This window comes from Megascapheus bottae, chromosome 15 (genome assembly GCF_031878675.1).
Source record: "Megascapheus bottae isolate mThoBot1 chromosome 15, mThoBot2.hap1, whole genome shotgun sequence".
Taxonomy (NCBI): domain Eukaryota; kingdom Metazoa; phylum Chordata; class Mammalia; order Rodentia; family Geomyidae; genus Megascapheus; species Megascapheus bottae.
The window spans coordinates 8241434-8312593 of record NC_143523.1 but is presented as its reverse complement, the minus strand read 5'-3'; the positions used below and the strand labels follow the sequence as shown (position 1 = coordinate 8312593).

The 71160-nt window shown below is 43.8% G+C and overlaps 1 protein-coding gene and 1 long non-coding RNA gene across 4 annotated transcripts; one reads left to right on the top strand and one right to left on the bottom strand.

Annotated features, from left to right (window-relative positions):
• Positions 1 to 12828: 12828 nt before the first annotated feature.
• Wdr11 (WD repeat domain 11) lies at positions 12829 to 57531 on the top strand. Of its 3 annotated transcripts, none has more exons than XM_090345732.1 (29): positions 12829 to 13020; positions 13967 to 14078; positions 15887 to 16040; positions 17120 to 17293; positions 19754 to 19940; positions 22199 to 22364; positions 23496 to 23610; positions 24925 to 25120; positions 25546 to 25646; positions 28283 to 28459; positions 30791 to 30875; positions 35159 to 35265; positions 37074 to 37149; positions 40394 to 40502; positions 42324 to 42448; positions 43070 to 43217; positions 45011 to 45117; positions 45441 to 45555; positions 46202 to 46373; positions 49543 to 49651; positions 50303 to 50365; positions 51255 to 51320; positions 51956 to 52133; positions 52860 to 52955; positions 53542 to 53707; positions 54422 to 54519; positions 55166 to 55311; positions 55531 to 55611; positions 56641 to 57531. In XM_090345732.1, the coding sequence occupies exons 1-29, from the start codon at positions 12935 to 12937 to the stop codon at positions 56795 to 56797; spliced, it is 3672 nt and encodes a 1223-aa protein (XP_090201858.1). In that variant the 5' UTR covers positions 12829 to 12934; the 3' UTR covers positions 56798 to 57531. The 3 variants fall into 3 exon arrangements, with proteins under 3 accessions (XP_090201858.1, XP_090201857.1, XP_090201860.1); XM_090345731.1 differs by having other exon boundaries at positions 25543 to 25646; XM_090345734.1 differs by lacking the exon at positions 12829 to 13020 and adding an exon at positions 13352 to 13483 and having other exon boundaries at positions 25543 to 25646.
• A 1067-nt stretch (positions 57532 to 58598) lies between these two features.
• Positions 58599 to 66006, bottom strand: LOC150053752 (uncharacterized). The gene is made up of 3 exons (XR_016537788.1): positions 65888 to 66006; positions 65487 to 65660; positions 58599 to 59713 (listed from the first exon to the last, which is right to left on the bottom strand). It is a non-coding gene; the product is annotated as an uncharacterized LOC150053752 (long non-coding RNA).
• Between the last annotated feature and the right edge of the window lie 5154 nt (positions 66007 to 71160).

Here is a 71160-nt window from a genome sequence, read left to right as displayed (position 1 = left end):
CTGGGCCCCTGAAGAGGAGACAGTTAGCAGTTTCTGGGTCTCCTCTGACTAGCAGGTCCTCTGGAGAAAGACACTACATCCTGTGGACCCCAAGCACAAGTCCAGACTTAGGGTGTTTCCCAAGTGCTATGAAAAGTGGGGAAATAGAAGGCTTAGGTAAAAGGGATGCTAGAAAGTAAACATTCCCAAAGAAGCCAAAGCAATGGGAGAAGCGAAGTGGAAAAATGCTTGGCAAACCAGTCCTGGAGAGGCCTCCAGGGCCCCTCTAGCACTTGAGGCCACCTCGACGCTGCAGTCTGCATCTTCACCTCAGCCAGTTCTAGTCTTCTTCACTCTGAACATGAGGTGCCTATGAGATTGGATTATATAGCACACAGCTCACTGCACAGTCAAGCCTGCCATCTCTAAATAGGAGGGACTGAGTCTCAGGCAAGGAGAGGAAGAACTCAGGACATGTGGCAGGGAAAACTGGAACTCAGTGGAGGAGAAAACTCCATTACAGACTCTCAGAGGCGCCAGCATCATCCATCTTTCTCCTCTAGCTGTCAGTGGCCTGCTCTCAGCTCAGTATGGTTCCATCAATCTCTGAAAGAAAGATCGATCCTTGTCATGATTATCCCCACTTTGAACTGCAGAGTTAGAGGGATGGGTGATGATACGTTATGTCACCTTATAACCTAATTGTTCACTTTATCACACCCTCTAAATTGGGAGGAGCTCACTCCTTTAAAGGAGTTGACCCTTCATTGCAGCCTCTTGGTCCTTTATGAGTCTGTTCTATTCCCCAGGCCTTCTGTCCATTATTGCTCTACTCGTGGCGGTACTAGACATTCTCTACTATTTATCTTCCTCAAACCCTGGGAGTTTTATTTTTTTGAGTTCAAAAGAGAATTTTTAATAAAAAATTATAAGACCAGGCAGTGCTTTATTTGATCATTTGCTGATTGTTTTTCTTTCTTTGGAGAGTGAACACGGAGGAATACCCTCTACCCTGGTGGGTCACAGCTGATCGGGAGCTAGGTCACAGGCAATTACAGTGACTGGTTATTGTTCCCCATTAATGTCTCCGAATAAATCTCTTTGTAATAAAAGAGAAAGCATCCTAGGACACACGGCTAAACCGCCTCTGTTCATTTACATTCTTTGTATAGAAAAGGGAACGGCTATAGATAATACACACACTTCAGGCACCTCACTGGCAATTAGGGTAGTTTTCCAGGTTGTGCTTCACACGGATTTGTATCCACTGGGGCATGTCGAACCTGTCTTCTGCCTACCACTGATGTGTATCCCCAGCAATCCAGCTTCCAGACTTACCCTCTTGCTTTGCCACCCAAACACCCTAGTCTCCTCGTGCCTCAGTTTATACGTTTGGGAAAAATGTCACACTCAACCTCCCTCATGAGATGGCTGCCAAGGGAAAATGAATCATGGAAGATAAACTTTCAAAAAATCTGTAACAAAACTTTCAGCTCTGCACAACACCAACAGATGGCAGCAGGAGAGGTCAGCTGTGCTATCCAAGAAGGGGAGGGGAGGAGAGGGAAAGGAGGCAGGGGAGGGGAGGGGAGGGAAGAGCCTCTGGGACCCAACCTGTTGTGAGCTTGGAGGAAGCACATGTCTTTAGGCTGGGAAGAAGTAGAGCAGCACAGAGACACCTACCTCAGTATCTGGTTAGTTCTGCAGCCTGGCACAAGTACCCACAGTAGGTACCGCATATTTTATCTATGTACTCTGTTGTTATGGGATAAATTACAAAGAACGTCTCCTTTCTCCCATTGTGGTTTTAGAGTTAGGCTATCCGGACCCCCCTGTGCACCATTCATTCACCAGAGTCATTGTTTGGTGGCTGAATCAAGATGTGCTTTGCATCCTTGGCAAGTGAGGTAATTGGGACAGTTGGCTCCTAATTATAGCGGAGAAGGAAGGGTGTTTGTTAGGCTATGATACATTGTAATATACTGCCCAGGGTAGAATGCAGGACCCTGAGACCGGCTGCCTAACTGGAAAATAATAGTCTCCTCTGAGGGATTTGAAATCCAACTACATGAGCTTCCATGGGGAGAGATGGAGGATGCTGGGAAACTGAGAGTGGAAAGAAAGACCAAGGAAATGACTGGGTATGTGGATGAGAAAAGACACCTGGGGAATGAGATGAGAAGTGTAGGAAGAGTCAGACAAGAGTGCCCTAGTTGGGGAAAGACTTTTAATAACTTACAAGTGGGTGTTGATTTTGGAGCTAAGAGGTTACAATATCACTTTCGTGTGCATGTGTGTGTGTGTGTGTGTGTGTGTGTGTGTGTGTGTCCCCTGTGGGCTTGAACTCAGGGCTTAAACCCAGTGTTCACACTGTTTCTTGAGTTTTCTGCTTAAGGCTAGTTTCTACTGCTTGAATCACAGCTCCACTTCCACCTTTTTCTTCTTTTTCTTTCTTTTTTTTTCTTTTCTTTTCTTTCTTTCTTTCTTTCTTTCTTTCTTTCTTTCTTTCTTTCTTTCTTTCTTTCTTTCTTTTTGATGCTTAATTGAAGAATCTCACTTACTTTCCTGCCCAGGAAGCTAGCTTTAACCTCAATACTCAGTTCTAAGCCTCCTGAATGAACACCACACACACCATGTCACGTACAGAGAAGTTCGGACTTCCCTGTGGGGTGGGGTGCAGTAGCCATCTGTGTGTAGGGAAGTGTCTTACAGGACCAGGGGCCTGGAGGAGGAGGAGGAGGAAACTGAAGTTGCAGCAGAATGCAGAAGATAGCATGTGGCTGAGGTGGGTCAGCAGTTGTGGTCAGGCCTGGCTGGGCAGCATTCTGCTGATGCAGCTGAATGCACAGATACTTGCAGTGTTGGGACTGAGGTGGAGGTGAATAATGGTGGCCAGGCATGCTCTGGCCACCTGCGTTTGGGGAAAGAGCTGAGAACCTAAAATGGAGGCTGCAGAGCCAAAAATGGAAGAGGACAAGCTAACACTGAGTAGCTAGCAGGAGTCATGGGTGGAAACTGTGAAAGGAATTAAATGAGAATTCCATGACCATCTTATCTAGACCATGAGGAAAGTTGAGGCCCCAACTCCTTTCACCAGCCACACGTTACCACCTCTCATTGCTATGTCAACAGTTGTACACGTTCACAGACAGTAGAGATTCCTGAGAATGAATTATCCTTCGCAGAGACTTGATCGTCCTAAAGACAAACACAGAAGGGGTGGAATCCAGGAAGAGCATGAATGAAAGATGCTTTGGTTTAAGTCTCTGGGATTGGAGCACTCATTTGACCCTGTACTGCCCATGTAATTCTCCAGCCTGGTCTCCATTGAGGCCTGCGAAGGCTGAGAGTCAATGGACTTTTATTCAACAGGTACTGTCTATCCCTGTCTTACATATGTTAATTTATTTAAAAGTTTCCCAGAATTCTTTTAGTCAGGTATGAACTCTGGCATACCGTGATGAGTCAATGTCATTCCACATTTCTGGTTTAATTAAACTTGTGTCCTAAATGATAAGGAGAAAATCAATATTAATTTGCTATGAGTAACAAGTACCCATAAAAGTAGCAGGCAGATATTGCTGTCTGATGATTTGTATCAGCTTTCTCCAGACAACAAGGATAGAACAACAGAGTCCCTGGAGTCTCTCTCTCTCTTTTTCTCCCCGCCCCCCTCTCCCCCTTGGGCTTGAAGTCAGGGTCTAGGTGCTGTCCTTTAGTCATTTTCGCCCATGCAAGGCTGGCATACAAGCTATACTATAGCAAGAGCCATAGCCTTACTTTTGCCTGTTTTTGATGGTTAATTAGATATGATTCTCACAGACTTTCCTGCCTGGACTGGCTCAGAACTGAGATCTTCTAATCTCAGCCTCCTGAATAAGTAGGATTACAGGCGTGAGCCATTGGTACAAAGCTTCAGATTCATTCTAAAATGATACAAAAGTAAATGGAAAAAGATTACCTTCACACTGAAATGCAACATTATCTAGTAATGTGTGTGTAGCTCTTAGAATAATCTCAGCTAAATTCACCTGTGAATTTAGAAATACTGTATTTTAGAAATACTCCTTTATCTAATCCTTAATAGAGTAAGAATTTATATTTCATCTCTGTTTTATGTTTTTAAAAAAAACTCCATTAGTTTTAATGACTAGTTAGAGACTAATAAGTGAAAACCAAGTGTGACTTCAGGCAGCCAAGGATCAAATCCATTGCTCCCCAAAACCACCTTGAACAAGGTGAAGGGACAATTCACTGATGGTGTTTGTTGTGACTTAGTTCAGCATTGAATATCTTTCCGTTTACATTCCTTAATAGTTGTCTCTCTTTTTGCATTGAAATGATCACTTAGTGGATATTTACTTGGTTGAAAAGGCAGAAAATTTATCTCAAGCTAGATTAGGCAAATGTAAATTTGCAGACTCGCATAAAATCCCATCTAACACACACGATTATTATTTTATGCACCACTAAGGAAGGATGCTGCCAATTAAGCTAGATGAAACTATCCATTGCAAGACACATTTATGTTTATAAATGTTAAATATATAAATATATACAAATGTTAATATATAAACAAAATGTGAGAGATGCCAGCACAATTAAAAAGAACAAAAAGATAAATTTAGGGTTTGTAGGAAATCTGCCCTCGAACAGCAAGGAAAAGCAAAGTTGTCTAAGGCAATGTTTTTTCAGGCTTGTAGAAACTAAGCAAAATCTTATGACAACTTGGCAATGTTTATTGAAGAAAAACAGCTGCATTCAGTAAGAATGTATGGCAATCTATTTGCCCTCACCCTTTCTCCACTGTCTAGGTTCACAATGTCCTTGAAAAATAGAAGCCTGTGTTCCCAGCCCAGACTGTCAGTCACCAGACACAGCTATAAAAGAATGCTTGACTCTTGATAGTTGTTGAAAATCAGAAAATAATTTCTCATACTTCTGGTGGTTAGAAAGTTCAAGGTCAAGGTTGCCTGGCTTTTTTTTTTGGCTGCAATCTTACATGGTAAGAGGTGGAGGATAAGAGAGAGTAAACCATTCCCCAAAGTATAGTTGTGTGTGTGTGTGTGTGTGTGTGTGTGTGTGTGTGCATACGTATATGTGTATGCACTAGTGATGGGGCTTGAACTCAGAACTTGGGTTACTGGGCTTCTTTTGCTCAAGGCTAGTTATCTACCATTTAATCCACAGCTCTATTCCAGGTTTATTTGGGGGGGGGCAGCTTTTTGGAGCTAAGAGTCTCATGGACTTTCCTACCTGGATAGGCTTCAAATGGTGATCCTCAGATTTCAGCCTCCTGAATATCTAGGATTACAGGCATGAGCCACTTGTACTCAGCCCCAAAGTACTCTAAACATTTTAAAATTGTTATTGTAAAGGTGATGTACAAAGGGGCGATAGTTACATAAGTCAGGTAAAGAGTACATTTCTTTTTGTACAATAGCATCCCATTTCTCTCTCCCAGTTTTTTTCCTCCCATCCCATCTACAAGTTGTACAGTTCTTTTCCAACATAGTGTCTAGTAAGAACCATTGCTGCATTTAATCACCCTTTGGCTCTCCCATTTCTGTGCTCCTCTTACCCTCCCAAAGACAGATAAATGAACAAACAAAACAAAGGGAAAACCCCGCTTGGTTCCATTGCTTGGAGTTTCTGTTGATAAACATAGGCATTGCGTGTTCGTGTCCTTCTCCTAAGAGGACCCTCCTCCCAAAGCACTGTTTAGAGAAGACGCCGTCCCCACAGGCCCGGGACGTCCACGGTGTCATCAGGGCAACCCTGCCTCCAGCTCCAGCTCTGGTTCTCTCTAGGCAGTTCCATGCTCAGGTTGCCTGCTGGACATGGCGGCCCCCATCTCCCCAGGCTTGCCACCTCTCTGCTTTAGTAGAGCCCAAACCACACAACCTTGTCTGTGGCCCTCCCTGTAGGAGCCACATGGCCAAAAGTGTGTGGGATACACTGATAGGGCTGGGCCTGAGTTACAAAATCACCTGGGTAGTTCATGGGGTGAGAGGAGAAGGAGCTGGCAACAATGGGCAAGCTACAGGGCTGAGCGCGTTTGTACCAAACGTAGACCCAGGCAATAACCAGCTAGAAGCAACAGAGGCCACCCAACTAGCTGTGTGACTGGAAATACTTGGTTTCCTCCTTACAAGGTCAGAAGAACAGTAGTATCCAGCTCCTGAGAAGGCTGAGACATAAGGGATTAAGTAATACGAACCATGCAGGACCTAGTGAGTGGTATGTAGTGTTGACCACCCTCACCATTAGTGTTGTTGTTGAATGTGCAACAGCATCTCTTCCTAGATTTCTAGAATTACCCTGGGTTATTTACCCCCTCAACAGAATGAATGTTTCTTTAGTTGTCAGCCATTTCTAAGCCTGGCTTAGCAAGAGTCAGGTCTTATTTTTCTGTTGTTAAATGATTCTAAAGCATTTTGCAAATTTCTACAAAAGAAATTGAAGCAATAACAATAACAGCAGTGAGTTCTGTCAAATTGCTATGACAGTGATGTTCTAAATATGCTTTCTCCTAAGTCTAAATTCAAGGCTTTCTTATTTTTGTGTGCTGGCCCCAGGCCTGGGGGCTGTTCCTGAGGGTTTTTTTTTTTTTTGCTCAAAGCTCATACTCTACCTCTTGAACCCTAGCTCCACTTCTGGCTTTAGTTTTGGTAGTTTATTAGAAATGGGAGTCTCATAGACTTGCCTACCCAGACTGGCTTTGTACCATGATTCTTAGATCTCAACCTCCTGAGTAGGTAGGATTATAAGTGAGAACCACCAGTGCCTGGCAAAGCATTCTTACTTTTAAAGGGTTCTTACAAACAGAATCTAGAACCCCACAGGAAGGAATGTTCTAGATAAGTACCTTAGCAACAAAAATGTGCAGTCTAGCTCCTTCCTTAGAGGTTCCTATCTCCACATCAAAGAAGCCTCCTTATCGATCCAGGGCCCTTCAATTATTAGTTTGTTTCCTGTCATATTGGAGAACAAAGGCAAGATCAAGTTCTACAGATTGCCTTGCATTCATGCTTGTATCTCAAGACAAGACGGATGGCTCCATTAAACATTGGAAAAGCCTTCTTATACCTGGACAACCAGCTGAAAACACATACATTGAATTTCACACTCAAAGCACAAATTCATCTTTACAACATAGTCCTCAAAGAGTTTTCAGGGATTATGTGTGAATAGTTTCAGAAGTATGATTTTAAGATAAGACTTCTTTGGTGGACAGGCAATCAGGAGAAGAGTTATTGTATGAGTTTTGTCATGGTGACCTGATGGAGGAAATCCGAAACTGCAAAATACCATTAAGGAAACTAACGATAGTCCCTGTGTGCTCTGAGACATGAAGGGAGGACATATAAGGATGCCTAGTGCTGGAACTCATGCCTACAATCCTAGCTACAAAGGACATTCAGGATAGTAGTTGAAATCATCCTGAGAAGAAAGTCCATGAGACTCTTAGCTCCATTAACCAGCAAAAAAGCAGAAGTGAACTTGTGGCTTAAGTGGTAGAGAACAAGCAAAAAAAAAGCCAAGAAGGCCCTGAGTTCAAGTCTTTAGTACCAGCACACAAAAATGATTGATACACATCAGGAACAGAATCAACTTCTTGGTGCACATGAGTTGTTCCCGTCTCTTCTTCCTGTCTTCAAAGAAGGAGAAGATTCTCAATTTCTCTATAAACAGTCATGAGAACTTACAGTAGTCTACAAATTCTTGTACATCATTGGGATTGTAATCAAGACATTCTTTTTTTCTCCCTTCTCTCTCTCTCTTCTTTCTCCTTTCTTTCTTTCTTTCTTTCTTTCTTTCTTTCTTTCTTTCTTTCTTTCTTTCTTTCTTTCCTTCTTTCTTTCTCTTGAAGAATCAAGGGTTGAACTCAGAGCCTTGCTCTTCCCAGGCAAGGGCTCTTCTACTGAGCTGAATCCCCAACCCAAGACATACATTTTAAATGAGATACACACTCAATTTTCCCTTTGTGCTGGTGTAAAGTATATCTAAAGAAAAGAACAGAAAGTTGTAAGAGACTCTGTGAGTCTCACTTCTCCATGTCATGTGTAGTATGACCATTAGTAAATAAATATCCTGGACTGTGTGACTCCGGGTTACTTAGACAATTTGTTTCTCACAGCAACTTCCAACTTCTCTGTCTGCTAGCGGATTCTCATACCTGGCCAAAGATATGTAGAATTAGCCTTTCAGGAATTATTGGTCTAAATCCCTTCCTTTTCCTGGAGATATTTTCCTACCTTCCTAGCCAGGCAGATCCCTGGCATCCCCTGGCCAGAGACAAAGTTTCCAGATACCGAATCCAATAAGAGTGAGTCAGAATTGCTCTCCATGAGTTGTTTTGGAATTGGGAAAGAGCCGTGGATACAATGAGCTACAGACTGAATTTTGCTGGTTTCCATCTTGCTGGTCATTTTGGTAGAAAAAGTCAGTGAAGCTGGAGGAGCTGAGAGGAGGGAAGCAGGATGAGTCTGCTCATCAGATTTCCACTGCCTATTTCCAGTTATTTCCTGAATGCTCTCCTCCCTGGAGCTGGATGTTTACTTTCTTGGGTGCTCTGAGATTTGAATTCTTTGTGGATCAAAGCTAGTTTGAGTTGGGTTTCTATCCCTTGCAACCAAAAATCCTGATCTCGAGCATCCTTTATATTTGATCTAAGCATCCTTTGTTCATCTGAGATGGTATGGCTTCTTATATTTTGCTAAACCTCCAGTTATGATACAGTAACATTCAGCCCAGAATAAACTTGAGTCCCTCAGTGATGTATCGCCTAACCATTTCAGGCCCAGCAGACACATCTCTGTGAGAGTCCAGAAGAGAAGGACATGCCAGAAAGCAGGTCTACACCAGCCTGGCAGGTAGAGAGAATAGAGGTAACCAGAGCCTCTCAAAATCCATGCTTCCTGTTATTGTCTATTAATGTGGAATCTATGGTAAATTGTATCCAACTTTCTGAGAGGTGAGTGTGAATTCTTCTTCTGGCAAGTTTGAGATCATTTAGGCAGTGTTTAAAAGAAATTTATAGTGACTGCAGGCTCTGAAGTTTTGCTTGCTAGCCTGGCAGAATGAGGTTACCCTCGTGGCTCCACTTGTAGATGAAGCTCCATGCTTTGTAAAGTAGTAAAAACTCAATGCTTCTCAAAAAGTTTCCCAAAAAAATCTTGTTTCCTAGGCAACGGCTTTTCACTTGTCTTTCAACTAGCTCCTGGCAAGTTCATCATGAATATATATATGAGAGCACTGCTCAGAAAAATGACCACTTCCCCACCCTCGCTGTGGGGCCAGTAGAGAGAGAAGTGAGGACTAGATGACGTCCTAAGTAAATCAGCATAGCAGCTCAAGGCTGTGGACCCAGGCTGGAGCCCAGTTGTCGCAATGCCAGTGTCCCTGGCTGGGAAATACATGGTGTCCTTGCAGGGATTCAATGCTTCCAGAAGGGAGGCCATCTTTCATCTACCTTCTGCACTGACAGAATTCCTGACAGGAAATGAGTTCTCACTGGCTTTGTCAAAGCCTGTCTTCACACACTATGTACACGAATACTACAAGTTCCAGTTTAACTTTAGAAAGGTGTAGATTCTTCCCACCACTGTGCTCTACTGTCCAGAGTCACTGCATTCTGAAGCTTCCCTTCCTCTGCCATGCACAATGACTGCTCACAGCAGCCGAGACTACACCACCTCATTCTCACCTCTGGGACAAAAGGAGAATTGCCTCTGGAAGCCTGGCAAAGGGCAAGGAAGAAGGTTCTCAGAGATTTAATCCAGCAAGACACTTCTGTTTAACCAAAAGCACAGCACATGGCGGCTCCTGAAGAACACAACAGTAAAAGGAGAAGGTCCCTCTTAGGCCAGGAGGCCTACTTCAGAGCCAAGGATGTATGCAGTGGCAGTATCTCCTAAGGTACATGGATTTGAGAAGAGGTGGATAACTGAGACAAGTCTGGTTTCCACCATGCAGGAGGCACATGGCTAGACAAGGCACTTGGCAGCATCAACTAGCTTAGTTTGAATGGGCCCCTTTCTTTGTAGTGGGAAGGGTAATGGTCACTTTGCTGAGCAGGGTTTTCATTTACAGTCATGGAGACAAGTAAAAAGTTGCTGCAGCTTCAGCATGATTGTTTTCCAGTTCAATCTCTCAATTCCCTTCTCACTCAATTCAGTGTGGCAAGACAGGACTGTGAGTCTGAGACCAGCATGTGAGTTTTGAGACCATGCCTTAAAAAATAAAACAACAGCAAAAAAATCCACCATCAATAAGAAATTATGAGAAGTGGAGAAAGTCAGGCACAAAAGATCACATATTGCATGATCCATTTCTGCGAAATGTGCAGAGTAGATGAAAGTAGATCAGTGGTTGCTTGGGGCTGAGACAGAGAAAGGGAAGTGAAAGACATGATGATGAATACTAATGGGTCCAGGGCTGCTTACAGAAATGGGAAATGTTCTAAAATGTGATGATGGCTCCAAAATTGCCATTATGAAACCCACCACCTTGTATATATGAAGTGTACAGATTCTAAATCAGTGAGGCTGTGGTTGTCTCAATCTTATGTTTCCCAGGAAGCTGGACTTCACTCTCTGGGCTGTGGAGTAGATGGCCGTGCTGTGAGATTTGGAATCACTGGGTGACTCCAGGTTCCCCACTGACTTTACAAACTTCTTATGAACCAAGCAACTTTGTACATCTCTTGAGAGACTGGGTTATGGGGATCCTTGTGATTCTGAGTCCATTCAATGAGATGATGTTGGAAGAGGGTTTATCACAGAGGCAGCACTATACAAAAGGCTCAACAGCGTTGGTGCATACCTCCTCTTCATCTTCATCATTTCTACATGCAAACTTATTAACCAGCCGTGCCTCTGCTGTGACCTTGGAAAGTTTACTTATGAAGTGATTTAGATAATCTAATCTATACTGTTTCTCTTGTCACTACTCTTCCTGCTTCCATAGTCCAATCAGAATTAAAAGCAGAATTCTCATTTCCACCCACTTGAAATGGGGTGGGAGGATTATTCTAGATTAACAATGTAAATAACTTAGCAGTAGTAGGATGCCCAACTTTGTGTCACCAGATTTTGGAGTTCATAGTACAAATGGTTGTTTTTCAGCCACTGATCTATAACAACATAAAAAAAAAGATAGCTGTCCAGGGTTCCCAATACTCTTCCACACTGGCCAAGGCAGACACTTCAGAAAAAGTCATGTGAAATCCATAAACATACCTAGTTGCATACACTTGTACCACGGGAGCCCTGCTGCTACCCTTGTCTTAGCTAATCCTTGTTCTAAATAGTAATCACATCTTTGAGAAAGCTGGTAGATATATTTAAGGTGATTCATGGCTTTCCCTCCCAGAAGTTGTTTCCTTACTATTGGGATGCGATGTCTGCTTATGCGCTGCCCACTTCCCTCTGTGAGCTCTGGCACTGACTCCCGTCACTCTGTGACGGTTCTTCCTTACCCATAAAGGGTATCTGAGACTCCTGCATCATCAATACTTCACTAAGGAGCAGCTGTGTGATGGGAAGCGTACAAGGCACTGGGACAGATGGAATACTAGAATTTGGTTCCTTACTCTAAGTCTACTAGAGCATACGTATTATCCTGTATTACAGAAACCTAAACATCCATCCATCTCCTTTGGAAGACAGACATACCTACAGGTCACCATAATGTCGGGTAAAAATACTGATATGTCAGAAAGCAGGATAGAGAAGTGACTTCCCATGGTTGCTACATAAACATTCACATATGTCTCATGGGGTAGAATTTGGTCTCAGGACCTGGCCTATTTGTAAAAGAAGGGAGAAAGTGGAGTGGCAATGTGCCAAGATATAATTTGCTGTTCTTATGAAAGAAAATGAATAAATGGAGGGGGGGTTATCACTCTCTGCCAGATGAAACTTTTAAAGGTTTTGAACAAGAGATGATAAAAATTTAAATCTGTGGTGGCCTCAAGTATCTCTGGTGGTCCTGAAAACATCAGGGGGAGGGGGGGAGAATGTAGAGCAAGGGAAAGAAAGGCAGCCAATGATTCATTCCAGGAAGAGAGAACTAAGAGACAGCACCTCTTGTTGATTAAAGAGCGAACTATATTGAGGAAAAAGAAGACATCTACAAATAGCATTGCTGGTTAAAAAAAAAAGTAAACGTTGTCAGAGTCAAAATGGAGTTGCTTCTGTCAACCCACCATCATCAATAAAGATCAGAAATATAAGAACACGAAGTTACAAGAAAGGTCCTCGCATGCGGTTTCCCTAACAGCTGCAGCCCAAGTCGGCTGTTCAACCTCAGACGGGGGCCACGTCTGTTAAGAACAGCGGGCTGGTGACTGGTTCCACGCCACGGGTGTGATGTCTCCGTGTTGTCTTCACGGGCGGGTTCGCGGCCCCGGCCTCTCTGCACAGGCTTGGTGTGTAATGGACAGCGCGGTCTGCTAGTCCCAGGTGAACACCCACAGTGCCGGGCCGCGGTCTCTCGTGTAGTCTACCCGCGGCAAGGACCCTGCTCCGCCATCACCCGCCCCGCGCCCCAGGAACGGGCGGTTGACACCTCTTCCCCCGTAAGTCTCCCCCGTCCCACTTCGGCTGAGCGCAGGCCGGGACCGCCCCGTGGATCGTGCACCCGCAGCGGTCCCCGATCCTCAGCGGCCCCCGGTCCGCAGCGCCCCGGTGCCCCCCCCGCCCCCCCGGCGGGAGGCAGGCGGACCCGGCCTGGGCGGAACTGCGGCGCGCGCGGAACGCAGGAGCTCGGGGCAGTGTTCGCCGCGGAGCCTGGGCACGGCGGAACTCCGGACCCGGCGGAACCCCCGGCCGGGGGATTTGGATCCGGCGGAACCTGAGGGCGGCGCGGCCGGGCCGCCCGGGCTGCTCCGAGCGCCGCGTCTCGCGCGCGGGGCCGCGGTGGCCGGGGAGCGCGCCGTCGGCGGGCCGCCATGTTTCCCTTCACCGTGAACTTCAAGGTGTCGGCGCGCACCCTGACGGGCGCCCTCAACGCCCACAACAAGGCGGCGGTGGACTGGTGAGGGCCGGGCCGCGGCGGCGGCCGGGGGTGTGCGGGCGGGCGAGGCCCGGCGGCGGCGGCCTGGCGGGCCCCGGGCCCGGAGCGCGGCGGGCCGGCCCCGGTCCCCGGTCCCCGGTCCCCGGCCGGCCCCGGTCCCCGGCCCCGCCCGCCCGCCGGCGCCCTCGCGGGACCTGTCCGCGGGCCCGGCCTCCCCGGCGTTCAGTCACCCGCCTGCCCCGTCGCCGGGCCCCGCCCTGCCCACCACGCCGCGCCGTCCTTAGCCCCACGACGAGCCGGGCGCCTCACCCAGAGCCACGCTCCGCGGCGGCATCTTGTCACACGAGCACTTCGTAAAGTGCTCCGTTCTGACAGTCGGATCGGAAAGACCGAGAGCAGTCGCGGTTACTTTGCTTGACTGTGAATACCGTGTTAGGAAAAGCAGTGTCGTGATGGGGAGCTGGAAGGGGAAAAAAGTGAAAATGTAATCAAAATACAAGGGCGCGCCTCCGGAGACCCCGAGACAGCAGGACCGCTTTGCCCAGCCTGGTCCGAACCAGGACAAGCTTAGCTGTGCCTCTTCACGAGGGTTATTAGTGTGGGTTGTCTGTATCCTGGGGCTCGAGCTCAGGGCCTAGGGCACTGTCCCCAAGCCTTTTTATACTCAAGGCTGGTGCTCTACCCCCTGAGCCACGTGTAGCTTTTTGGGTTGGTTGGTTGGAAATAAGGGTCTCGCAAAAGTTACTGCCTGGGATGGCTCTGAACCCCAATCCTCAAATCTCAGCCTTCTGAGAAGCTAGGATTTACTGGCATGAGCCACCGGCTCCCAGCAGGCCTTGGTGTTTAAATGACAGAAATCTGATTCAGAGTCATACATAGGAATTAGACTTATCCTCCCACGTGCGACTGGCAAGAGAGAAGTTGAGACTTGCTTTGTATTATAGTCATAATACTGCTGTTTCTCTAGGGGTTGGCAAGGATTAATTGCTTATGGATGTCATTCCCTTGTGGTGGTAATCGATTCCAATACTGCCCAAACTCTTCAGGTTTTAGAAAAACATAAAGCTGATGTTGTTAAGGTAAGTCAAATCTCACCTTGACCCCATAACACATTGTTTAATCTTAAGTTTAATAAATAATTAGGTTCTCATTAAGACATGGATATCAGTGTTGAGTTGTTTTTAAATATAATTTTTTGGGGTTGCTAGCATTTGTACGTATAATGACAGTGTTACTCAGAATGAGTTATAAAACCATCTACTAGACTACTCAAATCCGTTCATTAGGTTTTGAGCATTTAGTGCCCTGGGAGGCAATTTGTTATTTATCAAGTATTTAAAACCCTGGGGCAATTTATTATCTTGTGAAAAAGATCCTTAGGTAGGTAAGACTTGCTTAATGTAATGTGGGAAGAAAAAGGAGCTGTATGTCAGCAGTTGTGAGATTGAAGGAGTTGCAAAAGTCTTCCAGTTCAGGTGTTAGCAAATGGTAGTTATCCAAATGAAAAATCATGGGAGAACATTACAGAGAAAGGGAAGAACAGGCAGAGAAGTAAGTAGTGTGCATAAATATGGCCACAGGTGGAGCCATTCAGAGGATGGATGAAAGAGGAGCAAATTGTACTACATCAAAATTCTAAATATTGCTGGAGGTATGAAACATAATTTGTTTTAGAGAAAAATCATAGGTTTTATATGTATGCTGGTACTGGGGATTGAACTCGGGGATTGTACTCGGGATTAATTTGTCACTCAAGACTAGTGCTCTGCCACTTGAGCCACAGCTCTGCTTTTGGCTTTTGCTGGTTAATTGGAGATTCTTATCTCATAAACTTTTCTGCTCTGGCTGGTTTCTGACTGAAATCCTCAAATCCCAGCCTTCTGAGTGTCTTAAAATTATCAACCACTAGCATCCAGTTTACATGCTTGTGAGTTACAGCCAGAGATTTTTGTTTGCCTTTGGGTTTCCCCTGCTGAAGGTTTTTTATTGTTATTTTTTTATTCCAGTTTGTTTCCTTTTAATTAAAAAAATAAAATACATTAAAAATCTGCTTGGCAGTTCATCCTTGAAGATCCTTTACAGTTAGATTTTAGGAAAACAATTCCAAGGTTTTCTAGAGTTTCACAAAGTATTCTGAATAGTTCCCCTCTCTGCCTCTCTCTTTCTCTCTCCCTCCTCTTCTCTCTCTCTCTCTGGCTCTTCCCCCCCCCCTCTCTCTCTCTCTCTCTCTCTCTCTCTCTCTCTCTCTCTCTCTCTCTCTCTCTCTCTTCTCTCTCACTCTCTGTGCCTTCAGCTGTGGGGCTTGAACTCAGGGACTGGACACTGTCCCTGAGCTCATTTTGCTCAAGGCTAGCACTCTACCACTTTGAGCCACAGTGCCACTTCCAGTTTTCTGGTGGTTAATTGAAGATAAGAATCTCACAGGATTTTCTGCCTGCACTAGCTTCAAACCACAATCCTTAGATTTCAGTCTTCTGAATAGCAAGAATTATAGCTTCCAGCCCCTGGCTGGGTTTTTGTTCTTTAACCTGAACTTATCAGAACATTAAAACTGTGCATCATTTTTCACATTTTAAAGACAGGGACATTGTGATATTTTCAGAAATATTTTGAGTGTAACATTTTAAAATAATGGAAGTAAATGAATAGGAAGATTAAATAATTATTGTGTAGTGGAAATGACTGAAAAATGAACTATTATAATAATGAATTATTAAATAATAAAAGTGTCTTAAGTTCAAAATGAAAACCATTTCCTATCTAGTCATGCTAACTTTTTTTTCCCCGAATAGCAATGTATCATGAGTTTTGGTGGGTGTCTTGTGAAAGTGATGTTTTGTTTACCCCATGTGAAGATAAATCCGGTCTGATTTCTTTGTGGTGCCAGGTGAAATGGGCCAGGGAGAACTACCACCACAACCTTGGCTCGCCATACTGCCTGCGGTTGGCCTCTGCTGATATCAATGGGAAGATCATCGTTTGGGACGTGGCAGGGGGAATGGCTCTGTGTGAGATCCAGGAGCATACCAAGCCCATCCAGGGTGAGGAGCGTGTGCTGTGCACAGCGTGGGTGGATGTGCTCTGGAGTGCTTTGTGTTTTCTCATTCATTTGAGTGCGTCACTTCCAAGTTAGCTCCAAAAGGTCTTCAGCCTCTTCTGTTGATCTAAATCTCCCTTTTCCTTATCAATGCACAGTTCTACATACTTCAGACACCTCACACAACTTATTTTAATGTCAGCTTCAGTCTAGAATGATGAGAAATTAAGTGCCTCCAGTCTAAGCTGTCGCAGAGGTCCCCTTGGCTGATCTGCTGTTACAGAGTAGTCATCAGTGTTTTCCGTAATAGAGATGAGCAAAACATTGTTCTCATTTTCATGTACACTGCTTGCACTTCTTTTCTTTATAGTCCTTACCTGAAATCAATACAAGATTATTTAGACACAAGTCTGTTAGATTCATTTTGTGTATGTGTGCTGGTACTGGGGCTTGAACTTGGTACTGGGTCTCAAGTTCTCATTTGGCTTTTTCTGGTCAAGGCTGGTTCTCTGCCAGACCTCTACTTCCAGCTTTTGCTGATTAACTGGAGATAAGAATATCACAGAGTATCACTGTGCTGGCTTTGAACTGTGATATTTAGGTCCCAGCTTCCTGAGTAGTTAGGATTATAGACAGGAACTATCAACACCCAGTGAGATTCATTTTTAAGTGAGTAAATTTCTAAATGTGGATTTAAAAACTTTATGAAGTACTTATTGCTTACTAAGCTATCTCTTCATTCTATTTACTGCTTTTGAAAAATCATGAAAAACTGTCGTCTTATGGTTACTGCACAGAAACATTAGAGCTATGTAACATCTTGATTAGGGCTGAGGGCATCTTATATAATGATTTTAAAGTAATGCTTCAAATTATTTTTTTATTTCCTCTAAACTAATATTTCGTGTTACTTGAGCTCTTAACCAAATACTCGATTTCTTATAAAGTTAGACAAGTATGCATGTATTTCACATTTGAGAAAGGATGTTAAGATTTTAAGAATTATACTTTAAAAAAACTAAAACCCAAGTGAGTAGAAGTGAACACGTTCTGATTTTGCCTTTCTTTTTCTGGTCTTGGAAGATATTCAGTGGTTGTGGAATCAAGATGCTTCTCGAGACTTGCTGCTGGCTATCCACCCACCAAATTACATTGTGCTCTGGAATGCAGATACCGGCACCAAGCTGTGGAAGAAGAGCTATGCAGATAACATTCTTTCTTTTTCTTTTGATCCTTTCGATCCCTCACACTTAACTTGTGAGTTAAATTAATTAAAGGAGGCACTAATAACCTAACTAACGGTATATGCGTACAACACACAGTCAGTGGACACGTGCAGTGTTCCAGTGTCTGGACTGAATGGGGAAGCACGCCTCCCTGTGTGCAGTGAACCTCTGTACTGCCAGTACAAGGTTCTGAGGAGACAGCTGTTGTGCAATAGATTTGGTCAAAAATAGTATTCTTTTTTGGCTTGAGAAGATTCCCATACCTGGGACCGTGCTCTGTGGGAGGCGGATTTTGACAAAATCAAGGGCAGGATCACATAACAATTTAAACACAACCGACAACCACGTGGAACTGACTGAAAACTTGTATCAGTTGAACTTCACAATATGTACACAGATTTTAAAGGTTTTGTTTTTGAAATGTCTTTATTTATTTTTCTTTGATTATGCCTGATCAAAACTGTATAATAAAATCCTTGGAGAAGGTGGGCTTACTGTATTTTCAGGTCCCAATGCACACACTAAATGTTCACCTTGTATCGTTTGCAAATATGGTAAGAATTTGCCAGGAAGCCATGCCTTTGCTCTGCTGAATTTGTGAATACCATTGGACTAACTAGGGACAGAGAGCGATTGAGATGTTCTAATTCAGACTTAAAGATTCATTTTAGTTTATGGTCCTATTAAGTTAATATTTGTATTGAATGCATTAAACTGATACATATAAAGAACAGTAAGCCCAAGGGACAATTTTCTTACAAGATGGTGTTTGATGTTGTATTGATACTTTCCAGTATTTGACGTTTTTATTGATTAAATGATCTTAAAATGAGAAATACTTTAGGCAGATATGTATGAGACTTTATATTTAGAAAACATATTCTTTATTCAGTTAGCCAAAAGATTTTTTTGAGCTCTGTGTACTGTACCAAGACAAAGTTACCTGCATAGAGTAGCATTCTAGTGAGAGGCAGTCAGGTCATGAGCTGTGACGATAATGAATTCTTAAATTCTAGGTTATGAGGAGGTGTTAAAGAAAGTAACTAGGAAGAGGACTGAGGAGAAGTGGAAACTGAGAGTGGCTGAATTGCATTAAAACAGTCCAAGTACCTTCCTTTTGGTAGTGGTCATAAGGCTGACGAAGATAAGGGACTTAGTGATGGTCAGGGTTGTTTTCCCTGAGTTGGAATGACTGGTGCTTATGTCTCCATCCACACTTATTGAGAGGTGCGGTAGAGGAAGGAGAAAGAGATGGAATGGGAAGCGTGATTACAGCGCTGTCTGTAGGGTGGCATGTTCCGGCCTTTGTGTGTACGTGTACACTCGTTCACCAGCTTGCCGACATATAAAGTGGTGCTGTGGGAGCTCAGTGGAAGGCTGGCTCAGCACAGGCAAGAAAGGAAGGCACCTCAGACAAGGGAAGGAGGAGTTCTGGAAACCCAGGAGCAGGCAAGGATTTAGGCTAACTTAGTTATGTTAGCTCTGCCTCACTGTGATTTTGCTGGTGAGAACTATGTTTTGAAGGGCCACCTGTCCTAACATTTATTTAACATGGACTGTGCTAGAGTTGTCAGAGCTTGAATGTCTCCTTGATCTTTGTGCCAAGGGCAGCTTCCCTAACTGCCAGGAATGAGTTTCTCCTACACAACCCCACTATGATTATTTCTGTGTGAAAAAAAGGCGTAATTACAAAACATGATGCTAAAATATTTTTATGCTCTGAGCATAAAATAGCCTTAGTTGGCAAGATGTTTTTTTCTCCCTGGTTATGGGGCTTGAACTCTGGGCCTGAACTTGAACTCTTCAGCTCAAGCCTTGAGCTCTACCACTTCTGGTTTTCTGGTGGTTAATTGGAGATAAGGTCTTGTGTATTTTTGTGCCCTGTCTGGCTTTGAACCATGATCCTCAGATCTCAGTCTCCCAAGTAGCTAGGATTATGGGTGTGAACCACTGGTACCTGTCTAGGAATTTTTTTTTTTTAATGTGAGGGAAAATATTCTCTAACTTATCTCAAGGTTTATTCTAATGTTAGAGAGGTAAAAGGAAATACATTTAGCTCATAATAATCTAATAAACTTAGCATTGTCAACTCAGATTTTTGAATCTAGCTAATTGTGATATGCAGAGACTCATATATGGGTTTTTTCCTCCTGTGTGACTCATATTCTGAAAAGTGTTTGAAGTTGAAGTTATGGGAAGAAAAGGTTTTTAATGAGAGTTTTTCATGAAATGTGTCTGAAGGACAAGCACTAGTTACTTTTTAGTCTTTTGGAATATAAGACATTATTTAGGATGCTCAGCCTGAGGCCTCTGAATTTTAATGGGCCCTGTTTCTCTTCAACTTGGAGAATGCTTCCAGAGTGTTACAACTGTATAACATTGCCAGTTCTATATCATTAAAATTATTATTATCTTGCTCTCAGATTATATTAGAATAAAAACTTGAGCTAAACTGATTACATTCTAATTAGAGCTTTGCTTCTTTTAACAGTACTTACCAGCGAGGGCATTGTGTTCATTTCTGATTTCTCTCCGTCCAAGCCTCCCTCAGGCCCTGGGAAAAAAGTGTACATCTCCAGTCCCCACTCTAGCCCTGCTCATAACAAGCTGGCTGCAGCTACAGGAGCTAAGAAGGCTCTTAATAAAGTCAAAATTCTAATCACTCAGGAGAAGCCCAGGTAAGTTAAGTTACAAGTGTAAGATGATATCATTCATCAGGAACTGTACTACATTTGATTTTTCCCCCTGCATGTCACCTATTCTCATTCCTAATTTAAAACTTACTATAGGAAAAAAAAATATTTTTGTCACTTCCTTTGAGGAGAGACCCAGCATTGGTTGGCCTCTTTGCTTCAATTAGCTGAGCTAATCCCTCTACTGATTTTGTAGATTAAAATTTTTACCTCTTGATTTTTACTTCTGTATGTGATTAAGCTGGATGTCAGTGGCTTAGTCCTAGTTATTTAGGAGGCTGTGTTTTAAAGCCAGCTCAAGTAGACTCTTATCTACAATAAACTACCAAAAGAAAAACCAAAAAACAAAGCTGGAAGTGGAGATGTGGCTCAAGTGGTAGAGCACTAGCCTTGAGCACAAAAGCTCAGGTTCAGTGCTTAGGCCCTGAGTTCAAGCCCTAGGATCGCCAAAAATAAAATGATAGGAGATTATTTTAGTTATGGAGCTTTGAATACTTGAAAATTTGGAAGCAAAAGTTCATTATTCATTTCAGTGAGTTTTCCAGGCTTAAATCTTGTACATTGTCATTAGATGGGAGAATAGATATGCCTTTCTCATCTAGGTGGAGATGTCTCTTGTGCTGGTGGAGAGCCAGGCTCCAGGGAACTTGTTGATCAGGTTACATTCCCAAGATGAGAAATAGAGTTCAGAAAATGACATGGGATTGTTAGGAATATTAACAGACATGTGGGATTGTTACAAATATTAACAGATACGATGTGTGTAAAGTGCTGCATGAAATGGTTGAGACCTCATAGAAATTCACTTTGAGAATGTGAACTGTTGATTGTTTAAGAAAATTGAATCAACTAAAATATTAAGTAACAAACTGGGAAGTAGATCTTTTTCCTAGAACTGTGATCTCATATTTTTTTTAATTGGTGGACTTTTTCTGGCATTTATTTATTTATTATTTGCCAGTCCTGGGGCTTGAACTCAGGGCCTGAGCACTGTCCTTGGACACTTTTTGCTCAAGGCTAGCACTCGGCCACTTGAACCACAGTACCACTTCCACCTTTTTCTGTATATGTGATTCCCTGGAATCGAATCCAGGGCTCCGTGCATGCTAGGCAAGCATACTACCAGTAGGCCATGCTCCCGGCACTGGCATTCATTTTTTAAATATCTTGACGTGCTAGGACTATTCTGTGTTGACTTTGTAGGTAATTACCAGAAAAATGCATGGTAAAGATATAAATCGCCCTACAGGTACTTTCAGACTTTGTGAAGAAATATCATTTTTATAAATTAAGGCACAGTCTACTTGGTAAGTAAAACTTACCAGATTTATCTCCCACCCTGTACCAAGATGATATATGATATTCCTTTATGGAATTCCTGAATATTTTTGTGGGTTTTAACCTGTCTGTTTTTTTGTCATGCAAATTGTGTGTATCTTGAGCCTTTATCCCTTAAGTACTCATCCCTTAAAATACACTATTTATTCCTTTAAATACAACTGATATGAGTGCTTTCATGTCCATTTGTTCATGTTTTCTTACTTTGGTCCTATTTACATTTTATAGATTAGGACAGGAGAGTCTCATATTGTTTGAAAATGTTACTTAGGCTCTCCCACCTAACAAATGGCATCAGGATTTTAATGCAAAACAAATCTCTTTCTAATCTTCTAAATTAACTTTATTTTAAAATTGAAAACATTTTGATATTATGTAAACATTTGTTTAAAATAGTAAAAATAAAATGCTCAGTGTCAGCAGCTCACACTGTAAATATTAGCAATTGAGGAGGCAGAGTTTGGGAAATTGTGGTTCAAGGCCAGCCTCAGACCTCTGTCTCACAGCCAGTAGCTGAATGTGATGGTATGTGTCTGCTGTCCCAGCCACAAGGACATATAAATAGGAGGTTATCATGGTTCAAAACAGCCCACGCAAAAAGCAAGACTCTTATCCTAAAAAGGACTTGAGCAAAAAGAGTAGGCGGTTTAACTCTAGTAGAGTTCCTGCCTAGCAAGCATACCCTAATTTTTGCAAAATTAAACTGTCACAATTTGGATTCTGGCAGTTAGTAGGGATCTGAGTTTCAGATTGTAACCCATGTTGGTCATTTCAGGAAATTGAAGTACATTCTTGCTGGCAGTTTTATGTTGAAGTACAAATTTTAACCTTTCACCAACTCATTTTATATGACTACAGTTCCCATACTGGTTCTGAATCAGTTCTTTTCTTGATACTTCTTGCAGCGCTGAATTTGTAACTCTGAATGACTGCCTCCAGTTGGCCTATCTGCCCTCCAAAAGGAATCACATGCTGCTGCTCTATCCTCGAGAGATTTTAATCCTTGACCTGGAGGTGAATCAGACAGTGGGTGTCATTGCAATAGAACGAACAGGAGTTGCCTTTCTGCAGGTATCCACAGCTTATCAGTTATTTTCCTAAAGCTATTAGAGATGCTATTTAGAAAGACCATAATCTCACAAACTTATTAGTTCCACCTTTTCTATTTATTAAATAATTAATAGTGTTATTTTGCATTCCTTACTTCTGTATTTCTGGTTGGTTTGATTTACCTAGAAATTCTTCTGACAACTGAATTGTGTAGATGAAGACTTTTGTCAGGATTACAAATTTTAATGTATATTTAATTTTAAGGTTTGGGGGTAATATATAAAGTTGCTTCTTTTCCTATATTCTCTTGAGTAAAAGTTTTGAATTTTATAGCATATACTATATTTAAAATTTTTTTAATTTGTATACATTTTTTAAAATTTTACTTTATTGTAGAGGTGACATACAGAGAGGTTACAGTTCTATAAGGTACTGAATACATGTCTTTTTGAACATTGTTACCCCTCCCTCATTTTCTCCTGATCCACGCCCTACTCCCCATCTCCCCAGGTTGTAAAGTTCATGTCCAACCGTGTCTAAAGTTCTGCCCAACAGTGTCCAGAGGGTATCACTATTGCATTAGTTCACCCTTTGACCAGATAAACTTTTGCATGACAGAAGGTACCCAGATCAAAACCAGTGACAACAGGGAATGAACTAAAGGAAAAACAAACGAAACAACAAAAAAAGACAGTACACTAAAAATAAAAACAAGACTCTTGTTTCCATGTTTTGGAGTTCATTTCAATTAGCATCATTTCATATGGTCTTACATACATAGCTATTGAGCTACTATGATCCTCTGGTAGGACTATCTTAGACATATTCTGATCATTATAAATGAGGGCACCCATGGAGCCTTTGTTTCTTTGGGTTTGACGTAATAAGATTTTTTTTTCCCAAATCTTTCCATTTCCTTACAAATGGGGCGATGTCATTCTGATGGAAACATGGAATTTCATTGCATATATATATATATGTATATGTACCATATTTTCTTGATCCATGTATTTACTGAAGGTCATCTGGGTTGATTCTGTAACTTAGCTGCGGTGAACATAGTTGTACTGGTAGCTTTATTTAGCGTAGCCTTGTTTGTGGTAGCATATACTTTACTGTTTTCTTAAAAGATAATGTGTCATCTGTTTAAAGGTAATACCCTGCTTTCAGCGTGATGGTTTATTTTGCTTACATGAAAATGGCTGCATAACCTTGCGTGTTCGAAGATCTTATAATAGTACTTTCACCACTTCAAATGATGAAGCAGGTGCGTTTTGAGCTCACAGTAACTATCTATTTTTTCATAATGGTTTTATAAAGCTTTATGTGACAAATGTCATCCAAGTGTTAATGCTTATCCTTGCCTTGAGAAAATGTTACAATATAGTTATATCATGGGGCATAAAAATACAAACCAAAGATTAATTTCTAGCGACCATAACAGTGTACGTCCTCTATATTACAGATGTTTCTTGTAATTCCTTTTTGACTGTCATGGGGCTTGAACTCTGGGCTTAGGCACTGTCCCTGAGCTCTTCAGCTCAAAGCTACCACCCTACCCCTTGAGCCATAGCACCACTTCCAGTTTTCTGGTGGTTAATTGGAGATAAGAGTCTCAGACTTTAGTGACTGGGCTAGCTTTGAATTGCAATCCTCAGATCTCAGCCTCCTGAGTAGCTAGGATTGCAAGAGTGAGCCACCATTCCTGACTTGTGACTCCTTCTTAAGTTTAAACCTGTGTGCCTTTACTTTTGACACACAATGGCTCAGTTATCAGAGTTTTCATTGTAAAATGGCAAAGTTAGATCTTAGAAAATTAGAAAGTCACTTGTTACATGTGCCTTTTGAGGAACTGAAATAAAGTTTTTGTGGGGCCAAGAGTTTGGCCAGGAGTGCGCACAAAGACCTGGGTTCAATTCCTCAGTACCACATATATAGATGAAAAAAGCCAGAAATGATGCTGTGGCTTAAGTGGTAGAGCTCTAGCCTTGAGAAAACCCAAGGGCAGTGCTCAGACCCTGAGATCAAGCCCAGGACTGGTAAAAAAAAAAAAAAAAAAAAAAAAAAAAAAAAAAAAAAAAAAAAAACTAGGTGAGTGTGCTGTTCACATCTTTTATAGAGTACAGATGTTTTTAAACTTTGTAGACCACTGCAATTATAAATATGATAGTATATTACTCATTATTTAATAAGATGTCACTGGTGACTCTTCTATGATCAGTTTCTTTATTTAGAAAACAAGGTGCCTTGATCATACTGTTCTTGCAGAAGTTAAGCCTGAATACATTCATTAAGTGAATTTTTTTTTGTCAGTTCTGGGGCTTGAACTCATGGCCTGGGTACTTTTCTGAGTTCTTTTGCTCAAGACTAGCTCTCTACCACTTTGAGCTACTGTGCCACTTCTGAATGAATTATTTTTCTCTTCTGAAGTCAGAAGTTGTTGTAAAAGGCAAAACTCTTCATCTGCTTGCTCTAGTGATGGAACCATGTCTTCTCAGTAGAGTTTTAGGAAGTTGACACAAATGCTGGTGATTTTGACCTGGTTGTTTCTGACGTTGATAGAAGACAATTCTGTGTTAAGATCCAGATCCTGTTCAGGAGCTTACCTATGATTTACGAAGCCAGTGTGATGCCATCCGAGTGACAAAAACAGTCCGTCCCTTCAGCATGGTGTGCTGTCCTGTCAATGAGAATGCGGCCGCCCTCATTGTGAGTGATGGCAGGGTCATGATATGGGAGCTCAAGTCCACTGTGTGTACCCGAAGCTCACGGCACAGGTAAGTGAATCCATGGGCTCAGATTTTCCTTGTTGCTTTCTGTTTCCTTCCTTTAAAAACCTAGCATGCATAAAGCCCTGGGTTCAATTCCTCTCTACCACATACACAGAAAAAGCCGGAAGTGGTTCTGTGGCTTAAGTAGTAGAGCACTAGCCTTGAGCACAGAGAGGCTTAGGGACAGTGCCTAGGCCCTGAGTTCAAGCCCCAGGACTGGGAAAAAAAAAATACTACCAGAACCCTATAACAATTGGCTAGGCCATGTTTCTATGAAATATTTGAAATATTTTAAACCATTATGCAGTTGTGGCATTAGATAAAACTGACCTGTGGATAAGCATACTAAACACTACTAGTAGAATGTCTCACCTTTGAGTGGCTTACGTGTAACTGTGTGAAACCATGTGGTCATTATGTCGTTGCAGCAGTTCTGGCGTGTCACCTTTGTACTCACCTGTGTCCTTCTGTGGAATTCCTGCAGGAGTGTTACAGAACAAGCTCCCAGACCTGTCTCTGGATAACATGATTGGTGAGCTTGGCCCTTTCCTTCTAACTTGCACCTTACACATTCCTTTTGAATGGCAACAGGATTTTAAAGTCAAAGGTCATACTTGGAGAAAACTACCATCTAGGATCATTTTGACTTAAATAAATGAGACGATTATGAACTATTTAACTAGAAGTGGCTGAAATGGCACTACAGTGGTTAGACCTAGCAAGTGTTCTTTCTTAGGAAATTCTAATCTAAATGAAAGTTGTGCCTGGGCACCTGGATTCTGGATGTAGAGATTTCAGCCCTGGCTTGGTTGCCCCAACCTCCCTGAGACCTGCGTGCTCACTCGCTGTGGCTTGAAATTCAATTTATGCTTTTGTTCTTTCTGCTGGTCCTTATTCAAAATTCAAGTCAGATTTTATGTTCTGTGTTCTTCCAAGCCTGATTTAAACGCTCTTGTTTTGTGGGCCTTAATAGCTATCAGCTGTACTGTAATTGTGGTTCTATTTCTATTTCCTTCAGTAAATTACAAGCTACAATGGTGGGACAATGTTTGAGTCAATTTTGTATTGCAGGGGCTCAGGCCTCATAGATAATGCAGTTAATATTTGTTGAATGGTAAAGTAACAGAGCAATTTTTTAATTTTTTTTAAAAATTTTTGTCAGTCCTGCGGCTTGAACTCAGCCTGGGCACTGTCCTTGAGATTTCTCAAGGCTCTGCTCTGAGCCACAGCATTATTTCCAGCTTTTTCTGTGTATGAAGTACCAAGGAATTGAACCCAGAGCTTCAGGCATGGTAGACAAGCACTCTACCGTTAGGCCACACTCGTGTCCCCCAAACAGTCTTTTCTAAAAAAAATATTTTTTCCTTTCGGTACTTAGGAATTAAACGCAGTACCTCTTTCTTGTTAGGGAAGCTCTTACGTCATTAACAGAAAAGTACAATGATTTGTCCCAGCCCAGACAGCAGTAGGTGGAAAAGCCAACCTGTGAACCAGAACTGGTTCTGGAGACAGTTCTTACCATGGCCACTGGTCCTGCCTGCTCCACCGTCATCTAGGGCAAGATGCTCACATCTCCAGGCCTCAGTTTCCTCATGATTCCTGTCAGCAGTGTGATCCTTTGACCAAGCCAGGGCCAACTTTTGTATCCAAAGTTTTGTGTTCACCTCAGACATGAATTCATGAGAGGAAGCTTAGATATACTTAGGAGTTTTGCAGAATCTTACTGGTAATGCAATTTTCTGAGTTAATTGACCTTGTCTGTTTGTAATAAAATATTAAAGTGAAAAATGAAAAGAACTAACCAGTAATATGAAGCCTGTAGGAGACTGTTTAGGTAGCTAAGTGATATAAATTATAGTATTTAAAACACAAAAAGGTACAGATTATATAGCAGCTCTTGACTAGGTAGTAGATTTAAGTGTTAAATGAATAAAGCTTTTGTCACTTGAAAACATTTTAATTAAAACTTTTAATTTGAATTTCATTGTGTACTTAGTGATAATTGAAGGCAATTCAGTTAAACACAGAGACTGATTTGTATCTATTGGCTATGGCTTCTCCGGTTAGAGCCTAATCCATTCTGTGGTGTGAATTGTCTCTTATAGAAAACACTTGGAAACAGTGCAGTTCCTGGGAGTGTCCCCCAAACTAACTGATGGTGTCAGGAGTACCACTTCCTTACTATCCCTTTTCTGTTACCAAAATAAGCAGAGAGATTGCTGTCAATTTTATGATCAACCCTAAGAGATCATCTAAGTGGATTAAGTTGTTAGCTAATTTTTCTATATAAGGACATCAATACATTGTTAATTAATAAATTGTTAATAACATCTAGTAACATTAAATATGGCTTCAAAGGATTGTAGTCATAGTCTTATTCCCATGGAGTAGTTTTCCTTTTCCCTTTCACAGGCTGTGCATGTACATAAGTGTGTGGTCACTTACATATCTTTCACTTTTGGCAAGTTCATCCCAATATTGAACAGTGATTTACAGGGAGGAAGCTTTGTGCCTTTGCTAATGGACAGAATTGAGCTCATTGTACTCTTTACTCCTACTCTTGCTTTGTTAGAGTAGTTTGTATGAGTCACTTTTTAGTTGTAGACGACTTATAACCAGTATTTATATACAAAAATAATATTGTATAAGACTTTAAAATAGCAATTTCTAGAATATATTATTGGTTAATGCATTTATATATTGTGTTACATAGAAAATAATAATAAACCTTAAATCTTGTATCACATTGAGGTTTCTTACTAGATACTCTTAAGTGGGTTCTCTGGACATGTTCTTTTGTGATTACTCATTCCATGCCCCTCACAGAAGACCCAGGCTGAGAGTGGCCCTGGGAGCGGAGAGGAGGGGAGGGGAGGGGATAGGGGATGCTGCAAGCCTGCAGCTCAGGTTGGTGTCCTCATACCAGGAAGTTTGGGTGAAATAATTATTTAGAAGACACAGGCCCCTGAATCCTGGGGAGCAGTCATCTGGAGTAACCTTATCCTTTGGGGTGTTCATGCTGCTGCATGTGCAGGGCTACAGCCACTGCCGTGATACATCACACCACAACTTTTAGACCCGATGAGCATGTCCACGTAGAGCTGCTTTCAGTTTCTAAGGTCAGCATGCCCTGATAACTAATGTGTTGTATATTTGATGGCAAATTAGGGCAAAGTGCAATTGCGGGGGAAGACCATCCCAAAGGCTCCATTCTGCAGGAGGTGCACCTCAAATTCCTGCTCACAGGACTGCTCTCAGGACTGCCCTTCCCTCAGTTCGCCATCCGCATGTGCCCTCCGCTGACCACAAAAAACATCAAGATTTATCAGCCCCTGCTGGCTGTGGGTACGTATTGACCTGCTCTTTAAAACTCATTGTGTAAAATGCTAACCCTTTTATCCCTGGGATACATCAACTGGCTGAGTGAACTTGTATGGATATTAGAACTGTTTTCTTTGTTGTTGTTCCCAATGTCACAGTGCAACACAGGCATTTGAGACTGGTCAACTTAGTCTGAGATACTGGCAGTAGGTGTCCTGTCGGAATAGTCCTGGGTGATGCTGACTCCAGACTACTTGGCTTTTCTTCCCAGTCTTTTTTTTTTTTTTTTTTTTGCCAGTCCTGGGCCTGGGCTCAGGGCCTGAGCACTGTCCCTGGATTTTCTCAAGGCTAGGGCTCTACCACTTGAACCACAGCACCACTTCTTTTTGCTATGTATGTGGTACCGAGGAATCGAACCCGAGTCTTTGTGCATGCTAGGCAAGCACTCTACCACTAGGCCAAACTCCCGGGCTCCCAGTCTTTCTATGCATGGAATTTTATTCATTAATAATATAGTCAGTGTGAGCAGTTTAAAAATAATCATGTTCTGAATTTTCTAATTGTGTATTGACATGGTTTAAATAGATAGTGATCCCTGTAACAGATTTGCTTTTTGGTTCAAAATTGCCTATATTTTTATGTTACAGATAGAAAAATTGGTCTATGTTCATAGTAATAACCAAACCTAATTTCCTATAAAGGAAACTCCAAAATGTATTTAAGTGTAGGCAAAGTTAAAACATATTTCTCTATTTTTTTTCAATTGTTTATTTATTTTCTCTTAAGATGCTTTTCTCTTAAGATGCTTTTGGTGAACTTATGGCTTTCTCTTCTAGTCTACAGACATGACTTAAGATTGCTTTTTCCCTTTCCTGAATGAAAACCTGACATGTTCACTTATATTTCATGTTTTATTAGGATAAATTCATTGTATAAAGGAGTTTCATTGTAATACTTATGACACGTATGCATATACTTTGGCCAGATTCACCCTGCTCATATCATTCCTGCCTAATTTCTTTCTTCTCACTTTGAATGGTTTCTGTTGGGTTTCTTTTTGTTGTTGTTCCTTTGTTTTTGATGTTTTTTTTCTGATGGGTTTTATTATGCTATTTCATTCATGTATAATATACTTCTACAATATTCATAACTATCCTCTTCCATTGGTCTTTCTCTTTTTCAACCTCATTTTACATTCATGACATTTTTTTAAAAGTCTATATTTCACATATGAGCAAACCACATGAGATTTGTCTTTTTGAGCTTGATTTATCTCCAGTTCTATCCATTTTTCTTGCAAATGACATAATTTCATTCTTCTTTAGGGCTGAATAATACTCTATTGTATATAAGTACAACATTTTCTTTATCTGATAGTTGACTATTGAGTAACTTGGCTGGCTCCATATCTTGGCTATTGTAAATAGTATTCATGGATGTGTACGTATTGTATGTTGTTTAACATTCCTTTAGATATAGCCCCCCGCCCCCAAGTGTTACAGCAGAGTTATATGGGAGTTTTATTTTTAATATCTTGAGGAATCTCCATACAGAGATTTTTTTTTTAGGAATTTGCATCACAGCTAAACTAATGTACATTTTCAAAACAGTGTAGAAAGGTTTCCCCCCACATCCTCATTAGCATTGTGTTCTCATGATGGCCCTGCTGACTGTTTTGATTGGGATGAGGAAGAGTAATGACCACAAACTATTCATGACTGTGATAACAAACATTAATTAACCAGTCAGGATTGGTAACCAAGTGTTACCAAGTGCCGAATGTTACGCTAAGTGTTTTACCTGGATTTTTCTCATTTAATCTGTAGCAGATAGATTTTCTGTTACCCCTCTTTTATAGAAGGAACACTGATAGATTTAGTACTAAGTAGTACTAATCATACAGAGCCAGGTCATGAACCTAGGCCTCTTCAACTGCAGAAGTCAATTTAACTTCCATACTTTACTGTCTTGCCATGACTTACTTAGTGAGACAAAACAAAAATATTTTTTAACCAATTGGTAAGTAAAAACAGAAGATTGTGGTCTGTGAAAGTAAATGTAATCGGTGATATTGGGTTGCCTGGCTGTAATAAAAGGGACCAGCTGTGATGCATATTCTGAATCTCCACTGTAGAAAAGCTCAGGAAAATTATGCATTCAGATTTCAGAGTCTTGCATAAAAAAGAAAATCTATCTAGTTACAGCAATTTGGGCCCTTTTTGTTCAGGAGAACCACAGAGTAGTTTGGGTTTCTTTCATGAGAGATAAATGTAAAATGATTCACTCCTGAGAAAAGACTTATTGGAAGGAACTGGTGCTCCCATTAATCCATCCCCTGTGCTTATCATTTGGTAGGTACGAGCAATGGCTCTGTCCTGGTGTACCACCTCACGAGTGGCCTCCTGCACAAGGAGCTGAGTGTCCACTCCTGTGATGTCAGGTGAGTGTGTCATTGGACGCTGACGTCCACGACATAATGTAATATCCGCTCAGCATCTGAAGCACTGGCTGTCACTTGAAAATTGTCAATAAGAAAACAGATATTCGGCTAATGCCATGTTAATTAAGGATAGTTCAGAGAGCTTGTTTTTGAAGTTCATGAACAGTGAACATTTTGTAGTTGTTTTATTTATTTTTCCTAAGGTCTAGTCTATTTCTCACTGGAAATCATGGTGTTGACTTTCTCAGGTGTAGTTTATTTTTCAGTTTGATGAAGACCTATCCATGAGACTGCTCATGACAAATTGGAATAGTTATTTTAATGATTAATTGTCTTTATTTCTTTGTTAAAATGTGTCTGAATACTGAAATCTTTAATAACTGGTTTATTAGTCAAATGTTAGTGTTAAGTAAAATTTGCTGACTGAATCAGGCAGGTGAGCATCTCATTGCCTGTGCTGTGATAGCAGCTATGGTTATGGAATACAGAGACTATTCATGCAGTGCTAGAGGAATACTGAACACTCAGGGGATAGGCTGCACACACAGGAAAGCATTGGGATTGATCAAACGCAGATGCTCCATTTTCATGAGTTTCATGAGTTTCCTTTTAATTGCCATTTTGAAGATAGTTCATTTTATATTCAGAGCTGCCACCCAAGAGAATTCTAAAATCCTGTTATCTTTATGCTTCAATTAATGCAGTTTTAGTGTTTCAATTAAAAGCTATTATAAAGTCTTCACAGATGTGTTATAAAAACTTCAGAACTGATTAGCAATAAACTCAGTGCATTCTAGGTTTTATTTGCTAATTGTGACTACCCTTTGGAAAGTTCTTTTCCTTACACATGAATCTTGTGCATCCATGCAGTTACAGTGGTATAACTGCAGACAAGTTGCATGGGCAGGCTCCCTTAAAACTGTACAGGAAATTTTTTTATTTTTACTATTATTTTTGTTGATTGCGGAAACTGAGCAGTTTTATTCAGGGAAGTCCTCTACTGCTTTGAGTCACAGTGCCGCTTCCAGGTTTTTGAGTAGTTAATTGAAGGTAAGAGTCTCACAGGAACTCTATTGCCCAGGCTGGCTCTGAACTAGGATCCTCAGATCTGAACCTTCAGAATAGCTAGGATTATAAGCGTGAGCCACCAACCCCAGCAAAACTGTACAGTTTTAACCAGGAATGTTGTGCATACATCTGCTAAGAATCTTCTGTTTCCCTGTAGACAGAGCTTTTGAGGCTTCTAATATACTGGAAGATATCTAGAAGTAAGAAAGTAGAGTGGACCTGTTCATTTTCTTAGATCATTAGTTTGTTTTGGTCCAGTATGCTGAATTGAAAATAGTAGAACTTAATACTGTTTTATTTGTTGTTTTTTTTAATTGATTAACTTTTAGTAGTTGTACAAAGGAGGTATCATGTAATTAAGTAGTTTATAAATACAATGTGTATTGATATGTGTTACTCCCTTCAGCATTCTTACCCCCCATTCAAACCACCCTTAATATTGTTTTAAATTTTAGAAATTATTAATAGTAGTTTATGTTGGTATTAGAACACAAGAATTGTGTTCCATAAGAATTGTGTTCCTTAAGAACCGACAAAAAATGTTTTATGGACTTTCCTGCCCAGCCTTACTTCAAACCTTGGTCATCAGATTTCAGCCTCCTGAACAGCTAGGATTATAGTCATGAGCCCCTGGTCCCCAGCTGCCAGTCTACTTTAAGGTCCAGTTTGAGTTTATTTTCTTCAGCAGGAATTAGATAGATGAGTAGGGTGCTGCTGCAATCTGTTAAGCAGTGTGCTTATAGAACTGGATGGTGTTATGTCCTGTAGGTCTAGAATACATGCGAATACATGAGGCACTAAAGAAACATAAGGAGTGCTACGTTTTTCTTGGACATGATTCATTTAACCCAACAAACTTTCCTGAAGTACTTGTCACATGCCTGGAGAAATAAACCATTCCTTCTTGCTGTAGAGAGGCTACTGCCTAGAGATGTAGCTAAGTGAAGAATGTTTGCCTAGCATTTGTGAAGCTCTGTTCTTCATCCCTCACACCACAGACAACAGTACCGTGCAGAACATCCACACTGGTGGCTTAACAGTGTATTTAAAAAGAATGAAGAGTGGAAGGCCAGATGGTGTCATCACTACACTATGACTTCATTAATTCTGACTGCCAGCAGCAGGACTTGGAACGTGGCCCCCCAGGGTTTCTGTGACAAACATATCTGATGGAAGCTACTAGACTTATAGAAACTAAGTTTAAAGAGAGTCCTTTCTTCTTTAGTTTTCTGTGGGAGAAAAAAACCAAAACAACAGCAACAAAACACATTATTCACCTGCTAAGGGAAAGAAAGGGGTTTTCTACAGAATAATTAACCAAATGATGTGGTTTTCCCTGTGGATGAATTTGAGTTCAGTGAATGGGGAGCTAATGAAGAAGATTGGCCTCAGTGAGCTCTTGGATTAGGAGCTGTTGGGGATGGTAATTATACCCGTACACGCAGCGCTTACTCCACTGTGTGGCAGTCCTGTGTGCACACAGTCTTACTTGTACATCACAGATAAAGAACTGAGTTGCAGAGACTTGAACTTGGAACTAGTCTGTGCTGGGCCTGGACTTAACTCATATTTCAAGAGCAAAGGAGAGAGGTCATTCCAGGAGTGAAAATTCCTAAAAGCTTTAGTTTAAGCTAGGTGTTTGGACTCCATTTTACTTTCAGATGGTTAGAATCCTAAGTAACTGGAGCAGTTGCCTTCTGTTGGAACTATTCAGTTTTCTTCAAATTATGTTTGTTTTTCTGCCATAAGACAAAGATTCATGGGTAAACAGGAATCACTGAGGAAAAATGCTTATTCAAATAAGCAAATACTTATGTCTATTTTCCTAGCTACACAGGAGGCTGAGCATCGAAGTTCAATGCCAGCCTGGGCAGTAAAGTCTGTGACATGCTTATCTCTAATTAACCACTAAAAAGTCAGAAGTAGAGCTGTGGCTTAAGTGGTAGAGCACCAGCCTTGAGTGAAAAAAACTGAGGGAGTATGCTTAGGCCCTGAGTTCAAGCCCCGAATCAAGGCATCCACACACACACGCACACACGCACACACACACACACACACACACACACACAGTAAATTAGGTTCACATGATAAAGTGGAAAGGTTAAGTGAGATGAGCTGAGTGGCCTTGAAAACAAGTCATATATGAGCTTGGATATCGTGTACGACATAGGTGTGCTTCTTGGACAAATGAGAAAGATAGTATTTCATGTCAAATCTAGTAATTGCTTTCAGGTAGACATAGAAATGAAAAAATGAATTGAGGGATCAGTGACTGTTTTCTGTGAAGGGTCTAAAGCATATTTGTAGGCTTACAACCTCTTTCACAGCTATCTAGATCTGCCATTGTTTTATTGGAGCAGCCGTAGGTGTTGAAGATCGCTGACCCATAAATGCGGATGAGTTGCTGCATGTGCAGCTGACAGTGAAGTTTCTCTCCCAGTCACCTCTCCCGCAGCTAGCAGTGCAGAGCAGTTAGGGGAGTGGGTGTGCCTTGGCCTTCATCAGCCCTGTATTCCGCAGGCTCCTGGGCTTTCCATAGTGCTCTCTTATGAGGCTTGTACTTTTCTCTAATTGATGATGCCACATGGAACTTTGGTCTACCTCCAAATCTGACAAATCTGACAGAATTCTTAAGGGACTTGACCTCAAGGATTTTGCTCACAATCACGTCTATACCACTTGTTTTAAAGCTGGTTCTCAGGAATGTGCTAATATGAACTTCTGGACAAATTTTAATACTGATTTTAATGATTATATGAATTCTAGATAGTTAAAATGGAAATAAAGTCTTAATTAGAAGTAATCTGAGATGTGTTAGCGTATATAGTAGTGAACTCTCAGAAGATACTAGTCATATTTTAATTAAATTGTTTAATAAAATTAGATCTTACAGCCAGGTGGTAGTGGCTTATGCTGGTAATCCTGGGTTCTCAGGGCTAAGGCTCAGGCAGGAAAATCTGTGCTAGTCTTATGTCCAGTTAATCAGCAAAAAGCCAGAAGTGGAGCTGTGAATCAAATACTAGAACATTAGCCTTGAGTGAAAAGGTTGAGAGACAGCACCCAGTCCTTGAGTGCAAGCTTCAGTATGGGCATGCTTGGCTCATGCACACACGCATACGGAGACACAGACACAGAAATAGGTATTAGAAAAACCTATTTTTCAAATTAACTCTTCAATGGAAAAATATATGTGGATAATCTTTCTTTGATTTTAGGGGTATTGAATGGACAAGTTTGACCAGTTTTCTTTCTTTTGCTACCTCAACACCAAACAATATGGGATTAGTAAGAAATGAACTACAGTTGGTTGATCTTCCAACAGGTTTGTATATTTAGATTATCCAGAGCTCCAAAATAGCTTGTCATGTTGCTGTTTATGGGGGGGGGGGGGAAACAAACTTGTTCTAAGGAACTTCTTTTGACCTTGGTGGTTATTTTGATATTCTCTGTGAATGTCCACTTTGGTTCTGTGATAATTGCTCTAGAAAAAGTCTCATCATTGTTTATATAGAAGTATTATTAATAAAGAGCATTAGTCTAAACAGCTAGATCCGTACAAAACAGTAGAACCTAGTCTGTTTTTAAGAACAGTGTTTCATATATAATCAAAAGATAATTTAAAATAACTCCTGTACCTACCTCATGTCTAAGTGTTTCCTTTCCAGGAAACTCTTAAAAGCTGTAAATGTTAAAGATAGTTCTTTGTTTAAAACTATTTGTTGTAAAGGTGATGAACGGGCTTACAGTTATCTTAAGTTAATGAATACATCTCTTTTTGAACACTTCATTTTCTCCTGCTTATTATAACTTCCTTTCTTCCCTTCCCCCCCCCCAAGTTGTAAAGTTCATTTCCAGCAGTGTCTAGTGAGTATCGTAGTTGCATTAGTTCATGCTTTGTCCTGCTGTTTCTGTGATTCCCTTTCCCTTTCCCTTCCACGGATCAAATAAACTTATATACATGGCAAAGGGTACAGAAAATTAAACTGGAATAGAAATAAATAATTGTAAACAGAAAATAATCAGAACTTCTTGTTTCCAATTCTTGGTCTTAAACACTCAAATTTAAAACTTTTGATAGTTACTAAATAGAAAAACTTAATTTAAAAATTTGAAAATGACAGTAGAAAATATTCTAGTAAAATAACTTGTTCAGTGCTTCTGAACAACCAAATGAGTTTCAAAAGAAAATACTTGGGGGCTGGGAGTTTGGCCTAGTGGTAGAGTGCTTGCCTAGCATGCACGAATATCTGGGATCGATTCCTCGATACCGCATACATAGAAAAAAGCTGGAAGTGGTGCTGAGGCTTTAAGTGGTAGTGTGCTAGCCTTGAGAAAGTCCAAGGACAGTGCTCAGGCCCTGAGACCAAGCCCAGGACTGGCAAAAAAAAAAAAAGAAAGAAAGAAAAAAAGAAAAAATACTTGAAACATCACAGGAGAGCTATAAGTTCACATTTTGTATAGAAACACTGTATATTATTATATGTTATATATACAGTATGTATTATAGACTGTGGTATAATATATGTGTTTTGTGTGGAATATAGAACATAGCATGTATTTTTAAACTATATACATATATATATATATAACTATATTCTAAGCTCTGAAAGATACAGTTGTTTTTAATTAAAGGATCAGCCCTAGTCTTAGTAAGTGATCTGCTCCGTGTCCCTGAGCCCCAGTTTTGCTTGCAAACACTTGAGCACTGCTCTTGTAAATGACACTGCCCCAGGGTTAGGGGCTGTTTCGCTCTGTCATTCATGTTTATTTTTCCCAATAGGCCCAAGATCAGGACAGCAGTCTTGACCTTTCACAGATTACTTTTTGACACCTAAGTACTTACACTGATAGTTATGGACTTCTTTAAGTCCATAACACAACAAAAAAATGCCTTTATACAGTAGATCTTGAATATAAGTAATACATGGTTGATTGTAACCTTGCAGTATTCTAATGTTTTGTTTTTAACTTAATAAGAGTAGCTTAGAAGCAAATAGATGAATGAAGGAAGTGGGGGCAGAGGACAGGAGGGAGGGCAGAGGGGCGGGAGTGGCCAGGTCACATTGGTCTGTCTTCTTCATACAGCTTGGGCATGCTACCTTACAATTCTTTTAATATTTGCAATCACAGGTAGAAGCATTGCTTTTCGTGGTGAACGAGGCAACGATGAGTCTCCCATTGAAATGATTAAAGTGTCTCATTTGAAGTGAGTGCCATCCTCAAGAATTCTGTGCTGTTACTGTAATGGAATCTTTAATTTCCAGGGAAGTAGAAAATTTAATTTCTTAGTGATAGCAAATAGTGATATGCAAGCCATCAAAAAAATTAGACTACAAAATTAAATATCTACCATTTAAAATTTTCTATATCTTAAATGTGATATAATCTTTGGATAAACCTTAACCAGTCCTGAGAATGGGAAAGCCATAGCCTCTGTATTGTTGTAGCAGAATTGATACAAGTGTACATTTATATCATAAAAATTATTTTTTATCTTATGAGATTATTGTGTATTTCCACTTAAGCATGGTATTATTAAATGAAAGATTTCATTTTCTTTATAATTTAGACCCTTTGAACTTCCTGTAGTGTTTCATGTTTCTTTCTGCTACAGCAGGAAATACTTAGTACAGCAGTATATTAGAAGTAGAAACTGGATGAAAACCAAACAAAAGTGAATTTTCTAGTTTTCAATATTGTCTGCTTTTTTGTGTGCTGTACATACAAATTTTAAAATCAGCATATTAGTTTTACTGAAAAGTTGCGTATGGTTTATTTTACTATTGTTCTTGTTTGTTTGAGGCAAAATTTTACTCTATAGGCCAGGCTGGCTTGAAACTCAGTGTCTCAGCTTAAGAGGCCCTCTCGCCTCAGCCAACTGAGTTTTGGGATAGTGGGTGTACACCACTATGCCACTATTACTTTTTCATTTTACTTTACTTCGTAGCATTTCAATATGTATACCACAGGATAGTCATAAAAACATGTTTTTAACTCCGAACTATACAATTGTTTTTCTAGATATACCTTCCTGTTATTTTCTGATTTCTGTTATCATCAGAGACTATATATTATCTACTTGCGTCTTTTTAAGTTTAATGCAGTTTGTACCATGGCCCAGCATGTGGTATATCTTACTGTATGTCCCTAGTGGAGGAGTTGTGTCTACTGATGTTGATTACAGTATTCCACAAAGGCCCATTCTCCAGGCTTGGACTTGCTAAGTCTGTTCTGCCTGTTTATTCTGACTTTCTGAGAAATGAGTGCTGATATCTCAGCTTTTGTTGTGGATTTATTTATATTTGTTCTAAAGAACTTAAATCCTTGCTTTGGGTTTCTTGAGGCTCTGTAAATAGGAATATACATATTTAGAATTGCAAAGCCTTTAGGTTAATTAACTTTTCAAGAGGGAAGATCCTCTTTCTCTTTATATTTTTCTAATGTTAATAGTCACTCTGGCTTTCTTTTGGTTGGTATTTACCTAAAATATTTTATACTCAGGTGTGTCACCTACCTGTGTCTTATGCTTACAAGTATTATCTTGTAGGCAGATTGTGACTTGGCCTGTCCAGTCTGACAACCTCACCCTTCTCATCGTAGTGGTTAGCATAACTTACAGTATGACTGGGTTTAGATCTACCGTCTTAGCTGGAGTCTATCATCTCTTTCATTTTATATGTACTAAGGACTTTAAATTTATTAGGTTTGGTTTCTCACATGTAAAATATTATTTACTAAAATGTACATTGTTAGGTCTGCCCAGGAAAAATGACCCCTTTCCTTGGCTCTCTCCCCATGCACCCTGGAAATCCCTTTTGGCAACGGGCAGGCCTGGGAGCAGTGAGAGGCTCCCCAGACTAGGTATTTCCCCATCCTTTGGGGTCACCTCCACTTCTGCTGTGGCCCCACCCTTCTCCCTATATAATCTCTCTCCTCAGGCTCCACCCAACTCATCTTGCTCTTTCCCTCACACAGTAACGACTCTTCTCTTAAACTGTGTGGAGTTTCCTTTCAGCAAACCTTAGGTACAAAGATCTTTGGAAAGCCTTGGTATCTTTTAAGAGTGTAAAAGAGCTTGAGACTAGAAAGTTTAAGAATTGCTCAGATGTTTACAAATCTTCATTGCTAAACTGCACTTTCCTACTAAACCCATAAATCTGAAACAACTGATCACATTTCACCCTACTTCAAACCCTTCACTACTAATTCATTATTTTCTATGGACGAAGTCCCCAACCAACTAAGCCTGGCATTTAATGTTTTCTGTAGGGCAGACATGGTGGCTCATACCTTTTTTTCCAGCTCTGTGGGAGGTAGAGATTGAGGTTCAAGGCCATACTGGGTAGACTTAGCAATATTCCCTATCAGTAGTAAGCTGGTGTGATGATTCCTGCCTGATGTTACAGCTGCATAGGAGGCCAAAAGCAGGAGGAGCTCCTGTGAGGCCAGTCCTGGACAAATGTGTAAAACCCCACCTGAAAAATCACTTAAGAGCAGAGAGGTTCAAGTGGTGAAATGCCTGTCTAGAAAGCATGGGGCCCTGAGTTTAAAATCCCAGTAATGTCAAAAAGAAACATAACATGTTCCCAAATTTCAGTTTTCCTGTCTTTTGTCACTTGTCATCTTTTTGTGACTGGAATGCCATTTTTCTGTTAACATAGTGTTTGACAGAGAATCTTTGAGGTACCTACCTCATCTGTCTTACTTTAGCTATTCATATGCCTTTATAGTAGGTGGAGTAGGCAGTATAATATATAACTACCATAACCTGTAAAATTCTTTCCTTGTGCTGTCTTTACTTTTTCTAATCCTTATGGCATGTAGAGAGGTAACCCTGGTAGGTTTTGTTAGAACCATTGTAAAGATAGAATAAACCTTAAACAGGAGTTCCATGACTTGTCAGAAGTCCCGTAACGATGAAGACTCCGTCCCTTGGTGCTCTGGGCCTAGGATGCTCCTGTTCTGTCACATGTCCTTGGCGTTAGCCCTCTCCCTCCTCAGCGCTAACTGATTACTGAATTGCATCCATAGACTTTGTTCCAGTAGCATTTATGGCATGCTGTGGCAGCATGGTAAGCACCTTGCATTATTTTTACCTAATTTGTATCCAAACCTGCATCACAGGTTGACTGAGGTACATTGTATAATACAGTCCTCTGTCAACTGTGAAAGATTGAGAGCATTAAGGTCAGGTGTGGCATAGGATTTGAATTCAGGCCCCTCCTTGACCTAAACTGGACTCCCCACATAAGTCCAAGCGCATCTCAGAGCTTTACCTCCTGAAGACAAGTTGCCGTAGGCACTGAGTATTAGTATACCCACTTATGCTGGACTCAGGACTTGCCATCTGACCCTTCAGTTTATACTCATTTGTATACTCATTCAGTTTATACTCGTTTGTATAGAAAGGGACTTTAGGTAATTTTCTCTCTTTTATTGTTACTATTCAGGCAGTACTTGGCAGTTGTATTCAAAGATAAACCCCTGGAGCTATGGGATGTTAGGACTTGTACCCTTCTTAGAGAAATGTCAAAGAGCTTTCCTGCAATAACTGCACTGGTAAGTTTTGCTTAAAAATTAATTTTTGTATGTATGCTAGTACTGGATCTTGAACCGAGACTCTTACCTCTTGGTTGACTTTTTCATTCAAGGCTGGTACTCTACCACTTCTAGCTCTTTGCTAGTTAATTGAAGATCAGATCTGACACGTTTCTCTTTGAGCTGCCTGTTAACCACGATCCTCAGATCTCAGCCTTCTGAGATTACATTTGTGAGTCACCAGTGCCTACTGTAGAATTAATTTATTTAAATATGTATGTATGGGATAGATGTTTTTAGTTATAATTGACATCATTTCTGTGTATCTTGTTAAAAATGTTGTTCAGACAAGATATATAAGTAAATGGAGATAATTTTTATTTTCTTGGATGGTCAGTCTAGTATTGCATTGGTACATTCCCATTAGAATTTCATTTTGATATTTTGAGGAACACAGTAAACAAGTTTATAAAAGAAGAAAGATTGAAAGTGGATACCCCATTCTTGAAAAGACTAGAAGTAACTGGAAGGTGTGGGACCCTCTCTACCTAATATTAAGACAGACCACAAACCAATGCCATATTGATATAAGAACGGAAAATGGAGCCACCTAATAAGGAGCTCAAATCTAGACTTGTGAATCTTTAAGACTAGTATAGTACAAATCTGATTACATCATGATTAATAATTTCTTATTGATGAAAGATATGATCATCAAAGTTGATTTTGGAAAAGAAACTTTCCAATGTCTAAAATCAGCCTGGGGTGCCTGTAGTCACCAGTGATTAAATTCTAGTGGGAAAAAATGGACAGGGTATTGTCAACGTTTAATGAATGCAGAGAACCCTGAACACCAGCAGAATGTGTGAAAGTTCAAGCTTACTGGGCATTGTGGCTCACACATGTTGTTCAGATGTTGGGAGACAGGAAGTAGAAGGATTGTGGTTTGGGGCCAGCATAACACCCCCCCACACACCCCAATTAACAAGTGGAGGAGAGTGCTGTGTATTTGCAATGCCATCTACTCATAAGGCTGTAGGTGGAAAGATAATAGTCTCAGGCCAACTCTGGGCAAAAAATGCAAGACCCCAGCTGAAAAATAATGAAAGCAAATATGGCTCAAGTGCTGGAGCACCTGCCTGGTGAGCACAATTAAACAATTAGTGCTACACCTATAGTGTGCTACTGATGATACGGAGACAAGGAGAGAAATACCTTAAAAACAATTAAAACTGTAAGAAAGAAGATGACATATAACTCAATACTATTATTATAACTTAGGAATACATGTATATGTGAGCCAGCTATGGTGAGAATGCCTGTAATCCCAGCACTCAGGAGGCTAATGGAGGAATATCCTGAATTTGAGGCCTACCTGGGCTGAATAGTGAGTTCCAGCTACCCCAGGCTATGCAATGAGACTCTATCACAGAAAACAAAACAAAATCTTACAAATAGATACGTGTGAAACATCTACAAGGATATTGAATGGAACTCACTAGAATAGATGGAAATATGGAAGAGTAAGTAAATGAGGTGGAGCAGTGTTGGGTGGATCTCTGCCAGATGTCAGGCCATGAGGCGGATGGCTCTTACCCTGTGTGGGGGAGGGGCACCAGCACAGGAGATGCTGTCTTTGGATTCATTGTTTCCACTTTGTGAAAAAAGTAAGCATAAGCATTTCCTCTTAGAGGATTGCCCATATTCTTTTCCCCTTGATCAGAGCAGCTTGCATGCAGGGGTAAGTGGCGCTGAGCAGTGGTGAGTAGGCCAGCTATTCCCAAAGGTGCTGTGGCACTGGAAAGCCTGGCACTTGTAGGTGTGTCTGCCTTTGCCTCACAGGAGTGGTCTCCATCTCACAACTTGAAGAGCCTAAGAAAGAAACAGCTGGCCACCCGAGAGGCCATGGCCCGCCAGACTGTGGTCTCAGATGCAGAGCTGAGCATTGCTGAGTCGTCTGTGATCGGGTAAGTAGTATGCTATGGCAGTGTGAAGTGCCAAAGTGTTGCATTGTGCAATGTGAAGTACCAGTATTATGGCTAAGAGCTGAAAAGTGCCATCCATAGGCATCTGGGGATTAGCGGTGGACGGGGCTTTTGAGCCCATCTGGTTTCTGAGGCCTACCCAGACACTAAGAGTTAAATTAATTGTATTACCATGTAGCAGTCAGGGACGTGCAGTGCTGTCACCCGCCAGTGATCAGGTCTGAGTATGACAGTTCTAGCACCTTTCCACCTTGTTACCTCCAGCTTCTGCACCTCAGATGCACATAGATAGCCCCGAAGATGAGTGATAACACCATGTGTTGGGAATTCTGAGTTGTGTGTCATCCCCAACAATGCCTAAACCGACAAACAGAAAGTTCCAGAGGTAAAGACAGGCCGTGCATACCTCCACTGTGGAGTTCTACTGGTGCTGACTTTGCATCACTTTTCCTTGGGCCAGGAAACTTTTTTGTTTAAGAGTGTTTATGTTTGTCCATTCTTAGCTGGACCTCTGTCAATGGATCTGTACCATGGGCAGCTCAATTCCAGGCATGACTCCCAGAAAAAGAAGACATCTTCATCTCATTTCCCTCTGTCCTGTAGTTTGTTGCAGGAGGCAGAAAGTAAATCTGAACTCAGTCAGAGCATCTCTGCTCGTGAGCATTTTGTCTTCACTGATAATGATGGCCAAGTCTATCATCTCACTGTGGAAGGAAACTCCATGAAAGATAGTGCCCGGATTCCACCTGATGTAAGTCTGCCTGTGGGTCAAATCTCCATCAGGAGTTTTTGTCCTGGAGTTTGTTGACCTGTGTCTAGTGAAGGCAAACTTAGTAATAAGTACTGTGTAAGGAGACATTGGCACCCTTGGAACTGACTCTGTAGTGCTAGAGAATAACGAGGATTTTGGTTAAACATTTACCAGTGTTGCTCACATTTATCACCATGATAATCCAGGAGGAATTATCTCCATTTATTTCGAAGAAGAATTAGTAACTTCCCCAGGATTACTGGCCTCGAAGTATGGCTGAGGGGCATCTGGGTCTCGGCTCTTCATGTCTATATCATTTTATTTCCACTCCCATGTTTGCCTAGAAGATGGGATTTAGAGTCCAGTTCTGTTCAAGGTAATTGTGATCTGCTAGCAGTAGTATTTTGTTCTTGTGTACTCCTTAAAGATTTATAGTGAATAATTTGTGTCAGTGTACACGTTACAGGCTGATTTTAGTAGATAACAAAACGTTAACTTGAATGGTTAAATAGAGACATGAGGGGATTTTTAAAGTGTGTGTTAAAAATTGTCACAATGAGGGGCCAGGAGTTTGGCCTAGTGGTAGAGTGCTTGCTTAGTATGCATGAAGATCCAGGTTCGATTCCTCAGTACTACATACATAGAAAAAAGGCAGAAGTGGTGCTGTGGCTCAAGTGGTAGAGCTCTAGCCTTGAGAAAGTCCAAGGACAGTGCTCAGGCCCTAAGCTCAAACCCAGGACTGGCAAAAAAAAAAAAAAAAAGCCACAATGAGATGTTCCAGTAGAAGGCTAACCCTTGTGCTGGTGGCCCAGGGTTTCCTTGGAGTGCAGGTGGGAGTCTGGCGGGGTGCAGGTAGGCAAACGTGGTATGTTCGTGTGGCCGAAGTAAATTGAATGATGGCTGCTGTGAGAGGCCTCTGCTCTCTCTCATAGGACCTCAATGACTGTAAGGCCTTTACCTTTATGATATGTTAGCACTTAGAAGAATCCCTCTACTTTCATGAACTTGACTCGCTCTGTGAATGAGAAATTCAAGATTAAATAACCAAGGATAGGTAAACATGGACAAGTCCCACACCAGTGTAAGTGTAAGTGATAAAGCTGCAACTCTGCCCAGGCCACTGAACTTCTGATGCCTTGACAGGCTCGGGCTAGATTTCAGTCTAATAAGCAGCACTTCCTTAGCCCTGTGTGTGGCAGAGCTCCCTGTGAGCTCGCCTGTTCATGTCCTTCAGAAACTTTATCCTCCACCTTAATTACGCCAGACTTCCCAGAAGATACCAGCAAAGCTCTGATGCTTTGTTCAGTTGAAAAGTTGACGCACAATTAGTCTTGAAACTGAATTTCCCTTGGAGTGCACTATTTGTCTTTTTAGCAGTAAGAGACAAGGTGCAGCAAGTTCTGTAGACTTTTCATTGTTCTTCTTTTAGGTTTCTTTTTTTTCTAATTTATTCCTAAAGTCAACCTTTCTCCATAAATCTGGCTCCAATAACAATTTTCATCAAATTGAAATATTCTCTTCAGAGTTAAAATTGATGTGCTGTGTAGTTTTCCCTGTCTATACTTTATAGTCTGATATCGTTCATACTAAAGTAAAAACCTTTATAGTTAAGCCTAATTAAAACTTCTTAATTATACCATCATGGTCATCAAATAAAAATATTCCAGTGGCTCACAGTTGATGGACTCTAGTTGATGGGCTACCATTGATGGGCTTCCATTGGTGGTCTTGTTGTTCATGCTCTTATATTTGGCAGGCTACCATCAATGGTCTGTCATTGTTCTGTTTTCTAGGGAAGCATGGGCAGTATTACCTGTATCGCTTGGAAGGGGGATACATTAGTGCTTGGAGATATGGATGGAAATTTAAACTTTTGGGATTTAAAAGGCAGAGCATCCAGGTATGAACCAAAAATGAATTCTGTTAAAAGGAAAATGCCCTATTGATTATGGCTGTTTTGGAAGCTTCTGTCTTATATTCAGGACCAGTAAACATGGCCAAGCTGTGGGTCCCTCATAGTAGGCCCTTATCTGCAGATGGCCACACAGGAGCCCTGGGTCTTGCAGACATTCTAGAGCAGGCTCTTGTGTCAGATGCAGCCCCTACCATAGAGTATATAGTGGCTTTCCATGATCAGACCTCATCAGGAACGGAACCAGGGACACACCAGATACAGCTTCATCAGTTTACATCACGTGGATGTTTTTGTGTGTTTGTCCTCAGAGGAATACCCACACACCGAAGCTGGGTGAGGAAAATTCGCTTTGCCCCTGGCAAAGGAAACCAGAAATTGATAGCGATGTACAATGATGGTGCTGAAGTGTGGGATACTAAAGAGGTAAGCCACCATGAAACCAAAATGGATGAGGCTGCCGTTACCACAGCTGGTTCTGTTCCCCTGTTCTTTTTCCTAAATTAGAAAAAGAAAACCATGAAATAGGGATGTCAAACTTCTTAAAATGGTTCTCTCTGCCAGTCGCTTATGCCTGTATTCCTAAATACTCAGGAAACTGAGGTCTGAGGATCATGGTTTGAAGCCAGTCTAGGCAAGAAAGCCTGTGAGACTCCAATCTCCAATTAACTACCAAAAAAACCAGAAACAGAGCTGTGACTCAAGTGGTAAAGGCTAGCCTTGAACAAGACAGCTCCAGCCCATGCTTGGAGTTCAAACCCCAAGACCAACACAAAAAAAAACTTCTATAAATTTTCGCTTTTGAAAGCTGAGGCATATCTCAAGTGATAAAGCAAAGATACATGAAGCCCTGAATCAAATCCCAGTGCCGGTAACACAAAAACAAAATGACTTTCTGTGAGACGTCCTGATTGGAGTTTTCGTGTGATCTTGTGATTATGACCTTTTAAATATGGTCAGCATGTGCAGATAGATTGATGGGCAGAGACAGGTTGTAGACATGCCATGGGCCTGTCTTCATTGACATATACCTCATTACGTTAAACATTGTTCTTGACCTGCATCCTTGCAGGTTCAGATGGTGAGCAGTTTAAGGAGTGGGAGAAACGTGACCTTCCGGATATTGGACGTGGACTGGTGCACATCAGACAAAGTGATCTTGGCATCAGATGATGGCTGCATCAGGATTCTGGAGATGTCTATGAAGTCCACGTGTTTCAGAATGGATGAGCAGGAGTTAACAGGTAAGGTCTTCCCGTGTTTGTGTGCTTGAAGCTAGTGCTGCTGGTCACGCCATGTCACCTTCCGGAGGCAGAGCTCCTGCCTTATCCAAGAATGTTTAAGAACACAAATGAACTTTTGTCTTCCGGCTTGTTCACCTTTGGAAGGTTCTTGTGGCGGGAATGGTGATTCTAATTCTAATTGAGGCAAGACTCCAGCATTGACTATTCTCCCAGCTTACCACTGGTAGATCAGGCCAGGCTGAATTTATAAAAAATTCTCTAGTCTCGTGTAGTCATTTGATGGAAATCATTTGTCCCTTAGGAGAGTCAGAACTTGGCCCTTGGAGAGGCAGTTAGGCATTGAGCTCTGCCCTGACTCTTGCTCTTGTGTTCCCAGCACCGCCAATTGGGCAGGCTGCCTGTGAGAGCTGGCGTTTGTCACTGCCCCGCCCTCTACAGTTGGGTACCAGCACTGTGACTGTGCAGATGTCTGCCTGCACGTGACGGCAGGTGCATTGCTTCACAGACCTGACCTGGTGTGTGTGGCCTCAGCAGGATGGTCAGGGCTCCTTCCAGGGAAATGCAACCCATGTGCCTGCCCCAGAACAAGGTGACCAAAAAGGCTAAGAGCTGAAGGGCGATTTCCTATTAATCCACTTCTTACTTCTAGGAAAAGAAGTGTGGGAATATAAATGTCAAAAAGTTTTCTTCCACCTTTTTAAAAGATGAATCCATAAAACTCCAAACCCTTGGTAACTTATTCTTCAATTAAACTGACAGCAGAACATGTAACCCATGTTTAACATCTCACCTGTCCCATAGCCAATGAGATCGCATTTTCCTAACGCTTGCCTCATGGGGAAAGGTTAGTCAGCTTTGTGTACACATTCTACAGTTGAACTTTAAATTGAAAACAGCACTTAATAAAGAATGAGAACTGATAGTACAGATGTAGACTTAGAAATATATACATGAATATGCTCATGGGAAAAATGAATATTTTCCAGAAGATATCTGGGAAATTAGAATATTGGGGCCTTATCCGTGTGAGGTAAAAATAAAGGTTATTTAAAGCCATATGCATTTGATATATTTTCAGTTTTCCTTCCTAACATTAAACATCACAAACATATACTCATTACGATATCGTAGACATGCCTTTTCCTCCAAACAGGAGGCAGACAAATTTAAAATTATTATAAAGGTGATGTGCAGTGGGGTTACAGTTACATGAGTTAGGTAATGAGTACATTTCTTCCTTTTTTAAAATTTTGTGTTGATTTGAACTCAGGGACTGGATGCTGTCCCTGAGCTTCTTTTGCTTAAGGCTAGTGATCTACCACTTTGAACCACAGGGCCACTTTCAGTTTCCTGGTGGTTAATTGGAGGTGAAAATCCTACAAACTTTACTGCCAAGCACTGGCTTTGAACTGAGATCTTCAGATCTTAGCCTGCTGAGCAGATGGGAACCACTAGTGCCCAGCATACTTCTTTCTAGACAGTGTCTCCCTTTCCCTTGCTCTCTCTCAATTTCCCTGCCTTCTCTGTACTCCTGCTGCATTTGTTCATCCTTTTCCCTTCCTTTCCCTCCCCCAAATGAAAAATGAACAAAGAAGACAAAAAGGAGAAAACCAACAACAGCAAAGAAAAACTGCTTGTCCCCATATCCTGAAGTTCATTTTGATACAATTAGACAAATCTAGAAGATTAGAATTCCTTAGAATTCCTATTTTAGAATTCGAGAATGGAGCTAGACACAGTGGCTCACACCTGTAATCCTAGCTACTCAAGAGGCTGAGATCTAAGGATCTTGGTTCAAAACCCCTAGGTACTAAAGTCTGTGAGATTCTTATCTCCAATTAACCACCAGAAAACTGGAAGTGGCTCTGTGGCTCCAGTGGTAGGGTGGTAGCCTTGAGCTGAAGAGCTCAAGGACAACACCCAGGCCCAGAGTCAAGTCCTAGGGCCAACAACAAAAAAAATAGAATTTGAGAATCGTTCTTTGCTGCTTTTTCAGTGACCTAAATGTCATGATAATGCATTATAGAGTCTTTTAGGAGCATGTTAAAGGAATGCCAGGGTGAGACTTGTGTGATACCACTTTAGTGTAATTCAGCTTCCACACACTTGAGTGGTGCTGGCATAGTGCCAAGTACTTCATCCTAACTCAACTCAAGACCACTGTAGAGCACATGAGAAGGAAGTCTTCACCAGATCCAGAGCTCTGTGCTTACTAAACATGCATACTGTATCCCCAGCAGGCAACTCTTTTTTAGGTGTACTGACCTAGCCATCCACAGGCTGTGGAGGACACCAGCCCCCTGAATTTTCAAGAATGCTGGGAATGCCTGGGTTCAAATCAGAGGCCGCCCACCCCTTCGGTACTTGAGTCCATGAACCATATTTAAAGTCAGAAAAGACAAGGGATGCACCTCAAAATTGTTTTAACTTTTTTTTTGGGGGGGGGGGTCATGGGGCTTGAACTGGGCCTGGGTGCTGTCCCTGAACTCTTCAGCTAAAGGCTATCGTCCTACCCTTGAGCCTAGCCCCACTTCCCATTTTCTAGAGGTTAATTGGAGATAAGAGTCTCAGATCCTTTTGTACCCAGGCTGGCTTTGAATCTTGATCTTCAGATCTCAGCCTCCTGAGTAGCGAGGATTACAAAAGTGAGCAACTGCGCCCAGTCTTGTTTTAACATTTTAAAAAAATGAGGCCGGGAATTTGGCCTGATGGTAGACTGCTTGCCTAGCATGCACGAAGACCAGGTTCGATTCCTTGGTACCATATACATAGAAAAAAGCTGGAAGTGATGCTGTGTCTCAAGTGGTAGAGCTCTAGCCTTGAAAAAAGCCCAAGGACAGTGCTCAGGCCCTGACTTCAAGCCCCACAACTATCCCCCCCCCCAAAAAAAAATTGAGTTTAATTGGTATCTGTTGGGTCATTACCTTGAATCTTTTATTCAAGAAGTACTGGAGTTTTAGTTCACACAGGACATTTAAATTTTAAAAAGAGGAAAGAGAATATATTAATCAGACCTGACTACAGAGAGCCTCCCTGTTCTTAACCTGTTTCCCAAATCGGAATGGCATCTCCCATTGTACCTGGCTGAGCACCTAACCGATGTCCTGAAGGTCATCCAATAACTAGAGCTTTTCTGTTAGAAGCCAAAGTGAATTTCTTTGTTATCTAGAGCCTGTGTGGTGCCCGTATCTCCTCGTTCCCAGGGCCGCCCTTGCCCTCAAAGCCTTCTTACTGCACCAGCCATGGAAAGGGAAGTATTCTTTGGACATTTCTCACATGTGAGTGATTTCAGTTTTGTTTTCCTTTCACATTTTACTGGTGGTTGAAGGACACCCTTGAAAATTAGTCAACATATAAACCATAAAAACCAATCAGAGAAAAGCAGACAATCTCCCCGAGTTCCTAGTCAGGCTCTGGTTTTTACCAGACCTTTGTGAAAATTGGAGGTCAGGTTAGAGTAGTGAGTATGTAAGAAGTTTTCCCTGGATGTTTGTGTGGACTTAAAGTCTGCATGGGAGCTTTAAGATGAAGTCTGCTAGAGAGTGAGGAGACTGCAGCCTTGTATAATTGTGATGAAACCTACTCAGAGAAACGGATGGCCTTTCTGCTGTACAGGATATGCACATTCCAGTAGTCAGTGTATGTTCTAAGTGAAAAGAAATATAAACCTGGTTTTTAGGGCCTGCTAGTAAATTTCCCAAAGGGGCTTTCTTTATGCACTTCTTTATTTGACTCTGTAAGGTAAAAACAGTTGGTAATGATGATTTGTGGGAATCCTGGTATCCTGTTGCTACTTTGGTCTATAGCCAGCTTTTTAACCAACGGCTACAAAGAGGTTGTCTCTATACCAAAACAATGTTTTTCTGGTAAAGAGATAAGTAGTTATAAATGAAAGCATGATTAACTCATTCAAAATCTTCTCTGTACAGTGATTATCCAGAAAATGAAGAAATAAAGAATCTCCTTCAAGAGCAGTTGAATTCATTGTCTAAGTAAGTACTCTGTATTTTATTCAGAGCTAAGACTATGACAAAGATAAGCACATTATCTTGTGCTTTGCAAAGTTAAAATAATGTTTTAAAAATATTATGGTCCAAAGAGAAGCCATTCTAGTCACTGGAGTTTGTTTCCCTTCATAGTATTCTTTCCCTTGAGACAAATCATCTACTCAGCAGTCACAAGGACCAGGAGGTGGGGTGTATCATACTGTAGTTCATCTGCTCCCACCATCCCTTCCCCATGAAGCCCCGTTCCAGAGGGCACACAGGTGTTTCTTCTCCACCTCCTTCCCTCTTCCAAGCTGAGTTCTACAGCCAGCACTGTGTGTGCATGGCTCTGGCATCATAATTGATATGTACCTTTGAGCCAAGAGCAGTAGGAATAAGACAAAGGAAGGAGAAAAGTATGAGTCCATTTCGAGTTCTTGGTCAAATATAGCACATTTTGATTTAGACTTGTGAATATTCCACCTTTAACCATCTTAGAAACACCAGTATATAGAAATACTAGCTATTCTTCCTTAAATATTTTACTTTGGGAATTGTTTGAGAGTTGTTGAATGTCATCTTCTTTTAAAGTATATACCGTTCTTAGGATTACCAAAATAACTTGATCAACAGCGGCGTCTTTGCTCCTGTAGTTAGGGGTTGAGTTTACAGTCCTGCAGAGCTAGGTTGGAGCCCACTCTCCTGTGGTAGCTGCTGGGTTCTTTTAGTGCTCTGTGCACCCCCAGCCCCTCAGCTTTCCTAATGCTTGGTCACACACAGCCACGACACTGGCTTTTGTATGTTCTACAGATATGCTTTGAGATTTTCCCTTTCAAGAATGTATTGTATATCTTGTATTAGTGTTTGATTCAGAATGTTTATCTTACCTCTGCAGCGACATCAAGAAACTCCTGCTTGATCCAGAATTCTCTCTCCTGCAGAGGTGCCTGCTTGTTTCAAGGTAACATTGTTGAAAGTATTCTGAAAGTGATAGGGAATTTAAGTTAACTCTTATTAAGGGTTTATAGCACCTAGTCAAATTGACCTACATTTTAGAAAATGAGTTCCTTCTTTAGATTTGACTTTCAAATAATTTTAGGAATAGTAATATAAATAGTAGGAACATCAGGTTAAATTTCACACATGAGATCTGGGCTTTGGTATTGAAAGGACTTTTCCCCCATAGCAGTTCTGTAAACTATGCTGTGAAATACCAGATAAAGCAGCATGTAGTTAAATCCAGTGTCACATTTAAAATCCTGACATGCACTTTCTCACTGGACTGCAGAGTTGTCACTTACAAGGAAGACATTTCTTGCCATTCTCACAAGAATAAGCAGCAAATTAGTTTTGTACTTTCTCTACCCTCCTATCCCAAAGGCACATCTTTCTCCTGGGAAGATGCTACCTGAATCACATGCTAATGGCAAACCAGCTAGCTAATTGTTCTTCACAGAGCAAGGCTGCCGGGATGTGCTGACCAGTGGCCCTGGAAACTTAATAATAAGCCTAGAGAACTTGCTGTCTCCCCCTTTCCTTGATGCCAGGCCCTTTATGTACTTGAGGGCAGTGGTGACCGTGTCTCAATCCTCCCAGGCTCTACGGCGATGAGTCGGAGCTGCACTTCTGGACAGTCGCCGCCCACTACCTGCACAGTCTGTCCCAGGCCAAGTTGGGAGGCACAGCGGTGACCAAAGAAGCCATTCCTTGGGACAAATTGAACAACCCACTGGACATCTGCTATGACATCCTCTGCGAAAATGCCTACTTCCAGGTGAGTTGTGGTGGCTTTGCAGGTGTTGTCACATTATTCCTATCTTCTCAAAACATCTTCAGTGCCACAGACTATCAAGCCTATGTTAAAGTCCCTCTCTCATAGCAAAAAAGTCTTCTGGCACATTCGAGTAAGAAATGGCTGGTTCAGGACTTGAAAAGACCATATGCACTGATTTTGTTTATTTTTTAAAAAAATAGACATTAAATACTTAATTTTAATTTCTGAACTGAGAAGGTGTGTTTTATTTTTAACTTGGTTTAAGTTTGCTGTTTAAAATATAAAGCTAGTTTGTTTTTTATTTATTTTATTCTTGGATGTTTATTTTGAGACAAATGGTCCAGGCTTGGCCTGGGCTCAAGATCCTCCTACCATAGCCTCCCGAGTGTTGGGATTGCAGTGTATACTGCTGTGCCCAGCTTGGCAGCTTCAAAGTTTAATTTCCAGAAAAATGCTTGAAAACAGAGGACTTTTTTGTTCATACTATTAAGTGTCCATTTCTGTAAGCAAGTGAATACATATATAAATGAGAGTATGTTTCAACATGCTTTTTTTTATGTTTGTATGAACTTGTTGAGTTTCTATAAAATTAACTAGTAAATTCTAAAGTCAAAATAATGTTTTCTAAAATGATTTTATTAAATGCATTTTAATTTAAAATAGTTCCAAAGTCTTATTACAATTCGGACTTAATTTTCTTTTGTGTGTTTTTTTTTCCTACTATAGAAATTTCAGCTGGAAAGGGTTAATCTACAAGAAGTGAAACGGTCAACTTATGATCACACTAGGAAATGTACTGACCAGCTGTTACTCTTGGGTCAAGTATGTCAGTGTTTGTACTTCTCTTTATGCTTCATGGAATTGCTAGTGTGTTCATTCTCAAAGCATCATTATGCACACACACATATCTGTATGTGTGCGTGTCTGCATATAGATATGTTGGTGTATATATGCATACATATATTTCATATGTGGTAGGGTTTCTCTCAAGTATATATGCTTCCTGTACAGGAAGACTTCCTTTAAAAATAATACCACCAGATTATGTTTCAGAGCTCATCCAAGTAAGATGTACTATGGTGTTTTCAGGGGTGGGTAATTTTCTTTAAGACATACCAGGAGAAATGCTTTATTTGGCCAGCTGTAACTTTGGCTTTCATAATGTCTGATGAAGCCCAGACATTTTGTTTTTGCTTCCTGCATCCTGCGTTGGCTGGCCACTCAAGCATTGAACACCTTTCCATGGGCCAGGATTTCTGCTGTGTTTCATATATGTGAAGAAAGCATTCAAATCCTGCCTTTGAAAATCCTGTCTTTCTGAAACTGTAGACTTGGGTGTTACAATAGGAATTTTAAGAGGTGCTGAAAGGTAATGTTTTCCTAATTTCAAGACTGTTGCTCTTACCAGACAGACAGAGCTGTGCAATTGCTGTTGGAAACAAGTGCAGAAAACCAGCATTATTACTGCGACTCTCTGAAAGCCTGTCTGGTTACCACTGTCACCTCCTCGGGACCCTCGCAGAGCACCATTAAGCTGGTGGCAACTAACATGATTGCTAATGGCAAGCTGGCAGGTAGGACCCACCTGGTGGCCATGCACAGTGGTGTTGCTTGTTGATTACTGAAGATACAGCTTTCCTTTTTCTGTATGCTTAAAGAAAATAGAAAACGTTGCTAGCTATTTGTAAGATGGTGATACTTTAGATGTAAACCAGAACCTGTGGTAAGCATGAAAGGGGTGCTGCTGATTGTAAAGACCGTAGGTGTACTTTGGACAGGCCTGAGCAATCGAGATCAGTAAAACCTGTCCATGAGGCGTGCCTCATTTATTTATTTATTCACTGGACTCTGCTTTCTACTCAGCTTACTTGAATGCTAACACTGTGGAGCTCTGTTTTAATTTAAATCAACAACATCTCCATTGTGTATAGGTTGAGTTTTCCTTATCTGAAATGCTAAGACCAGAAATGTTTCAGATTTTGGAATATTTGTGTGTGCATGTAATGAGGCAGGTCAGTGTTTCATCTACACTTGACACATTGAGCCTGCAGTAGCTTTAATGATTTTATGCATGTAACAAGGTTTCATGGTGTAGAATTTTCCACATGTGGTGTTATATCGGTGCTCAGAAAGTTTCAGAGCCTGAAGCAGTTGGCTCTTAGGTTTACGGGATAGGGATGCTCACCCAGTATAAAATGGTCAAGGCTAACAAGAGTCAGCTGGTGACTCCTCTTTAGTGAGTTGTCAGGCTGAGCGCTGTGTGTCACATGAGGTCTTCTGTCTTCCAGAGGGAGTCCAGTTGCTGTGCCTGATAGACAAGGCTGCGGATGCCTGTCGCTACCTGCAGACCTATGGCGAGTGGAACCGGGCAGCCTGGCTTGCAAAGGTACGCAGCGCGTGTCGACGTCTGGAGCAGGACCGGGTACCCCGGTCAGTCTTGAACTCTGGTCCATGATTTGGGAAGTGTTCTTTGGCTTACAAAACTGCTTTGTAAACTTTTTGGTGGGTCATGGAGCTTGAACTTGGCCTGGGTGTTGACCCTGAGCTCTTCAGCTCAAGGCTACCACCCTACCCCGACTTCCCATTTTCTAGAGGTTAATGGGAGATAAGAGACTCAGGTCCTTTTGTGCCCGAGCTGGCCTTGAACCTTGATCCTCAGATCTCAGCTTCCTGAATAGCTAGGATTACAGGCGTGAGCCATCGCTCTGCAATATTTGCCTAGACCTGCAAATATTTTCTTGAAATGTTCATCCTCCTTCCTATTCTTCGAGTGTAAGTTACATTTCTTCCAATGGAAAATGGAGCTCACCCTGGTAGTAATTAAGTGAAAGCAGTTGCCTCCTCTCGGCTGGGTCCTGCTCAGCCGCCTGCAGCCCACCAGTGCTGCCATGCCCTTGGTCCTGCAGGCTCAGATCCTCACCACTCAGGTAACAGCAGCTTCTAGATCATGACTGTCCATGTTTGTTTAGGAGCAACAGCCCTCACTCTGGTTTGCAGGATGTTTTAGTTTGTAACACAGGCATCTTTCTCAGGTCCGATTAAATCCTGAAGAGTGTGCAGACGTTCTCAAGCGCTGGGTTGACCACCTTTGTTCCCCACAAGTTAATCAGAAGTCCAAGGCCCTCCTGGTCCTTCTCTCTCTGGGCTGCTTCTCCAGCGTGGCAGAGACACTCCACAGGTACATCCACATCTGTGACCTTGACTACTTGGCAGTGTTCTTAAGTATCGAAGCTGGGGACACACATGATCTATGGGTTTGGAGTGGGGTGCCAGTGGGACTCAGAGCTCTCTCCCTCCACAGAAGTATGAACCTCTTCTGTCGTACATGCCCTCTTGGGTGTGGCTCCCTGCCCAGGACAGAATCACAAAGGGTAACTTACCTTCTTCTCTCGAACAGCATGAGGTACTTTGACAGAGCAGCCTTATTTGTGGAGGCCTGCCTCAAGTATGGTGCCTTTGAGGTCAGCGAAGACACAGATATCCTTTGCAAGGATGTTTATGCTGAGTGGCATGAGTGGGTTTAGGCTCCCTTCTCACTGTACGACCTGGGCCCATGTTCTGATTCTCCAGGATCAGCGGGGAAGCACAAGCAGGAAAGAGAATTCGGGGCAGAAGCCACACTGCTGGTGGTTGTGTGTGCTGGGACAGGGGGAGTATGGAGGATGGTGAAGGGAGGGGGCCCTTGCATGATGTGTGTTTGAACACACATAAGAGCATGTACTTTAAAAGAATATTTTTTCAAAACAAGATATTCCATGGAGTAAAGTGTATATGTATCTAGAAAACGCAGAATGAAAAAATAGAGAACTCCTACTGCACTAGAAAGACAACCTGATACGAACAGGCCAGAGCCTGGATGTTCATACGGGCAGCCACTGGCCACCCACACCCACAGATGTCCCATATCTCGTGGCTGTCACTCACATCTCATTGTTTTCTTTGACAGGAATGAGCTTGAGAATATAGCCCCCAGTCTCCTGTATTTGCTTGGCCCTCCTTTTTCTTATAGCACTGTTTCTTGAATTATTACACATGCCCTCATTTCTACATGTCTGGTCTTTGGTCCCATGAAAATGTATTTTTTAAAGCTTAAACCAGACTAAAGCTTGTGCTTACTCCAGACCACGCATCTAGCTACTGGTGACATTGCCTGGCACACAGTGCCATGTAAGATGTCAGAACAGGGCCGAGGAGCTGTCTAAAGTCCTAACACAGAGATGCGTGGTGATCCAGCCTCTCAGATGACGCGGAGCCATGCTGAGCTACCTTTCTCTAGTCAGCTTCCTGTTTCCCTTCCTCAGTTCAGGGGTGGGGGTAAGAGTATTGGGGAGGATATTGTTGGGTCCTGGAGGAGGGCAGTGGGCTGAGCTGGTGTGAAATGCAGTGAACCCCCCCCCATCATCATCCAGGGCCCTGCAGAGCAGCCAGGCCTGTCTTCTGCCCTCACCAGCTTGTGAGGAGTATCAGCCGCCATTCCTGTTCTTCTCTTCCTTAACTGGGGAGTACAGAGACTCATCACTGCCATATATGCGGATTATGCCCGAAGCTTGAAGAACCTTGGTTTTAAGCAGGGAGCGGTGCTTTTTGCTTCAAAAGCTGGAGCAGCTGGCAAAGATTTGTTGGACGAGCTTGTGTTGCACAAGGAAGAGCTAACGGAGGAGTGACGGGGTATGCGCTGGGACTGCAGACATGGAACCAGAGGGGCGCTCTGCTTGCTGTGGTCACGGTTGTGGCCTACATGCAGATGCACATGGAAGGCAGGGTCCTCGTGGGCCTTTCCACCGCTGGCTAAAGCCGTGCACGCTCAGTACTGCAGGCATTTTATATTTGGGCTGGGAGCTCAGAGATAAGTGGAGCTCTGACATTTCACATTCTTGGAAAAAAAGCTTTAAGATCCCTGGAAATACTTTTTAACTTTTTTCAAGAAATTGAATTTCTCTTCTCATTGGCCAAATGTAAAGTGTTTGATAATTCTATAGTGAAGGAAGTTTGTGAGACCAATTTTCATGTACATGATTATATGTAATCACTTAAGTGTACAGAAGTATTTAAATGAGCTTACTGGAGTAGCTCTCATTTTCTTACCTTGAAAATTGAAAACATGGGTGAATCCTTAGTTCAGACACTCACTGACTTTTGTAATTTTAGTCTCCTGGGCTTGTGGGCAGGTTAAACAGCTTTGTGTTGAGTGTCAGGATGTGAGGGTGGCCTGTGGTATTTAGGATTTTACTCCTGTGATACATTCCAATAACCTCAGTTGAAATGTCTTTTTGTCGTTTGTCTTTGTGTTCTTCCAATAGCTGGAATCAATGAGATGTAACTATCATAAATTATTGCTGAGAATTTAAATGTTTATATCCACAAAAATCATACAAATAAAAAGGAAACTTCCCCCGGAGCCTGTGGGTCATTGAGTGTCTGAGTTCTTTTGAGTCTGGGGCTTGCTCCATCGCCCATGCTTGCCTCAGGCTGCAGTCCTCTTCCGAGGCCTCTTTGGTGCGGGGATCGCAGGTGCACTTCTCATCTCTGCTCTGTACCGAGGCCAGGTGGAGATGGACTGCAGAGGTCACCCAACTGCTCAGCCTCCGGTCAGCATGGAGAGGAGCCCACAGTCCCTGGACACGCCTGCCCCGGCTTCTCGGTGAAAGCAGGTCTACTGTCAGCTCTCAGGTCAGCCACATAGCTTCCTGCTCACAAGGCGGCATTGTTTTTAGATAGACACACTCTTTCCAGCCTTAGTACTCTGCTCCTTCCTACCCAAAACACAGGGATGGCCTGCTCGTCCCCAGGCACCTGCACAGTGCTGAAAGAGAGCCCTGGCTTCATGCTTGGTCCCGTACTAGGCTCCCCAACTTGTTCTTCTCCTGGCCTGGCAGGATGCACTAGGACTTCCGACGGTCATGGGTGTTATTCTAGGTGACTGCATCTATTCAGCCAGCATCTGGGCAACTCATGCCACTAAAACCACACACTACACACTGGGCAGCTCATATCACACACCCTTGTTCTCAGAGCTCAGCAGGCTTAAGTCCAGGTTCAAGGTGCCCACACTTCCTGGCCTGGAGCAGGCCACACTCAGGGTCCTGGCCTTTCTGTGCATGCACCTGTCTTCCCTGTGTTGTCAGGGCCCTCGTCCTCCATGTAGGCCCAATTCCATGTGATCCACACTTAATCAAATCGCCTCCCAAAGGCCTGTCCCCCAAACCGTCACTCCGTCACTACACCCACACCCTAGCCCTCACCACCAAACCCAGCAAGCCAGAAGAAATTTTATTCCAGAGTAGTAGATTTTGTAAGTTAAATTAGTACATTTTGAGGCCAACAGAGAGGCCATGAGGTATTGTCTCATTATGGAAATGGACAAGGACTTCTCTGCAGGTCTCTTGTTTCTGTGTTGGAGGCTTTATTTTTTGTGAGTCCTGGGGCTTGAACTTGGCCTGGGCGCTGTCCCTGAACTCATTAGCTCAGGGCTAGCATCCTACCCTTGAGCCAAGCCCCACTTCCCATTTTCTAGAGGTTAATTGGAGATAAGAGCCTCCGGTCCTTTTGTGCCTTTTGTGCCCGGGCTGGCTCTGAACCTTGATCCTCAGATCTCAGCCTCCTGAGTAGCTAGATTACAGTCATCAGCCACCATGCCCGGCTTAAAATTTTTGTTTCATGCCAGTCCTGGAACTTGGACTCAGGACCTGAGCAATGTCCTTGAGCTGTTTTGCTCAAGACTAGTGCTTTACCACTTAAACCACCATTTCATTTCCATCTTTATTTTTTAGTAGTTAATTGGAGACGAGTCTTTCAGACTTTCCTGCTGCACTGCCTTTGAACTGAGAGCCTCAGATCTCAGCCTTCTGAGTAGCTGCGATTAGAGGAGGGAGCCACCAGTACCCAGCTGGAGCCTTCATCTTTATTCTTTTCCTGGGGCAGTAGATGGAGAGGAACTTCATGAGCAGGAAGGATTAAGCCACACAGAGCAGAATTTTCTAGAAAGGTCTTATCTACTGACAAGTATTGCTTCAGACACAAATAGCAGGACTTATGACATGCCATCTCTAGCAAAAGTGAGTGATGCTTCCTTGAATTACAGTTTCCAGAAAATGTAAGGCCTGGGTAAAGGTCTGACAGCATCTTGTTACAGCTGATGTCCACAGGATAAAGTATGTGCTTTCAAGAAAAAAAAGGGGGGGGGCATTGTCATGTTTCCTACAGTCTGTTGGTAGATGTGAAAGCAAGAAGCACCCACTGTCTGGAGATGGAGTATTTCCCTTCTGTGTGTGGTGTGTGCGTGCTTGCAGCTGGAGGGGAAGGATGAGCCGGCAGACCCTTTCTCTGTGCTGTGGTCTGGTGCTTCCACGGCTCTGCAGGTGCCCATGCCAGTGCCACCCCTCAAGCCCTGAAGAGCGAACCCCAGCCCTGAACCCTCCCAGCATCAGGATCCTCCTGGAGCAGAGCTCAGCACACACAGTCGTGGCCCTCACAAGTTGCTCAGGCCTCCGTGCACTCCTTGCAATCTCACAGCACATGCTTCATACCACGGTTATGCTCCAGAGTGAGTGTCAGAATGTTGTCTCCAAAAGGACAGGTTCCTCAGGGAAAACCAAAGGACAGAAAAGTCAAGGGCTTGGGAGAAACAAGGCCCTCTCCGGCCTCCTGGAGACTGTGCAGAGAACTGGAGCCAGGCTTGCCTGTGTTTCAGCTGGGACCTAGCTAGACCCATGTGACTGGACACAGCCATCTCCCCTCTGCTCCTCTGCCCATCTGCTTTCTGCCTGCCTTTCTTTTTCATGCTGAGTATTAGCACCCCAGGGAGTGCTCTGAGGTGACAGTCTCCTGGGATGCACAGGGAATATTTTTCTGGGTATCTGATACCATTCCAAGCAGTGGACAGAGCAATGTCTAAGGTATCCAGCAGTGTGGCAGCAGAGTGACCCAGGGGACTCCACCCTGCAGGAGGCTGGCACCTCACCCGGAGATGACATCCTTTTCCAGAACACAGCCTTGGGGCTCTCTGAATTCATCTGACTTCATTCCTTTCCAAGAGAGAAGGTAGGTTGATTTCATATACAGTTTGACGCTTCGATCATCGAAACAATGTTGGAAAGCCTAGAGGTTTTGTGGCAGCGGGTGGCACATACACTAGCAGAAGGACATTTCTCAGCGTGTTCAGGTTTCTGCACAGTTGGTGCTAGGGCAGCTTTCCTTCTAGCCTAGGTGCCCTTGTGTACTGGCATTCCTTGTCTCTGCTGCTGCTGTTGCCCGGAGGACATCCTGGAGCCCGGCTCTGCCTCCTGCCTCTGTCTCCTCATCCCAGGCTGCAGCTGGGGTGAGCTTACCTGTAAGGCCTCTCCATTGAGCCTACTCTATATGAGAATGCATGGACCCTACACCGACTGACTCCTCTCCGAGCACCCCAGCACTTAGCACCTGCCATGTACCTCCAGCCACTGAGCCTGCTCCTAACTGCATGAGCCCAGGACATTCCTAGGAAGAGAACCAGGCTGCTGCCAGGGCCAAACCATCGGGCCTCTGTCTCCCCGCACGTGTGGCCTCTTCCCCCAACACCTACCCTGCTTGACAACTCCTCTGCCATGCTCTTTCCTTTCATCCTTAAACTGTCCATGAGCCTTCTCTATCCTTAATATGTTTGGTCTCTTCTAATGTTATCCCATCAGACTTGACTCTCATTTTGTCTTCCATTCAGAACACTAAGCCGTTTATATACTGGTATCACTTCTGCTATTCAGTTCAATCTACCATTGTTTTGTGATTTGCCTATGTTTTATAAGCCCCCTTTCTTTCCTTATCTTCTTTCAGATTAGTATTTTTATTATTCCATGTTTCACTCGTCTTTCTATTGTTCTTTAATGTTGTTTAGTGATTCCCTGTGCAGTTACATCATGTGTCTTTCACTTACTGTTAAAGATAAGTATAAATTAGTGTCTTGCCCATTTTCAGAGCAACAAAAGGAGCTTAGGACCTCCTAAATCCCTTTTAAGACTTACACATGACCATTATCATGTGTTTTCATTCTCTGTGTAAGCTCAGAATGTATTCTTCTTCTCCCAGACAGTTGATATCCATTTAAAGTGGCTCAGCTCCTTACCATGCCCCTGGCTGCTGTGTCCTTCTTGGCCTGGACACAGTGCTCCCCCTGCCTGAAGAGAATTTTCTCTGATCTATAGCTGCAAGTAATACATTCTCTCAGCTTTCTTGTCTTCTCTATTTTGCTTTCCTTTTTAAAAACATGGAGTGTTTTCAAGCTCATAGAAGACAGAAAAATAATGCAGTAGCCGTCCAGCTCCTCAGCACTTGGCCTAGAACCATCTCACACTCCATTTATTTGTTTAGATTCTGTTCAGTGCTTGGCTCCATGCAGTTATTTTTTTGTTCTGTATTTCGGAGACATTTCACTGCCTCCCAGTGTCTACTAGACCTGTAGAGAAGTCTGGAGTCCGTCTAATTGATGCTCCTTTGATTATTCGTGGGAATTGTATGTGTTTAAATTAGACTGTGAGAACTGTGCCTACGAGGATCTGTGTCTGCCATTTGCAGGCTGCAGAAGTGGATACAGCCAGGACTGAGTGACTGAGATTGCCTCTGATGCCCCCTGACCTTTCCAGGTTCCCTGGCCCCCCTCTGTCCTCCACTTCTGCCCTCAGCCTCTCAGTCGCCACCTTTAAACCTGAGAGAACACATTCGGGCTCTTGCGGAGCTGAGACTCCTGCCTCGGTACTCACCTGTGGGTCCTAGGCCCTACCACGTTCTCGGGGCCCCTGCATGAGCATCTGCCTAGTTCACAGAAGACACGAGGCCTGGGTACACGGCCCAAAGGCTTCCCACAGGCTGCCCCCTCTGGCGACCCAGGCGGCCCACCCGGAGTCTAACTGGAGCTTGGGCATGGCTGCTAATGTGGCAGTCAAGTGTTCTCCCGCCCCTCCACGTGTCTGTGATTATGTATGTTTTAAATAAAGTCATGCGGTCGTGCTCTGGTTTTGGTGAGGTGACTGGTGTGGGTTGGCTGGCATCTGGTATACAATGGAAGATCAGTCACCCTGGCCTGCCCCAGGGTTCTGAATCTGAGAACTCAAACCACCACAGACTGAAAAACATTTGCAAAACAAAGTCACAGAGCTTGAGATGTAGAGCAGTGGTAGATTCTCGGCAGTGGTGGACAGTGGTGGAGAGCGGCAGTAGAGCAGGGTTCACTGCAAAAATGGTAGGCTATTGCTCAGGTGAACTGTCCTAGGCCCACGATGGCGGGGTCTGTGCCGAACATGCCAGGACTTTGCTGGGTCATTGTCTTCTCTGCGTGGGACTGCACACAGCGCCAGTATTGTGTCATGGGGTTGATTCAGAGGATGCAGGAAGATACGCATTCGTCATCTGCTCGTAAGGATGATGAGCAGGGAGTAGGTGGTGGGCATCCTGTTTACTCTGCTATCCCCCCACAGCCCACGAGCTCCGTCACCTGTGTTGCTTGGTTCAGGTCCAGGCCAGGTCCAGATGGACCCACATGTTTCCTGTCACAGATAACTTGATCTGAAGGCTCCAGAGCAAATTGGAGAGTCGCGTGCCAGCTGCTAGGACAGTCCTTGTGGGAGGGACACAGTCAAGGTGCAGGGCCTCTGCCTGGCCTGTGTGGGAGATAGCACCAGGGCCACAAGCTCAGGAAAGACAGGCGGTAAAGACCTCTCAGCTACAGCAGACTTCTAACAGAAAAATGGCAGGGGGCGGGGTTGGGAGGGAGAGGGAGGGGGAGGGCCCAGTGTCAAATCTTTTGATCTTTCAAAAGGAGTTGGAAGTTCAAAGAACTATGTGATATATCTCACTTTTTAAAAAATATTGGCTTGACTAGAAAGAGCTCAGCGCAAGCCAAACAAAATACATCTCTACGCCAAAAGCAGCTCGTGCTTGGACAGTCTGTGACCTCCATCACCAAAGGCCTGGGGGCCACACCTGGCTTCCTTTTTCATGCCTGCATGACACGTTTCGTACCTGGAGACCCATCCTCGACCCACCGTCAGTCACTTGGCCTGGTCACCCAAATTACATGGACAGTTCTTATTTTTCAAAAAAGTTCCATCAGCTGCCATCCTGAGAGCTGGGCCCCAGGTGACCGAGACGTGTGGCCAGGGCCCTGCTTCTCCTGCACGTCTTCTTTTCCCATCAGAGTGGTGGCGACCAGGACCTCTGTGGCCCCCGGTGGCTGGGAGAGGACCATCTTCCCAGCAAGATGTCCCCCGATGTCCTGGCTCGCTCTCTAAGCTCCTCCCAGAGATGGGAAGGGACAGAGATGCAGCGTCCTGACCCTGAGTGGCGCCCTTCCTCTGTGCTTGCTGGCTGGGTCAGGAGCTTCCCCTCCCCCCCACACCCACCCCCTCACCCCAGAAGCCCTAGGCAAGGACATCCTCATCCTCAGGGAGGCCCATCCACCTCCCGCCCTGGGTGGTCACAGCGCTGTCACCTCCCCTCTGCCGTGGATCACGCCTCGCTGGGGACAGATGGCCAGTACAAGGCTCACATGTCTACCAGCCTTGTGTGCAGAAAGTTGTCTGATTTGGTGAGGTCAGCTCCTTCCATGCCCCTTCAGAGAGCCCAGTGGGCAGCCATGACTGCAGCCCTGGCCCCTGCTCCCCTCCCTGGCTCCAGTGGGCGCGGGCCATCTGGGGCCTGCTGCATCCCTTCCTTGTCCCCAGGGTCCCCTCCCACTCCCATGCCCCTGGGCCTCAGGACAGCACATCTGTGAGTGCTTACAACCCTGGTCCCATCTGCAGTCAGGAAAGTCAGCTACAGCGATGGGATACCACGGCGGGCACTTGTGGGGCAGCAGAGCCCCAGGCGCTTAGGGAGCAGTGGGCACTGGGTGCCCTGGCACAGCCCCCGACCCTTCTCCCTCCCCTGCTTTCCTTCTCACTTCTCACTGGTAAGTGAAGGCTCCACCAGTCACCTGCGCAGGCCAGCTACCACTGACCGCCTGCCCCCCACACTTCAGGGCAGTGAGGAGATGTCTCTCAACTGCCCTTCTGCGGCCCTCTTCAGGCTGGGTATGGAGGATGGGCGTTACCCCTGCAGACTCCGAGTGTCCCAGCTACCCCCCTGCCCCCAAGATCCCCTGACTCCATGGAGCATTTCTTCTGTGTTGCAATGCAAACATGAACTCCTGCCCTGCACTGGGCTTGCTGGGGTCCGGACTCTGGGATCTGCATAGCTAGGGTCTGTCCTCCCGGGTGAGGGCTTCTATTTTCCATTGTTTTTCTCTACTTTTTTCTTTCATTTCTCTTTTTCTTTCTCTCATTTTTCTTTCCTTCCTTTTCCCTTTTCCCCATTTTCTGTCTTTATTTTCTTTCCGTTTTCTTTCATCTTCACTTTATTTCTCCTTTTTTTGTTGCTGTTGTTGTTGTTGGTTGTGAGGCTTGAACTCTGGGTCTGAGTGCTCTTCAGCTCAAGGCTACCTCTCCTACCACGGTGAGCCACAGCACCACTTCTGGTTTTCTGGTGCTTAATTGGAGTTGAGTCTCATGGACTTTAGTGCCTCAGCTGCCTTTGAACCAAGATCCTCAGATCTTAGCCTCCTGAGTAGCTAGAACTACAGGCATCTTTTTCTTCTTTCCTTCCTTTTACCCTCCTTTCTTTTCCTTTCTCTTTTTTCTATTTTCTTTCTCTTCCTCCTTTTCATTTTCCTTCATCTTCCTTTTTTTCTTCCTTTTTCTTTCTTCCTCTTTTTCTTCTTTCTCTACTGTCTTTTTCTTTCTTCTTTGCTATTTCTGTTAAATATCCACAGCAAATATGTAGACAACAGCTTTGCAGGGTTTTTTGGTAACTAGGTCTGTTCAGCATGAAACATTTTACAAATCTCCTTTATAGTTGGTGCTCAGTAAACAGGTGAGAAGAACATAATATTTATGCTGCATGCTTACTTAAAAAGCAAATTACAGCCCAATGTGCGGTGTCCTGGTATGTCTAATGCAGTGCAGCAGGATACCATGTACCCAGATGTAGAGATGTCGGGTGTGAGCTCCTGTCTGTGGTGACGTGTTCCTGTGGAATTCTGGGTGGTTTAAAATATTCTCATCTGTATTTTCTCAACTTTTCAATTGTTCTATAGGTTTAACAACGAAAGTATCCCATCATAAAAAGCAATTGAAGTTGTGCTTAATTGAAAGACCGAGTCTCCCCCAACCCAAACCACCCTAAAGGACTTTCTCCAGGCCCTGCCCAGCCCTCCTGGGAGGGGCCAACCTTCTTGGGGTGACTGTGGCCGGACCCTCTCTGCTGTCCCATCTTAGCCATCTGAGCCCCCAGATGGCTTCTCCAGTCCTGACTCCACTTCAGCTGGTTTGTTTAAGGTACGGATCTTACCTGCCTTTCTGTCTTCCTCCTGGCCTGGGTTGGCCCCGCATGGGCCTTGCAGATAGGCCTGGCAGATGTGCAGGGGGTAGCAGGCTCCTGTGCCGTGTGAACTGGAGGACATTTCTGCCCGTCCTGGTTCCCAGGTTCTAATGAGTATCCAGACCGTGTCGGAATGGGCAGGTCCTGGGCAGCAGAGGGCAGCAGAGATCAGGACATGGAGCCCATCGGGCGGCGGCCTCAAGGAGCTGGGTGCTCCCCGGGACGGTGCACGGATGCCTTCCAGCGAGGCTCCTCTGCCCCGGGAGGCCACGTCCCGCAGCGAGGGCTGCCTGCTCCCCGGGCAGGCTCACAGCAAGGCTGAGGCCCCCTCTCCCCTTCCAACTGCCAACCCCGCTTCTCCTCCTGGGTACCTTTTCCCACGTGGCTGCCACCTCCGGGCCATCTCCTCTCCAGCCTTCACTGGAAGCACCAGGAACTTCGTGGCGTTCGTTCCCGCAGGGCTCCTGTACGTCTGGGCCTGTGAATACGACATAAGATCGGCCCCAGCTCGACCCTGGTTACCCTGGTTACGCTTCGCCCCCGCCCCGCGGGCCGCGCTCCCCCGCTCGGGGAAGGGCAGTGGCGAGGCTCAGGGCCCCCGCCCGCCCGGGAGCGAGGGCTCGGCCCGGCCTCGGGGCCCCGCCGGGGACAGGGCAGAGGGGGAGGGCCCGGCGGGTGACCCAGCCCGGAGGCCTGGCGCCCCGCAGAAGCCTCCGGGCGGCTCCGAGTCCTCGGAGACAGAAGCCGGGCCCCAGCGCCAGGCCGCGCAGCTGCGGCCGGCCCGCCCGGGTGAGCCGGACGGGCGGCGGGCGCGGGCGGCTCGGGGCGCACTCGGCCTCCGGACCGAGGCTGCCGGGGCTTCTCGACGCCACGCCGTCCCACCGGGCCTCCAGATGCGGCCCTTCCCGGCCTCGCAGGGCCCCTCGGCGCCGGCCTGCTCGGGAATGCGGGTCCCCCGACGGCTCGGGAACCCGGGTCCCGGCGGCGCCGCGCCGCGGCCACGCGGTGGCGCTGCGCCCCGCCTCCGCCGCCGCCGCCGCCGCCCAGTCCCGCCTGGAGCAGCGGCTCCACCCCGCAGCCGGGGCCTGGGAAGGGCGCTCCCGCCCGCAGCTGGGGGACCCCCGTGCCCCCGCGGACAGCCGCCCCCGCGCCCTCGCCCGCTCCCCAGGACCCCGGGAGCCCCCGCCCCGCCCCGCCCCGCCCCGGCCGCCGGGCGGACCCGCCAGGGCTACCATTTAAAGAGTGACGGGTTTAACTGGCTGCTTAGGAACTGTTAAATGCGCCCGGCAAGCCGGCGTCTGGGCCTGGTTTACGTGTGGACTTCACACTGGGCGGGGGTGAGCTGAAAATGCGGATGAATGGGGTGAAAACCAGCACTCATGATGGGGGGGAGGGGAGGGGGAGGGGGAGGGGGAGGGGAGGGGGGAGGGGGAGAGAGGAGGGAGAGGAGGAGGGAGGAGGAGAGAGGAGGAGGGGAGGAGGGAGGAGAGGAGGGAGAGGAGGAGGGGAGGGGGAGGAGGGGAGGGGGAGGAGGGGGAGGAGGAGGGGAGGGGGAGGAGAGGAGGGAGAGGGAGAAGGGGAGAGAGGAGGAGGGGAGGGAGGAGGAGAGAGGAGGAGGGGAGGGGGGAGGAGAGGAGGAGAGAGGAGGAGGGGAGGGGGAGGAGGAGAGGAGGGGAGGGGGAGGAGGAGAGGAGGGGAGGGGGAGGAGGAGGGGAGGGGAGGGGGAGGAGGAGGGGAGGGGGGAGGAGAGGAGGGAGAGGGGGAGGAGAGGAGGGAGAGAGGAGGAGGGGAGGTGGGGAGGAGGAGGGGAAGTGGGGAGGAGGAGAGGAGGGGGAGGGGAGGGGGGAGGAGAGGAGGGAAAGGAGGAGAGAGGAGGCGGGGAGGGGGGAGGAGAGGAGGGAGAGGAGGAGGGAAGAGGAGGGGAGGTGGGGAGGAGGAGAGGAGGGTGAGGGTGAGGGGCCAGGGGGAAGATGGGGAGGGGAGGGGAGAGGAGGGGGGAGGGGAGGGGAGAGGAGGGGCGAGGAGGGGCGCCTCTCCCCTGAACCTCACCTTAAACCTTGTCCGAATAGTTCTGCTATGCACCCCCACCCACAAGCCATGCGCAGAACAGGGCCTTGAGGATTTTAATGAAGAGGTGGAAATTTGCTGCCTGGTTCTATTTGGTCACAGCCTTGGGTCTCATTGACCTTTTTTTTCTGGAGGAGATAATGAAGAATGAGTGAGTTACCATCCGCACACGTTTCCCTGAAATTCTTCCCATTTTCCCCCCCAGGCTTCAAGAATAGTTGCTGGGAATGTAGGACAAGAGGTTAGAGTGCCAAGCTTAGCCAATAAGAAACGAAAAGGGAGGGGAGAAGGTGAGACCCTGAGTTCAAGCCCCCCTGCAACACCTACAGGCATACACACACTCTTGAGTCCGTGGAGATGCCTCGGAGTTGAAGGAACGGCAACACTGTGAGGTCGCTGTGTTTCTCACCTCCTGTTCTACCGCTCAGTAGCACCTGTACTTTTGCATGGAATAGTGGGCTAGATTTTTACTCCAAGACTGTATTCCAGATTAAGCTCTCAGGTTTTCAGGGAAAGTCAGAATTAAAATAATGAGAGGAGGAGCGCATAAAAAGTCCGCTCTCTTCTTCCCTTGTACAGACACAGCTTTTCATCAGCCTTTACCCTGGAATTCCTGATGGTGGATTCAGAGCGCGGGAAGGCCCAGGAACCACCCCCGCTCTGGAAGGCCGTGGCGCTGGCAGAGGAAACCCAAGGGGGATCTGGATGGGCTGCCTGCAGCCAACTTCCTCCAGCTAAGAACCTGCTGGAAGAAACCAAGTGCCTTCGGCCCACGCCTGTAATCGTACCTACAAGGAGGCTGAGATTCTGGGACTGAAAGTGAGCCCAGACAGCAACAACTGTGAGCCTCGACCTCCAGGTCAGCACCCAAAATGCTCAAGTAATAGACTGACAGCCTTGAGCAAAAACGCTAAGAGATAGTGTGTTCAGGCCCTGTACTGGCATGCATGCACACACGCACTTGTATACACACACACACACACACACACACACACACACACACACCTGGAAAAGTCCAGGCTGTGCAAGTCTCATGCTGCAGATGGTGCAGCAGAGTTCCCGACTGGAGACAGTAACACAGTCAAAATCATTTGGGATAAAGAGACAGCAACCACAGCTGTTTCTGGAGGACCCTTTACTGAGCAGCTACTAATGTCCTTTGTGGGTACCCCACTGCAAGGAGAGGGCGACTGTACACATTGACTTCCAGCCATGGTGACCCATTCTGCCCTTGATCTGTTTCTCCATGACAGGAAGTTAAGAGTGGGGTGTGTTAGGAAAGTTGCAAACATATCCTGGACAAACAAGTCAGCTACTCCTGTCAATAGGAATTATAGACATAGACCAAGCCCATGGTAGCCTAAGATCTTTCTCCTAAGAAAATTTTGGTAGCTTGAGAAAGTATATTTAAAGTATTATATCATGGAGAGCGCTGAGGAGGGAAGAGAGAGAGGAAAGGCATAAAACTTCAATGCCAGGTTAAACTATGAACAGACAGGTCAATAAAACCCAACACAGACCTAATAGAGATATGTAGATGGAATTTGTGCAAGGTACAGATCTGTGCAGAAAGGCTGTGAAAGGGGAGGAGCAACTGTGGGGGGGAGAATTAGAAGCAACCCAGACTCCCACCACAGCCCAAAATAAATTCCACGTGCAGTTAGCAGTTAGATAGCAAATAAAAAAACAGCATCAAAGTGGAAGGCACCAGTAAACTTCAGATCTTGAGAGAAGAACTTCGTAGACATAAAAGCTTAGAGATTGGTTTAAAAGTGGAAGATTATTGCGCTGACCACAGAAACATGAAAACGTCCACATTCCAGCAACACTGGGGAGATGTCTGTGATAACTAAGGAGAATCCATCTTGCTGTGCTGTGGAAAAAGGTGAGGAGTGCAGAAATGAGAGGAGCTAGCATAGTGGTATTAAAGAAAGGAAGGAGATAAGAATAACAACAAGAAGTCCTCAGGAGGCTAAGACAGGAAGACCTTCAAGTTCAAAGCCAGCCTGGGCTACCCAGGGAATTCAAGGACAACCTGGGCTGCAGGATGAAGCCCTTTCTCAGAAACAAGCAAGCAAACAAACAAATCTAACAGTGGAAATTCACCTTGCCTTTCAAGGCCTTGTAAGGTGTACAGGCTTCCACATTGTGGGCAGGAATTCAGCACTGACAGATACATTTTGCAGATCAAACATATTCACTGCAAGCCTTGATCCCGCCATACCACTCCTGGGCATCTACCCTGAGCATCATGACCCAGAATATGATAAGGACACCTGCTCAGCTATGTTCATCTACACTATTCACAATAGCCAAGTGATGAAAACAATCCAGATGCCCTACTGCAGATGAATGGATACAGAAAATGTGGTATATATACACAATGGAATTCTACATAGCCAACAAACAAGATAAAATAATGACAATCACTGGGAAGTGGATGAATCTAGAGCGAATCATGTTGAGTGAGACAAGTCAAGGCCAAAGGAACAAAAGGCGCATCCTTAATAAGTGGATATGTATCTATAACATACAAACCCTCATCTTAATTTTAATTATGTTCTAAAATCAATGTGCCAGTGATTGTATATGGAGATTCCCTTCTTGAATACTTGTTTGTTAAACATGATATTTGAATTATGATGTAAAAATCATTGTTAATAACATCTTTTTTTTTTTTTTGCCAGTCCTGGGCTTGAGCTCAGGGCCTGAGCACTGTCCTTGGACTTTCTCAAGGCTAGAGCTCTACCACCTGAGCCTCAGCACCACTTCTGGCTTTTTTTTCTCTAAGTATGTGGTACCAAGGAATTGAACCCGGGTCTTCATGCATACTAGGCAAGCACTCTACCACTAGGCCAAACTCCTGGCCCCTAATAAAATCTTTTTTAAAAAGGTCCTTACTTAGACTGGAGGTGTGACTCAACTTCAGCACTTTCATAAGTGTGAGGTTCTGAGTCCAATACCTCACATCACCAAGAAAAATAAATAATAAAAGGCCATATCCTACTCTTATGTTTTCCGTCCCCCCCCCAAAAAAAATACTCTATTCCCAGATAATACTTATTTATGAGGACCTCCATTGAGAGATTATGTAACATTGGGGGAAAAGGTAATAGTCTACATAGCCAATACGTAGTTTTCATTAGCAATCAGAGTAGTTGTCACTCCATATGAGCATGTGGCCACGATATTATGCTGATGAGAGACTCTGTATATATAGAGTACATACATTATACACCACAGAAGACTGGAAGCAATCCTGTCATCTTCTCTCGTGGCTTTTGTGAGACAGGACATTGCAAGGGCTTGAGGGGCTGCAGTGTTGGGTGGATCGAGTAGTTCTTTGCTTCTTGGGGTGGGCTGTGGGGGCCTCCTTATAACATAGCAGCTGGTTTCAGTGCTGTCAGAGACTGTGCTGGCTCAGAGCTCCAGAGAGAGAGTGCTCAGTCCTGGGGCAGGGTGAAACTGCTCTATGATCTGTCCCAAAGTGGGACAGCACTGCCTCCACACCCAGTCAGCTGTGACTGAGTCAGGAGCCACGCCCCCAGGCCTGGAAGCAGGAGATTAGATTCTGCTC

What these genes read in the sequence shown, in the direction of transcription:
- Wdr11 (XM_090345731.1), top strand. Translation starts at nt 12,935, where the DNA reads ATGTTTCCCTTCACCGTGAACTTCAAGGTGTCGGCGCGCACCCTGACG. An exon ending in AAGTGTGGGATACTAAAGAG is followed by an intron (nt 45,556 to 46,201) that starts GTAAGCCACCAT and finishes GCATCCTTGCAG; the next exon opens with GTTCAGATGGTGAGCAGTTT. An exon ending in GCGAAAATGCCTACTTCCAG is followed by an intron (nt 52,134 to 52,859) that starts GTGAGTTGTGGT and finishes TTCCTACTATAG; the next exon opens with AAATTTCAGCTGGAAAGGGT.